Source organism: Adiantum capillus-veneris, chromosome 4 (genome assembly GCF_014529385.1).
Source record: "Adiantum capillus-veneris isolate H3 chromosome 4, ASM1452938v2, whole genome shotgun sequence".
NCBI lineage: Eukaryota > Viridiplantae > Streptophyta > Polypodiopsida > Polypodiales > Pteridaceae > Adiantum > Adiantum capillus-veneris.
In genome coordinates this window covers 107,201,668-107,273,756 of record NC_140934.1, presented here as the reverse complement: position 1 = coordinate 107,273,756, position 72,089 = coordinate 107,201,668, and the positions used below count along the sequence as shown (strand labels likewise).

The 72,089-nt window shown below is 44.1% G+C and overlaps 2 protein-coding genes across 6 annotated transcripts; one reads left to right on the top strand and one right to left on the bottom strand.

The window, feature by feature from the left end:
• Positions 1 to 19,903: 19,903 nt before the first annotated feature.
• On the top strand, positions 19,904 to 59,329 carry LOC147459757 (uncharacterized). Of its 5 annotated transcripts, none has more exons than XR_015187912.1 (3): positions 19,904 to 21,837; positions 21,927 to 21,996; positions 58,834 to 59,329. XR_015187912.1 is itself a non-coding variant. In XM_086510969.1 (3 exons), exons 1-3 carry the CDS (start codon positions 47,423 to 47,425, stop codon positions 57,679 to 57,681), a joined length of 255 nt encoding a protein of 84 aa, XP_086367095.1. In that variant the 5' UTR covers positions 46,088 to 47,422; the 3' UTR covers positions 57,682 to 57,794. The 5 variants fall into 5 exon arrangements, 2 of the variants coding, with proteins under 2 accessions (XP_086367095.1, XP_086367094.1); XR_015187911.1 differs by having other exon boundaries at positions 19,904 to 21,833; positions 58,834 to 58,851; XR_015187910.1 differs by lacking the exon at positions 58,834 to 59,329 and adding an exon at positions 57,658 to 57,724 and having other exon boundaries at positions 19,904 to 21,833.
• Positions 49,412 to 49,951, bottom strand: LOC147459758 (uncharacterized). Its single transcript, XM_086510970.1, has one exon. It carries the CDS (start codon positions 49,949 to 49,951, stop codon positions 49,412 to 49,414), a length of 540 nt encoding a protein of 179 aa, XP_086367096.1.
• Positions 59,330 to 72,089: the final 12,760 nt, after the last annotated feature.

The window sequence follows — 72,089 nt, the reverse complement described above, 5'->3', positions numbered from 1 at the left end:
GGAGATCGACGTAGACTCCATACCATTCGCCAAACTAAATGCTGCGGAGCTTGTGTGCATGTTTGAGAAACATTTTCCTACTACAATACTAACCATTCAGGTGCATCTTCTTGTTCACATAGTTGATGAGGTGGAAATAGCTGGCACAGTTCATTCCAGATGGATGTTCTTCTTAGAGCGTTTCATGAAAACGCTTAAGGGATATGTGCGTCAAAAGGCACGTCCGGAGGGTAGCATGGCAGAAGGTTGGTTGGTATCAGAGTCCCTAGTGTACATTGGAGAGTGGCTAGACGGATTTGATAAATCCCGGGACACGCTATGGCGAACCATAGATGATGAGCGCATATCTGGGATTGTCATGTGCAATCTCGGTGTTGAGAAGAAGATGACAGAAGATCTAGAGGCTAAAATCAACCGATTTTGCATGCTTCACAATCCAGTGATGCAAAAGTGGATTTCACAATATGAGGATGCAAAGCAAGAGCGACAAAGGGCACGAATCGAGTGGAGACGGGGAAGACGACCACCGATGCACTATCCAGCGGTTCTGGAGAGCCTACCAACCTTCATGAGCTTAAGATGGTTGCACAACCAATTGAAAAGCACACAACAATGCGGTGACGAAGTGACTGAAGAAGAGTGGGAGTACTCTCGGGGTTGCGCGACCAAGGTAAGTTTGCAATGTACGACTAGCAAGTGACTTTATTTATAAACGTTTGAACGGCCACTCATAATCTTTGTTCGTTGTAGTATAAGTCATACACAGCAGCATGGTGTAAAGGTCGACATTTTAGGGTGGAACGAATCGACAAAAAGCGTTTTACTCAAGATTGTGGAATCATGGCAAAATTTGAACAGTCTAGTCGACGACGTTCCTCTAATGCAGATCCCGTGGCGGCGGAACTGACTTACTTCGGCACGCTGCAAGAGATTTTGAGGATCGATTACAGAGGATTTTTTGTCGACTTGTTCGACGTGCAATGGTTCAAGATAATCATGGAGGGTCGAAACGCTACTGTGCGTAGAGGAGAGTCTGGTTTTCTTGAGGTGGATTCTACTAAGAAATGGACTGACCTAAGAGACACTTTCGTACTACCCGAGCATTGTGAACAAGTAAGTATATAAATAGTTGACATCCCCCTTTTACAAGTTATGTGCTTGAAAGCTCTCATGTAAGTTATGTGGCTCTGGCAGGTAGTATTTCATCCTACAAAGTCTACATCAAACTGGTGGTACGTCATAGAGGTAGCCCCTCGTAGTGCAAGGACGTATGAAGGCTACCATGTACCAATCACAACGACATCAATGGAGGAGATCAGAGAAGATGCTCAATCAGAAGCCGCTGCGGTGGTGCCAGACGAGCATCAAGATGCTACTACTCTATATGGGGTGCATGCAGAGGAGCTACAAAATGAAACAGAGGATATGTGTTTAAACGGAGAGCTCTATATAGATATAGGAAGTTATGCTGAGTTATGCGAGGATGAGAGAGAGATCTCTTAAAGCCACAAATATTGTATTTGAACAATTTTGCTCCGTGCTGTAAAAGCTCTGGCTCTCTAAGTAGCTTCCATGGTGTATAACGCTCTATTCTACTCGCGCTCACATCTTTTGATTGAAAATTCTGAGTTTTCGACTTGCCTCTTCTATCACTCGATTCATTGCATCATTGTATTTATATGCGTCATTACGTCATTGTATTTAATGGTCTTTGCGTCATTGTCTACTCTATTCATTCAATATTAAGTTTAAATATTCGTGTGTTTAATGTAGGTATGGATGATGAGGAGTTTCTTTCTTCTTTGTCACCGCAGCAGAGACAGTGGTACGTGGAGCGTCATCGCTCTGGCGCATCATCGCGCGTTCCTACACCATCCGCATCTCCCTCTCTTTCGGAGCATTCGGCGCGCTCTGAAGCTTCGGCGTCGACGAGACGAGCGTCACACTCGTCTAGACACCGGCGCTCTAGTGGTGGCGGTGGCGGTTGTTGTGGGGATTCCGCCACCGATGCCTCCACACCGCCTCGTGTTCGACGAGGCTCTTTACCCTCCCCTTCTTTGCCCGCCCCCACACCAGCCACAGCATCGCCATCTACGCCAGGTTTTGCACGGCTGACTGTTCCTAGAAGCTACACACCTCTACCTACTCCGTCGGGAGCCACCCCACTCGACACTCCTCGCTTCAGCGCCCAGACGCCGGTGGAGACACCTGACGTCCGTACCCCCATCGACACGCCGCTAGAGACCCCTGCCGGGACACCCAGGTTCACGCGTCACCGGCCAGAGGGCTTGCCTTACTCCGTCGACATCAGCGGCGGCATCATCATGGATGATGACGGCAAGAAGGTGATCTCGCGCATGCGTGGTCTTTGCTCTCAGCTGTTTAGACACTATATACTAAACAAATGGAGTGAAGTACCAAGTGATTTAAAAAACAGAGTCATCAGCATACTTCATGATGAGTTTCCCGTTCCAACACGGGATCAGCGCTTCAATGAAGACCTGATGAAGATTCGAATGCGCGAATACCACAAACACAAGCGTTCCGAAGTGCAAAAAGCAATCAAGAATGGGTGGAATAGGCCAGATTGGCTGGCCAAAGAAGATTGGAAGAATGCGAAGAAAGCAGCGCGCGAGAATCCCGACAAGTGGAAGCAACAAAAGGATGCAGCCAGAGCGCGAGTAGAGGCAGGGAGCTCGCACCACTTGGGGAGCGGTGGATGGGCATCATTTGAGGCCGATTTTGTAAGTCTTTTCACATTGCTCTTTATGCATGTTCGATAGTTTAGGGTTTATGAGTTTTTTAGTTCTAACATAATGAAATCTTTGTATGTTTTGACAGTGGTCGATGACAGGACGTGATCCCACACCGTACGAGCGCGAGTACGCAGGCAGGAAGGGCTTAAACGCCCTGATGGACATTCTCAGTTCTCGCGGCGGCATGGTTAGTATTATGGTTTACTCTTTTTTATTTTTTGTATTGTTTTATAAATGTCGTTATATGTTTATATTTACTGAAAACTGTCTTATTGTCTTTTTTTGCAGAATCCGACAGATACGCCGCTTGGACGCGATGAGACGTCTGATTAGACGATGTCAGTTTAGCCGTAGCTAGATAGCATTAGTTTAGGGTTTCTCGTAGCTTATGTATCATGAGACGGATTTTATACGTCTTTTTGAACCATGTATATTATTACATTTGTCACCGCAATTCCTTTTGCCAATCAATTCTTTATGCCTATGATGTTGTACAATTGTCATTATTACATTTGCCAATCAATTCAGTTTGCCTATGATGTGTACAATTGTCAATTTTGCAAACAATGCGTTTTGTGGGTGACTATTTTGGGTCTATTATCTACTTTTGCACTTTTTTTAAAAACTGAATCAAGTACAATAAGGTTGATGGGTGGCAGGGCATTCAATGCCCTGCCACCAAAAAAATATTCTCTCAGGCGTCTCTATAAGCGTCGCTATTTATGGCTCTGTAGCGTCGCTATTTATGGCTTTGTAGCGTCGCTATATGCGTCGCTATACTCTTCTGTGAGAGCGTCGCTATAGGCGTCGCTATATAGCGACGCATATAGCGACGCCTATAGCGACGCTCTCGTAGCGACGCTGTTAGCGACGGTTTTAGCGACGCCGGGGGTTATAAAAACCCAGTGTATTTCCGTCGCTAACAGCGTCACAAGAGCACACAACCTCTTGTAGTGAGGGTCTTATGTCCTTGTAATCAATGCAAGCATGCTGTGCGATGGACAAGACGTGTTTCTTTGCAGCACGTTCGCGAATTTGGCGAGTTCGATCCATCTATTATAGATCGAGTTGTTGCCAATTATAACTCGTCGGACTCTGACGCTGGCCAACAAGCAGCAATCTTGCAACCCAATAGACGTGTTCGCAGGCGCTTTGGTCAAGCAGCATATGTGAGGCCACAAGATGTAGCCTCTGACAGCTCGGGGGATGATCATGCAGAGCACATTCCCAACGAGGCAATGTTTGAGCCCGAGATTGATGAAATGATCGAGACGATCATGGATTCAGAAAGGCTTATCTATGATGATATGAAAAGTGAAGCCGGTACGCCATTGTATAATGGAGCACGTATGTCTAGATTGAAAGCACTCCTGGTTCTTCTCAACATGCAGGCAAAGTTTGGATGGAGTGACACTAGCGTCACAGCGCTTTTCAAGTGATCTATTACAATTAGTTTACTTTAATAAAACTCTAAATGTATAATGATCTGATAGATTTTTACACGACTGTATCGTATTTTTATGTTGTGTAGATTGCTGAAAGAGCACATACTACCAGCTGACAATGTGATGCCAGTTTCCCGAGATGAAGTAAGAAAGATTTTGCAAAACTTGGGGATGGATTACCATTCTATCCACGCTTGTCCCAATGACTGCATTCTTTTCAGAGGGGAATACATAGACATGGAGAAGTGTCCGAAATGTGATTCCGAAAGATATCGAGTAGATCTCCACGGGAAAAAAATTCCACAAAAGGTTTTGCGACATTTTCCTCTGCTTCCTCGCATCAAGCATTTCTTCGAAGTCACACGATTGGCATAAAATGTGTCAAGTACGTTCATAGTGGACTTTAATATCATTGCATAAAATATGGACTTTAATATCATTGTTGCACATACTTTACAGTTTATTTTACCGGTTGCCATTGAGGGATGTTTGTCTCTCGACATCCGTAACACAATCTACAAACTTGCAAAGCTGGTGCAATGGATCTCACAAAAGGAGATCAACGTAGACTCCATACCATTCGCCAAACTAAATGCTGCGGAGCTTGTGTGCATGTTTGAGAAACATTTTCCTACTACCATGCTAACCATTCAGGTGCATCTTCTTGTTCACATAGTTGATGAGGTGGAAATAGCTGGCACAGTTCATTCCAGATGGATGTTCTTCTTAGAACGTTTCATGAAAACGCTTAAGGGATATGTGCGTCAAAAGGCACGTCCGGAGGGTAGCATGGCAGAAGGTTGGTTGGTATCAGAGTCCCTAGTGTACATTGGAGAGTGGCTAGACGGATTTGATAAAGCCCGGGACACACTATGGCGAACCATAGATGATGAGCGCATATCTGGGATTGTCATGTGCAATCTCAGTGTTGAGAAGAAGATGACGGAAGATCTAGAGGCTAAAATCAACCGATTTTGCATGCTTCACAATCCAGTGATGCAAAAGTGGATTTCACAATATGAGGATGCAAAGCAAGAGCGACAAAGGGCACGAATCGAGTGGAGACGGGGAAGACGACCACCCATGCACTATCCAGCGGTTCCGGAGAGCCTACCAACCTTCATGAGCTTAAGATGGTTGCACAACCAATTGAAAAGCGCACAACAATGCGGTGACGAAGTGACTGAGGAAGAGTGGGAGTACTCTCGGGGTTGCGCGACCAAGGTAAGTTTGCAATGTACGACTAGCAAGTGACTTTATTTATAAACGTTTGAACGGCCACTCATAATCTTTGTTCGTTGTAGTATAAGTCATACACAGCAGCATGGTGTAAAGGTCGACATTTTAGGGTGGAACGAATCGACAAAAAGCGTTTTACTCAAGATTGTGGAATCATGGCAAAATTTGAACAGTCTAGTCGACGACGTTCCTCTGGTGCAAATCCTGTGGTGGCGGAACTCACTTACTTCGGCACGCTGCAAGAGATTTTGAGGATCGATTACAGAGGATTTTTTGTCGACTTGTTCGACGTGCAATGGTTCAAGATAATCATGGAGGGTCGCAACGCTACTGTGCGTAGAGGAGAGTCTGGTTTTCTTGAGGTGGATTCTACTAAGAAATGGACTGACCTAAGAGACACTTTCGTACTACCCGAGCATTGTGAACAAGTAAGTATGTAAATAGTTAACATCCCCCTTTTACAAGTTATGTGCTTGAAAGATCTCATGTAAGTTATGTGGCTCTGGCAGGTAATATTTCATCCTACAAAGTCTACATCAAACTGGTGGTACGTCATAGAGGTAGCCCCTCGTAGTGCAAGGACGTATGAAGGCTACCATGTGCCAATCACAACGGCATCAATGGAGGAGATCAGAGAAGATGCTCAATCAGAAGCCACTGCGGTGGTGCCAGACGAGCATCAAGATGCTACTACTCTATATGGGGTGCATGCAGAGGAGCTACAAAATGAAACAAAGGATATGTGTTTAAACGGAGAGCTCTATATAGATATAGGAAGTTATGCTGAGTTATGCGAGGATGAGAGAGAGATCTCTTAAAGCCACAAATATTGTATTTGAACAATTTTGCTCCGTGTTGTAAAAGCTTTGGCTCTTTAAGTACCTTCCATGGTGTATAACGCTCTTTTCTACTCGCGCTCACATCTTTTGATTGAAAATTTTGAGTTTTCGACTTGCCTCTTCTATCACTCAATTGATTGCGTCATTGTATTTATATGCGTCATTACATCATTGTATTTAATGGTCTTTGCGTCATTTTCTACTCTATTCATTCAATATTAAGTTTAAATATTCGTGTGTTTAATGCAGGTATGGATGATGAGGAGTTTCTTTCTTCTTTGTCACTGCAGCAGAGACAGTGGTACGTGGAGCATCATCGCTCTGGCGCATCATCACGCGTTCCTACTCCATCCGCATCTCCCTCTCTTTCGGAGCATTCGGCGCGCTCCGAAGCTTCGGCGTCGACGAGAGGAGCTTCACACTCGTCTAGACACCGGCGCTCTAGTGGTGGCGGTGGCGGTTGTTGTGGGGATTCCGCCACCGATGCCTCCACACCGCCTCGTGTTTGACGAGGCTCTTTACCCTCCCCTTCTTTGCCCGCCCCCACACCAGCCACAGCATCGCCATCTACGCCAGGTTTTGCACGGCTGACTGTTCCTAGAAGCTACACACCTCTACCTACTCTGCCAGGAGCCACCCCACTCGACACTCCTTGCTTCGGGGCCCAGACGCCGGTGGAGACACTTGACGTCCGTACCCCCATCGACACGCCGCTAGAGACCCCTGCCGGGACACCCAGGTTCACGCGTCACCGGCCAGAGGGCTTGTCTTACTCCGTCGACTTCAACGGCGGCATCATCATGGATGATGACGGCAAGATGGTGATCTCGCACATGCGTGGTCTTTGCTCTCAGCTGTTTAGACACTACATACTAAACAAATAGAGTGAAGTACCAAGTGATTTAAAAAACAGAGTCATCAGCATACTTCATGATGAGTTTCCCGTTCCAACACGGGATCAGCGCTTCAATGAAGACCTGATGAAGATTCAAATGCGCGAATACTGCAAACACAAGCGTTCCGAAGTGCAAAAAGCAATCAAGAATAGGTGGAACAGGCCAGATTGGCTGGCCAAAGAAGATTGGAAGAATGCGAAGAAAGCAGCGCGCGAGAATCCCGACGAAGCAACAAAAGGATGCAGCCAGAGCGCGAGTAGAGGCAGGGTGTTCGCACCACTTGGGGAGCGGTGGATGGGCATCATTTGAGGCCGATTTTGTAAGTGTTTTTGCATTGCTCTTTATGTTCGATAGTTTAGGGTTTATGAGTTTTTTAATTCTAACATAATGAAATCTTTGTATGTTTTGACAGTGGTCGATGACAGGACGTGATCCCACACCGTACGAGCACGAGTACGCAGGTAGGAAGGGCTTAAACGCCCTGATGGACATTCTCAGTTCTCGCAGCGGCATGGTTAGTATTATGGTTTACTCTTTTCTATTTTTTGTATTGTTTTATAAATGTCGTTATATGTTTATACTTACTGAAAGCTGTTTTATTGTCTTTTTTTGCAGAATCCGACAGATACGCCGCTTGGACGCGATGAGACGTCTGACTAGACGACGTCAGTTTAGCCGTAGCTAGATAGTATTAGTTTAGGGTTTCTCATAGCTTATGTATCATGAGACGGATTTTATATGTCTTTTTGAACCATGTATATTATTACATTTGTCACCGCAGTTCCTTTTGCCAATCAATTCTTTATGCTTATGATGTTGTACAATTGTCATTATTACATTTGCCAATCAATTCATTTTGCCTATGATGTGTACAATTGTCAATTTTGCAAACAATGCGTCTTGTGGGTGACTATTTTGGGTCTATTATCTACCCTTGCACTTTTTTTAAAAAGTGAATCAAGTACAATATGGTTGATGGGTGGCAGGGCATTCAATGCCCTGCCACCAAAAAAAAATTCTCTCGGGCGTCGCTATTTATGGCTATGTAGCATCGCTATGAGCGTCGCTATAGTCTTCTATGTAAACGTCGCTATAACCATCGCTATGAGCGTCTCTATATAGCGACGCTCGTAGCGACGCCGGGGGTTATAAAAACCCAGTGTATTTCCATCGCTAACAGCGTCACAAGAGCACACAACCTCTTGTAGTGACACTCGATATGGTCCCTTACCAGCGCATTTCAATTTCTTCTTTTCATTACGTACCCCGTACATAAGAACTTTATCACCAACCTTGATGTCTTTATCCTTTAAATGGCTATCAAACCACTTCTTTCTCCTATCCTTCTCCACTAGAGCATTTCGCACAGCTAATTGCCTCTCTTCATCTAGCCTTTCCAGGATATATAATCGCTCAACTAAGGGGTTACCATCCCAACCTTCTTGAGAAGCTACTTGAATACTAGGAATGACAAACTCCCATGGCATAACTACTTCTTGGCCATACACCATCTTAAACGGTGTGCAATTAATAGCAACTTTATACGCAGTACGATAAGCCCATAAAGCTGATGTAAGCTTTAGGTCCCAATCAGTGCGATGAGCCTCAAATGTCTTTATCAAAATGGAGATGAGAGTTTTGTTGGTACTCTCAGCTTGGCCATTTGCTTGGGGATAATAGGGTGTAGACTTGTGGTGAGATATCATGAAGTTTGATGTGAGTTCTTTTATTACTTCATTTATAAAATGAGTTCCATTGTCACTTACAAGTTCAAAGGGGCATCCAAAACGTGTGATAATGTTCTCAAAGAGGAACTTAGCTGTTGTTTTTTCATCCGCCTTTTGTGTTGCTTTTGCTTCAGCCCATTTGGTTACATAGTCGGTAGCCACAATGATATATCGTGATTGCGTGTTACGTGCAGCCGGACTAATCGGTCCTACAAAGTCTAAGCCCCACTTTTCAAATGGTTGGGTTACCTTGATGGGATGTAGAGGCATCCTATCCCTTCTTTGTGGCTTCTTGAAGCGTTGGCATTCATCACATCCCTTTGCAAAAAGTGATGCATCCTTAAACAGAGTGGGCCACGAATAGCCTGACTGTAAGATCTTTTGGGCAGTCAACTTTCCTGAAAAGTGACCACCAGCTACGCCCATGTGTGTCTCTTTTAGAATATATAAGTACTCACCCTCGCGGGCACAGCGTCTAAGAACATCATCTTTTCCTCTCTTATAGAGAGTTCCAGCCAGTAAGCAATAGGGTTCGCATTACTTGATTAATTTTCGAGCTATATCTTTTCGCAGCTCTTTGGGTGGAAAACCATTAACTAAGAAGTTAACAATCTTTTCACTCCATTCAGGCATTGTCTCAACAATGAACAAAGGAGTATCAAGCAATTCATCATCAACCCCCGTAGGAGCTTCGCCATTAGGGATACGAGATAAATGATCCGCCATGACATGTTTTCTCCCAGGCCTCACAACAACGGTGAAGTCAAACTCAAGAAGAATTAACAACCATCGTGTAATTCGACCTGTGGAACACGGCTTGTTTACCAAATATAGCAATGCTTGATGATCAACATAAAACACAAACTTGGTAGCAAGAAGGTAATAGCGAAATTTCTTTACTGCGTAAATCATAGCTAGACCTTCGCGCTCTGTAGTAGTGTAGTTCATCTCGGCATCATTTAATTGGCGACTTGCAAAGCTAATAGGGTAGTCCAATTTATGTTCTCCTGGTTGAGTTAGAACACACCCAATAGCAAAATTTGATGCATCAATATGCACATGAAATGGTACATTCCAATCAGGTGTTCGTAGGACTGGAGCACTTGTTAGGGCCTTCTTTAATAACTCATAAGATTGATGACATTCTTCCGTCCAGTGAAACTCGATAAGAAGCTTGTACAATGGACGCGCTATCTTGGCAAAGTTTAAAATAAACCTTCGATAATAACCAACATGGCCCATAAATCTTTGAACTCCTTTATAGTTAGTAGGTGGTGGCAAATCGGCAATGGCTTTAATCTTACTCTCATCTGTGGATATCCCGTTCTTGGACACTATATGCCCTAGAATGACTCCATGCTTAACCCAAAATTGGCATTTGAAAGGGTTCAATGAGATGCGATAAAATCTGCACCTTTCAAATATTTTTCATAGATATAACAAATGCTTCTCCCAAGAAGAATAAACACAAAGGTTGTCTAGGAAAGCTTCACAAAACTCTCTTAGAAATTCTTTAAACGCAGTGTTTATTAATCGTTGGAATGTAGCAGGGGCATTTGTTAAGCCAAAAGCCATAACACAAAATGCAAACACTCCAAACTCTGTGATAAAAGCAGTTTTAGCTTGGTCCTCTAATGCAATTGTGATTTGATTGTAACCAGAGTACCCATCTAAAAAGCTATAAGCTTCCTTGCCCGCAACTCTTTCAAGCACATGTTCTGAATATGGCAAGGGATAATGATCTCTCCTAGTAGCTGCATTAACTTTCTTGAGGTCCACACACACTCTTAGTTTCCCATTCTTTTTTGGCACAATGACTATTGGAGAAACCCATTCTGAGTGCTCAATAGGGTATATGAATCCACATTGGATAAGTTTTTCAATCTCCTCTTGTACAATTTTGGCGTACTTAGGATTCATTGGATAGGGTCGTTGTTGGACGGGTTTAGCAATGTTGATCATGGGAATTGTATGTTGCACCACAGAAGGTGGAACGCCCTTCATGTCATGATATGTCCAAGCAAAGATATCCTTGTATTCCTTGAGGAGCTCCTTAAGTACAGCCTCTTCAGTTTCGGTAAGGTCTTGAGCAATAAAGACTGGTTTAGACTCCTCACCTGGTTCTGCTAATTCTATCTCTTTAACTACTGCTGGACCATCATAGACTCCACTACTTCCATTGGTGGGTATTCGTTGGGCTTTGGCATACACAACCTTTCGCTCCCCCGTGGTATAAGATTTAAAATGTTCAGGAGTTGTATGTCAGTCAGCAGGCTCTTGTCCTGACAGAGACCTTTCTTTTAGTTCTGCCTCCTTTTGTTGTTGAGCTAACTCTCGGTTTTGACATCTTCTTATAGTTCGACTCAATTTCAGCTCTGTAACCTCCAATTGAGCGAGGTCAATGGGTCGCGGGCTGCACCACATGACACTCTGGAGATGCTCACCCCAATTGTCTACTAGCTTTCGATGAGCATCACATGCCCCTAGATAGCTAAGACATTCTGCAGTAGATCTTTCCTTGTTTATCCTAGCTCTCACATTTGCTCGATATCGTCGTCTCTTATATGACCTTTGTTTCTTGTTAAGGTTTTGATTTTGATAAATTTTTGAACTCGACTTGCCTGATAGGTCTTTGCTTGTATCTTCTTCACTCTCATATAAATTACCCTAGATGGTCGTACTAGGCCTTGAGTGTTCAGTTTCTATACTTGGTTCACTCGATGTTTCCTCAGGTTCTGAATCCATTTCTCCTTGAGATTCCGTTTCTGATGTGTATTGGCCTGAAGCCTTTGAGGAATCACTCTCAGGTAGGTGTGCCTCTTTCTTATCATCGGATGTTACATGCGCTACACCTAACAAGTGTAACAAGTTCCACGTCTACTTACTGGTAGGTGTGACTCTTTCTTATCATCGGATGTTACATGCGCTACACCATTTTTGCTTCCCTCATGAATGGACGTCCTAAGATCATCTCAAATGACATAGGATGCTTGGAAAAATCCATAACAATGAAATTCTGTCTTACCTTGTGTCCCAAGACCTTGATCCTGAGATCCTTTAGCATTCCAATAGGCGTAACAATAGATCCATTAGCCATTTTTACCACTATGCTTGTGGCTTCAAGGTGAGGTCTCCCCATAGACTCCCAACAACTCTTTGTCACCATGCTGACTCCCACACCACCATCAAGGACCCCCTTTACAGTTAATCCTTTAGTAGTGATTGGTAGAGTAGCATTAGATTCATCACCTTCAAAGTATTGCCCCAACTTGTTAACGGGTATTTCAATTACAGATTCATGTCCCGCTAGGTCAGATGGTGGTGCTAAATGTTCCTCATCATTCATTACCGAGTCAGGTTTGTTCATATGTGCAAACTGTGGTAATCCGGCCTGTAATTCTCCATTGAGGAAGGCTCGAAGAGCTACCACTTCCTTAAGGGGGTCGGGCATTCCCTCACCAAACATTCTCTCTAGTAGGAAAGGTGTGTGTCCACTTTCAGATGTCCTACCCTCACTCTCTTCCCGAATGATACTGGGTATAGCTAACGGCCTGTAGTTCTTGTGAGGTTGAACTTGTGTGGGAAACATTGTGTCCGACATCTGGATATGTTTGGGTTCAGGTTCTAATGTTCGTTGAGTTTCTTCCACCAAACCCCTCAGTTGTTGGACTCGTTCAATTTCCACTGTTGGGTTTGGATAGGTTCCAATCTTTCTCTTGCAATCCTCATTTTTTGTCTCTCGTGGCTTATCTTGGGGGTTCGCAACTGGGTGGTTTAACTTTGAATACTCTTTTGGTGTTTGTCATAATTCCCTCTCGTGATCTTCCTCACTGGCTTTTTCCTTTGTAGTAATAGTTTTGGTCTCCGTGGTCTCTATCGAATCTGAGTCATCCTCAGGGTCATTCATATACACGGGATCCTCTCCTGTCCCTATGTTAGTCTTTGAAGTAGGTTTTGAGCTAGAAGCATTAAGGGATTTCTTTCTTCGTGTTTTCTTCTTTCTCGCTCGGCCAATGGATGCAGCATCTCTCTCTTCGAGGATGTAATTTTGCTTTTGGAGCATCGACTGTGTGAGTGCATTCACTGCTGCTATGTTTATAGTTGGTGGTGTCCCATCAAAAATCTCTATTAAGTTCAATGGTGTGATTTTCGGTGCGTTTGGATTGTTAGGACACTGTGCGATCAAATGATCTATGCCACAACGATTACAAGTGAGTATTGGCATTGCCAATGCACTCCCTTGACTTGTTTGCATTAGTGCAGCATTCTTTTGCATTCTAATGGGGCACTCAGCTACTCGATGTGGTCCACCACATTCGTAGCGCTGAAGAGGTGGTCTCCTGGTAAAACTATTAATGTTTTGGCCTCTTTCTGCTAGCGTAGTAGCTTGATATACCGGTTTGATTTGTCCCCAATGGTCTTCCATATAGTACATGGGACACTCCTCAAGCATGTCGACTCCATAGGTGATACTAGAGTCTATGTCCTCTTTGCAATCTACATAAGTACTAGATGACTCGCAACCTATTTGGTTCATAGGTGTAACTCTTGGATGAGGGGGTTGCGGTCCTAGCACTGGAGGTGGCAACGGTGTGGTTTGGACCACATTTTGGATTCTAGGGACCATGTGTTGTAATGGAAACTGTTGCTCCATGGATGGGGTAGGCATCAATGCAGGAACTCGAGGTGAGTCTGCCCAATCTATATGCGGTCTATTTTCCATGATGCATTTAAGCATTAGGCAATCCTTCGCTTGATGCCCATACCTACCACACGCGTTACAAGTCCCGTTAAACTTTACTCTGAAAGTAGGGCATTCACTCGTAGTATGTGGGCCCAAGCAAATTGAGCACCATTGTTGCTCCCTTCTTGGATACATATGAGTGTTTTGTGGAGCACGATTACCCCTAAGGCTTTCTTGGATGGCCTTGGTGAGATCTGCCAAAGTCATCTCATATATCGTTTGCTCTTTCACGATTGGCTTTATCTTCATTGGCTCATGCCCTAACGCTTGCGAGCTACTAGACTTCGGCTCGGCGGACACTCTTTCTCCTGCAATCATTAAATTATCCTCCAATTGGATTGCATTCATGGTGACTACTTCCCAAGTAGTGGTACCTCTAATGACTAGGCCATTATAGATACTTTCATGTCGTAGTCCCCTAATGAATCTATCGAGCAATTGGTTGTTGTTGAATCGCTCGTTTGGATTGCATCAAGAATTCAAATTCTTTAGGCGACTAATGAAGTCTCTCACGGATTCGCCTTCTTCTCGTTGGGCTTTCTGGAGCTGAGAGGCTACACCCCAAAGTACTCCCTCTCGTATGTATTCCTTTAGGAACAGTCTCCTAAGAGTAGAGTAGATCGTTTTCTCTTCTACTCTTAAGGTTCTATACCAATCTCCAGCCTTTCCGCTTAGGGTCAAACTCAAAGCCTTACACTTATGTAGCTCATTGTGCTCTTCCAAGGAATCGCACACATGTTCAAAGACTTCCATATGCTTTCTAGCATCTCCGTCTCCACTGAATTTCTGTGTGAGCTTAGCTACTTGAACTGCCTTGCTCCTAGGCTCTCTATCAGGTGCACTACGCATGTTTTTTGCAATAGAGCGATCGATAGTTTGAGCAAATGCTTCCAAATCTCCTATTTGAGCAGGTATAATGGGTGTATGTGCTCCTGGAACCACATGTGAGATGGGAGTTGGCCTTGGCCTTGGCATACGCGCGGCTCTTGGGTCCCATATTTCGTATGGTGGTGTACCAGACGGTGGTCCAAAGTTTACAGGCGTGGCCCTAGGAATAGGGGGTGCCTGATATGGCATGTTATTATTAAATGGCATGGCTCCACTTGTATAAGAGCTTGGATAATGCCATTGTGGAATAATCGGAGGTGTAGGAGCTACATGAGGCTGAGGTACGACAGGTGCACACGATTGATACATACATGTAGGTATAGTTGGGGGCACTGTGCTACTAGGCATCGACGTAGTGTTAACAAATGAACTCCATGGTGTACTTCTTGTCATGCTCACCACTGGGATATTCATGGTAGCCGTAGTGTCATTAAGAGAAAGATGAGCTAGATCTGGGAAGGTAAAGCTGCCACTTGTGGGCTCAGATTGTACTGAGGCTCCTGGCGAAACAACATATGGAGGATCAATGGGGCTCACTGAGGGAGTCTCCATTTGTGATGGGGTTGGTTGGTTGGCCTTTCCCGTATCCAAGAATCTCATTAGGCCTGTTGAAGGCATGTTGATCCCTGTATTCTGTCTTTCTAACTCGACAATCCTATGGAGGACATCACAGACTTTCTGTTGTTGCTCATCTATGCTAGTAGCACCCGATGTGGATTGTAGAACATCTAACCAACCCACGTGATAGGTGTGTCCTGTGTACCGATTAGTTAAAGCTTCCGCTTGTAGGTCATACTCCCAATTTTCGTTTAGGAATATCCCATCTAGGCCTGGCGTGCTGGAGGTTTCCCTCGAAGTGGAAGCATTATTGCTCCCCATCGCTTGCCCCTCCGTGACTGCTACCTTGGGAGCACTCGGTTGCTCGGCTGGCATGATTGTTGTCATAGGAGCCTTTGCTTTCAGGGCTCGACTTTGTTCTAGCCTTCGTAGGTTCTCAAATTCCCTCTCCCTTGTTGCTTGCATATAGCGTTCGATCTCTTGTACTTCGGCAAGACTCCTACCATCGGGTAGTAAAACCTCAGAGGGAGATAGTCCTAAAGGATCAGGAGGTGCAGTGGATGGAACATTCACATGCACACTCTCAAGAAGCATAGGGTCTATTTTAGGCATGAATGACGAATTTACTTCCCCACTCCCTTCATTTATTTCATTAATCACATGTTCGGAGCGAGTAGCTCTACTAAGGGTCTCTTTTAAGTGGCTAAACACGCTGGACCCGGGCCGTGGGCCCATGGCATGCATGTCTTGACTTGAACTATCAGGGTTTGGTGTAGGATATCCCTCCATGACTTCGTAGTCAGAGGAAGAATCACTAGACGCGATATGAGGATCTTGGGTCGCGCTACCTTGAGTCCCGGCCGAAGGTCCAGAACCTAGGGTGTAGGAATAATGGGTGCTCGCGTAAATGGAGACACTACCAATATGCTCGTGCTCTAACACTCGTCCAGACCGTAGGTTCATATGACTAGGATCCCCTAGAAGTGTCAGTGAGTGCCCGTGAAGGCTACTCACCTAATAATTTTGGGTGTTTTGCAACCCAAGTCTTTTCTTATTTATTTATTTTTTGATTTTTTGGTCCTTTTTTTCTGACCCAGCTATATAATAGAACGTATGATAGCTCAAAACGAGCGTTTCGGTCAGAGGGACGTGCCGTGCTTTACAATAGACACATTTTGAGAAAGCCAAGCACAATGTAACCCCTGCCTAATTGTAAGCTGGTCATGGATTTGTTTCCCCTTGTTAGATGGTCCGATCGTTGCACATGCTTTCAAGATGCATAAATAGGTCAAAGGATGCCCTCATGCTGAATCTCTTGAAATAAGTCTACTGTTGGTGTACAATCAATACAATCCAAAAGACAACATTCTAAAAGGCACTCCTTGAAGCACCTTTGAGACAATACCACACTTGGCACACAGTCCCACTAGAGCACTGTCCAACAAAATGTAACCATTGACTTGCAATCTCGTCATGAATTTGTTTACCCTTGTCACCTAGTCCCATCACGGCACATGCTTTCAAGATGCATGCATAAGTCACTGCATCTAGAAGGATGCCTTCACGATCAAGTACTTGTTGGGCGTAATGGCCTTGTGTATATGTCGCAATTAGGGCATTTGAAGTGACAACATTCTGTGAAGTCATCCCATAGAACAATTGAGACATCATTGCACTTGGCATATGTGTCCATTAGAGCATTGTCCATCAAAATGTCATTTTGCAACGACTCGTGCCTTGCAATCTCATCATGGATTTGAAAAGCTGTGTATATTTTCACACGCGACAACACATTTAATTTTTTGCCATGTATATTTTATGAAAAACCGTCGTAAAAAAAGTGAGAAGCATTGGACATATATTTGATGAAAGGAAGGGGCCAATGGGCTTGTAGCTTGTAATATTAAGGGGAATGTGCCTAGGTCAAGGGAAAGTAGTATATATGCCGAAAAGGCTTTTGTAAAAAGACCTCAAAGAGAATAGAGTGAATGGTGTTTTGCATAACTATGTAGTGAGTTTTCTCTCGCTATTTCCTTGTCTTTTTCTTTGAGTATGTGAATGATTATATGTACACTTGTTGTCTAAGTTATCCTCTACTACTTGATGTGATTATTGCATGCTTTAGTTGTGATTAGCGTGTGATTAGTACTTGATTAGCATGCGGCCGTAGATTGCCTATATCTTGAGCCAGAGTCATCCATTTTATGTATGGGATATTGCATTAGGATCCCCTTTTGATGCACTACATAGCCATACCAATACACGATCAAATCTGTAACCTGCAAGACCCAATATGTCCTTTGGACAAGTGGCCATACCGTATTGGTTAGAGACCTAATTTTAGATCAGAGCACATATTTCTGATCCTTATGCATAGGGAATCATGCTGCTCATGTGCTAAGATGTGCAAGTTGTTGACCTGACCCAAACCAAGTGGCGCAAGGAGATTCTCAATTTAGCCGTGTAAATAATAGCAAGAACATTTTTGGCCTGCCCAAAGGGCTAAGGTCATAGTGATGTGTTCCCTTTTTGTTAGCGAAAAAGAGAAGATTTTTTAATAAAAATGTTTAATTTTATGATTGGTTGTTTAGGGTTGGAAAAATTGTGATTGGCTTCTAGAGTTAGTGGGCGATCATTGCATGGATTGAGCTGTAAATGGAATGATTGTCGGAGGTTTTTTCTAACATGCCTTTTTTTGGGATTGGCAAGTAAGCTCGAGGATCGAGAGACATGGCGAATCGACGATTCGGCACATATCAATATAGACTCTCTTAGCACGAGCACAACCAGAGCAGCCGGCCAGCCAAAGAGAATCTTGCAAGGGCGAGTGCATACGTATCGAGTGCTCTTTTTGGCCGGCAAGTGGCTGGCTGGCCGCTGTAGCCCACGCCTCACCTCCCCCGGCAATGTGTTCAGCCTCCTGCCATCCAATCAAAAGTATGCAACCATCTTCCACTCGCTGGCCGGAGAGGTTGTGCTCAATATCGCCAGCCAGCAAGGGAAGATTCCCCAGCATCAACTGTTGGCTGCCGAGTTGCCGTCCGGCTCGTTGTGCTAGAGCTATCTCTCTCTCTCTCTCTCTCTCTCTCTCTCTCCGTGCAATGGGCCAATGACATGATGCAACCTCAAGACAATTGCTTTGTGCCTCCATCGTGAGGCTCGCACTCATAGCTTAACCTCATAGCAGCAGCAACAGTAGAAGCAGAAGAAGGAAACTATGCCTCCACCACGAGGCTCGCACTCATAGCAGCAGCAACAGTAGAAGCAGAAGAAGGAAACGATGCCTCCACCACGAGGCTCGCAGCCATAGCTTACCCTCACAGCAGCAGCAACAGTAGAAGGAGAAGAAGGAAACGAGGAGATGGCAGAGAATAAGAGTTACAAACCATGCTTACCGGTAGGAGCAACTGGAGACGTGCTACGTACTACAGGGGCAGTGTGTGTCAAAGGGCTTTGGATTTCTCCATCAGCAACAACCTCTGAGTTGCCATTGCTTCTTCACTCAACTCCTGTAACCTTGTCCAAAACCTCAACTTGGGTAGCAACAAGCTCTCCGGGAGTTGCATGGCATCATAGTACTCGAAGTCAACACATCGATTGATCTTACTTGTAGTTCACCACCAATCCTTTAGTCATACTAATCACAGATAGAGTAAGAGCGTTATGGGGTCATTGTATATGTTCAGGGATTTTTTCACCTCAGTTTCTCCTGTTTGGATATGGCCTATGGCTTGTAATGACAGCTTTCAGCTGATACATTTTAAATTAATGGGAACGAGCCAAACACTTTCTTGCACGCGCGCGCGCGAGAGAGAGAGAGAGAGAGAGAGACAGAGAGTTGTGGATTTCTATTAGATTCCCATTTTTCAAACCGAGCTCCTGTTTAATTTGCAGGGAATCATCCACACATCAATCGATGTGTTGTGGTCTCTACTCCATTTGATCTTGCCCTTCCACTTAACCAATGCATTACAAAATGCCCTCCTCGACTCAACCGAGACAACCATTGCACAGGCCTCAGTGCCCCTTGCATGTTATGACTCCACAAACCACACAGCAGAGAGAGATTGTGGCCAAAGTTGTATAGCAAGTTCTCTTACTCTATTGTGTGTGTGTGTGTGAGAGAGAGAGAGAGAGAGAGAGAGAGAATGATTCTTTCCCTCTCGTGCTGTCTGCGGACTCTGGTCCCACCTCTTTGACTCAGCCATCGTACCTGCCTCGCACGACTCCACAAACCATACACTAGATAGAGACATGGCATAGTCATATCGTAGTGCCTCCACGCGGCTGGCTGAGAGAGAGAGAGAGAGAGAGAGAGAGAGAGAGAGAGAGAGATCAGCAGCAGCTATGCTCAGACGCTCTGTCAAAGCTAATTCATAGGTCGTTGTTGGGGCTCTCATGTAAGCAGGCGCGTGCTCTCTCCACACCAAGCCTTGAGGAGATAATTTTGTCAAAAGGGCAGATTCAATGTTCATACTTGCACATGTATTCAAGGGATATGGATGACGTGGCTCCAGATTCTGCATTAGCTTGCCATGAGGTGGTTTTATGACAGTTCAATATGCCATTGCAGCCTAGTACAAATTGTGCCGGCACCTCTATCTTGTGGATTCTTAACTCATAACCACACACGGTCAACTGGAAGCCTTTTTCTACGGATGGGGCCTATGAGCTCTATTGATTCTTTAAAGCTATCAAACAGCTATGTCTCAAGCAGCAGGCTTGGGGATAAAGTAAAGGTTCAAGCTCTAATGGAAGCTAGGGGCTTGAAAAAGAGCCCAGATTGAGTCGAATTGAGATTCAAGGTCAGCTGAACACTTCTCTTATACATCCAAGGAATAAATAGATTGATGAAGGATGTAGTTTATGTGGTAGATTTGTGTTGTAAAGGAACATTTTCTTTAGTAGCAAAATATTTTGCCTATATCTATACGCACGAGAATATCTCTCTCTCTCTCTCTCTTTGCCTTGAAGGCTTGACAAGTTAAAAGTCGTAGACTACCGATTCCCAAATCTCAAGGATTGGAAAGAGCATCGTCTCTCTCTCTCTCTCTCTCTCTCTCTCTCCCCCCCCCCCTTTCTATCACCCAATTGTGGTAGATCGGTTATGCCATTTCCCTCTTGAATAGCAGGTCTTGAGTTCAACTCTCCTCGTCGGATAGATCTTTAAGGTCTCTTGGGATAGTTTCCTACGACGTTAAAAATTCTCTTCTTCTTCTTCCTCTCTCTCTCTCTCTCTCTCTCTATATATATATATATATATATATATATATATAATATATATATATATATCTCGGAATGCTTATGGGTAGGCCTTGTTTTCTTCTTCTTGTTTACACACTTCGCTGTCTCCCTCATGGCAGTAGCAAAAATTTCTGCACGAGAGCTTGCAAGTTCTCCTTTCCCCGAATTACCAGCTCGTAAACTCAGGCCGTCTCACCCCGAACGGTGTCTTCGTTCGAGCGATTGCCTGGATTTTGGGAGGGCATTGGCGGCTTCCTTGGATGTAAACAGCTATCATATTTGCCTCCTATGGAGCGCTTTGGACCGCTTTGGCCTGCATCCGACGGGACAGACATCCTCCATGCATTGGAGGATTTATTTATCACTGTAGATTCATTGGCTGGTCTTTTGAACATCCTCCAAGTTTATGAGTGCAGGAAGCGGAAGAAATTACAGTTGCACAGACATTGTGCTTTTAGATACCTCTGCTGCACAGGAGGTATGTGATAGACCAGCATTGACTGTGCGTGTGTTTGGGAACGGTGAAGGAAAGGGCAACTGGCAGTTTCACATGGAGGACAATGAAGAGCTTGAGAATGCCCTCAATAATCCCAAGAAGGTCAAAAAGGTCTTAGACACTATTCAGCAGATGTTCGGTGATATGGTTTTAGATGAGAGCAAGTATGGCTTCGTGAGCAATTACAATCAAACCATTCTTTTTAGGAGAGCTGCAATTGTTGCTATGAAGACCTTGGAATATTCTCCCGTGGTTAAAATTGGATCCACTCCTCTTGTTGCATTCTTGTATGTCTTGGTAGAAGCCTACAATCATCAAGGTGATAAAAACCGTCTTGGGAGGTCAAAGGTGTCTACTACGCCTTCAAAAGGATATGTTCTTACATTTCCTGTGGTTATTGAAGTGACTTCGATAGGAAGGAGGACAAGCCGTGTAAATAGTATGACTGTCTGTGCAAAAAGAGCCCAAGAACATCTGGGGCTGCTGGTTCTTCAAGAAAAGAGGAGGCAGTGTGCACAGATGGAAAACATGTCTTCTACCATCTTGATGTATCGAATTTCTACACGGATGTCTTTACATCTGAGAGTTTTCACAAGCTGCCTACTTACAACATGAAAGATATTGATCTTACAAGTCGTGTCACTTGCTATCAAAACGTTCAACTTGTATCACGATGGTGCAGCGGAGGCCTTTGTGAAAGAGCAGATGGCATACCATGCTCTAAAGGAATTGCAAGGAGACTGTGTCCCGTTTCTCGCATACTTGGTCTTGTCAGATTGTGGCACATGTTATCTTGCGTTGGTGAAGTTGATAAATGGATGTAGAAAGAGTATCGCATAAAATCTGAGAAAAATTCATGATTGTGGTATTCTCCATAATAACCTACGACTTTTCAACATTTTTATATGTGATTAAATGTCAATATTCAATGACTTTGAGCAGAGTGACATTTTCGTCAACATGGAAGCTTTTCAAAACGAAGTTCAAGAAATGGAGGACATGTTAGTATGTACTTTATCTATGTGAATCCTTTTCTTGATCGGCAAGTGAGAAGCTTGTGCATGCTACTTACTAATTATTAACATGCTTTGCAGGCATCTCTTGTAGCTGAGATAGCGGTGGAATAACATGATTACTCTTGGATCACTTGTTTCTTTTACTCAGGTATGTATTCTCTCTTCCTTCCATGATGTATGTGACTATGAAGAATGTACGGAGTTGCACACTTTTGCTTTATAAATTCACCACATAAGTTATGCATGTGGTAGATATACTTTATGTAAGTGGATTCGTCTTCTCTTTAAGGATGTCATTGTATCTCATGTGTGACTCTTTTAAAGAATTGGTCAACTCTTTAGGAGGGTATATAAAGTCCCTTGCACAGCATTGTAAATTACTCTTTATAGCTAATGATCTAGCTATTCGTCTCTCTCTCTCTCTCTCTCTCTCTCTCTCTCTCTCTCTCTCTCTCTCTGTGCAAAAATTGCAGATAATGTACGCCATGTATGCTTAATGTGGGAGAACATGTATGCATAATGTGGAAGCACTTGTGCGTGTAGTGTGGTCTCCTTCCGTCGCAAAATTCCTCTCGTTTTTAGCAGCGACCAAATATGAGGAAGTAGAATGATAAACGCGATCCCTTAAAAGATGCAGTCAAAAGTGCAAAGAAAAAATGATCGAAACCATTAACAAAATCAATCACAAGCTATTAGGGACAATAAAAATGCTCGAAGATCACGTTTTGGCTTAAGAAAGCAAGATCATTACAATGGGAGATCGTAGGACGGTCCAAGACGAAGAGATTGCGTCACTCAAGAAGAAGCTCGTTGAGACACGATCACGAAACACGCTTGAAGAGGGAGAATTACAACCCTCCGTAATAGAAGAACTCAACACAATCAAAGAGCAAGTGCGAGTTATCAAAGAGAGGGAAGAGCAGCATAAAGAAATGATGACTTCTTGGGTGTACGTTATTACAGAGATTCGACAGAAAGCAGATGAAGCTGAGAAACGGATTGAGATTGCCAAGAAAAGAAAAAGCAAGGAAACAACGTTCACACCCACCATTATTAACCTGACACTAGAAGAGAAGCAAAGAAGACATATACGCTCTCTACATGTGAGAATTTGCGACCTTAAAGACAGATAATGTAGACGAAGAGGTAAAAGAACTCATTGCTTTGATAGGGGTTTATGAGACGATACAGTCAAGAGCTTGGAGAGTGGGGCCTGGGCAACAAGAAAAATGGGAGGAACCTCGAAAAAAAGGGCACTGATCCTTCGTTTTCCCTCCATGGAAGCGAAGAAAGGCTTTTTGAAGAAGAGACCAATTCTTAAAAAGACGGGTATCTTTTTCGGGAATGACCTTATCCTCTCACAAGTCGCCTATATGTAGGAGGTAATGCCAAAGATTAGAGTGGCAAGGAAAAAAGGTAAGATTGCTTTTCACTGAGAGGGAAGAGTGGTGATATTGGGGCGAGGCTCCATATGACAGTCTGAGGCCTATGGGACTGCACTCAAAGTTGCTACCTAGAATTGTAATGAATCTATGCGCCTTGATGTGTGTGCTTTTGAGGAGAGTTTTACTTGGAGAGACATCATCTTCTACTCTGAGACATATCAGGTCCCTGGGCAATCTATGTCTCACATTAGTGAATATAGATGGGAGACAACTTGTAGATAGGAGACGATCAGAGCACAGAGGACAGGGCTCAAGAGGAGTGGTAGTGTTATTCAAGGAGGAGTTGCAGCCATTGATACATATAGCCCGCAGGGATGAGCAAGCTAGGTACATGTGGGTGAGATGAGTCTTACAAGATGGTGAGCGAGTTTTTCGGAGCGAGGGAAAAAACGAGCAAGTCCTTCAAGACTGTTTGGAGGGTGGATAAGGGAAAAGATTTACATGTTCTTTAGAAAAAGTGAGAGGATCTCGCATGCTTAAATGTGCCCAACAACGTACCTCTAGTCTTTAGCTAAATGGCATAGTGTCACCGTAGACATCTATTGTCTTCCACCCTCTCATTTGATATCCCTTTCCTCATCAACCTAAGCTTGGTTTCTCTTGAAATTCTTGCCTTGCATTGAATGGTCAAAAGACATTCATATCAACCAGCGAAAAGTATTGCATGTTAGAACATTTTAGAAGTGCAAAGGCTGTAGGGGTTGAAACATGAAATGATGAACCTTTTTTTGAGGCTAATGGACAGTTTTTATTTTTTGAGACGTGGGCCAAGTGTTTTTTCTTGCGGGTTGTGAACAACAGTCGACATCGAGGGAGCTTGGATGAGCAGCCATCTTTCTTTAACTCTTTCTAGGCTTGGAAATTTCAACTTTAATGTACTTGTCGTACATGTAGACACACACACACAGAGTGCTCAGTGTTTGTGTTTTTGTCTTCTTGAATGAGTGTGGCCCGTACAAGCTCTCTTAGGTTCCTATTGGATTTTTCTACGGATGGCGTAGATAAGCCATCCCAAGAGTCATGTTACCTTTCTTCTTACAAGGTACATGGCTATGGTGTATCTACATTGTCATGCAATGTAAGGTGCAGCGGAATGAATGTTGTTCTTTCTCAAGATGAGTGATCCATATTTGCTCAAGGTTCCTTTTAGTTCTTATGGAAGGGAGAGCCTTCCGTTCTTAATGGAGAGTGCTATGATCACGAACAAAGTGAGTGGACACTGTGCGTGCAAGTGTATGAGACTGACAGATAGAGAGAAGAGAGATACGACACCAGAGATGTCGTAAAACCCTCCTCCGAAGGCCCCACTCTCGTCGGCGAGAGTGGTCTACGATTGATTGCACAAACGGATACAATGATGATGCAGATCTAGGCTATGTCGGCGACGACAACCGGGATGGCGATGACGACAATAGAGCTGAAAACTGAGCGATGCTAACTGCTGTCCAAAAACGCTAATAGCTGAATTTCTGCTGCGGGTGATTTGCTGATTTTTCGGGGCTGTTTTGGGCTGCTGAAAAATGCTGCAGTAGCCTGATAAAAACGTTGATGACTGCTGTGATCTACGGCTGAAAACGCTGCTGTAATGCTGCGATTTGATGCTGAAAACGCTAGGGATAAAGTGGGTGATCAGGGCTCTGTAACGCTAGATGCAAGAGTGCAAAGCGATGGGTGTCTGTTGAAAAACGCCAAGGATAAAGTGGATTGCTGGCGATGATGTAAACGCTAGGTCTTGGGTGAGAAAAACCGCCAAGAGGTTCCCGGGGAGTCTTGCTGAGAGAGGGGGAACCTGTCGCCAATGGCCTGCTGTTCTCCTTGCTCTTCTGTCATTTAGTGCTAACTTTGGTTTGGTTATATATTTTCTTACCCAAATTGCCCTACCTACTTTTGTTGGAAAATCACTTAAATTAATAAGTGAAAAATGTCAAAAATAGGTAAAATAGGCTAAATGCATTGGAAAAATCCCCTAACTGATTCTAATGGATTCTGATGGGAATACTGATGATCATGCTATGTGCAACCAGAGATATGCATCTATACTAAGTGACTGGGTATGCACGGTCTACGAATAGACTCACAAAAAGTGCCATATCACTTCTAATCTAGACTAACTAGATTGACGGAAACCCTGTTATGGTGTAGCTTGTCCACGGACACATAGGGTTGGATGTGTCACGTGACATCCCCTCCTTTTCAAAGTGAGGTACTGGTATCGAACTGTATGGCGTCGAGGGACTCTTCGCTGATCCACTATGATGTGTGCTTCTTTGGGCCGCGCCGAAAGCGACGCAAAATCTTTTGTGGCTCCTTCGATGCTTCAACTTCGTCTAGAGTCGTGCTTCTTCCTTTTTCAAGAATCTCCATGGCTGAAAATTCTTGAAAACATTTCCAACACAAAACCATGAATATACCCATTCCATGTAAAGTGAGTGGAAAACATCTTGTTTTCTCTAAGGACTGTGCATGCAATGTAAATGAACCAGTAGACGGAATTCCAAACCGTTCACCACATACACGCAAACAATGAGATCGAATCTCTCTCTTATGATCTAGAGCAATCAAATGTGGCAATTCACAACCGAAAAGCCCATGCTTGGTGCTTATACTTTTATATGCTCGTTCTACGAATGTGTTATGCCAAGGAAGAGACATGGAATGTGACTTTCTTACATACATACTTTTCAGCTTTTCATGAGAATTCCGCACACATTCGTGCTCATTCATGAGTGAAACGTGCTCAACGTACAATATTTCCTGCTTAGGAAAAGGGATCACATAAAGTCGCTGACTAAAATACAGGAAACGATCACGAATGAAATACTCGAACAATGCGTGCGTACTAATCATGCGAACACATAATACTTCTTGTAAGGGTTCTTTAGACCTAGGCTCGAGAGCCAAGATCGATCCTTCGTGATTGATCGAATCTGCAACGAGGTTAGCTTCGCTAGAAAAAGCATCAACGAACACATCATCCTTGTGAACAATCACATCTTCTTCATGCAACTCATCATGCTTGTGAGAAATCTCATCTTGATCATGCAAATCATCATGCTTGTCAGAAATCACATCTTGATCATGCAAATCATCATGCTTGTCTTTATCATCCAAATCATCATGCTGATCATTGTCAATCAAATCATCATGCTGCTCACAATCATACAAATCCTGTGTGTCATGCTTTGGAGAAAAAGAGACTGAGAGAGTCTCCTTCGCATGAATTCGTTCAATCTTGTCCTGCATATTAGCAATGAGAGATGGAGAATGAACAATGTCCTCTCCATGAATGACAATGGGAGAATCACTTTTGGCATTGAGAGTGAAAGTGTTAGCCTCCCAATCAATGAGAGGGTTAGCATCACGAAACCATCGAATGCCCAAAATCATATCACATCTTGAGAGAGGAGAGACAACAAATCTTCTAGTGAAGGCAGCTTTTTGAATTGCAAACAACACATCAAGGCACTCCTCCGTGATGAGAACGTGCATATCGGGAACAAAGCCAAAGACCTCGATAGGAGATCTTTGACTAACTTCTAGGCGGGCTCTCTCAACAAGAGAGGGACTGATCACATCATGCATACTACCTGGGTCGAACATTATGACAAAACGCTGCCCCGTCATATGACCATAACATTTAATGAGAGAATCATCAATGGGAGGGTCATGAGAAACTTGGGGCACACTCGTGTTATCATTAATTGCATGGACAGGAAATGGATTATGTGGATTCTTTAGATTCATTCGATTCAAGCTTAGAACATGTTCTTTTTATGTGACCCTTAATCTGACAATGAAAACAACGACCTTCCTTAGAATAAGTGCTTTGCTATTCCGACGTGATGTATCCTCCTACAATCCCTTGTGCTACCTTTTCATCTGGAGTAAGCTTAGGTTTAGCAATTGTGTTAGCATTACCCTTAGATTCATTGGCAGAATTCTTTTCTGAGAGACCGTTGGAAGATTGGTGAGAAGAGTTACCATTCTTACCATTCTTACCGTTCTTACCGTAATGAGGGTTCTGAGAAATCTGCGAGGTACTTGTGGACGTCTTGTTCTCCTTAGGCTTTCCCTTGTTGTGCTTCATCTCGTGTGCTAGAGCAATCGCTACCGCCTTGTTGAGATCGATTGGGTCCAAGACTTCTACATCAAACTTGATATAGTCGTCTAACCCAAAAAAGAATGCCTCTTTGCGTTCATCATTCGACTTGCGTAATTGGGTACCTAGCTGTAAAACACGATTAGAAAAAGACATAACCGGCATACCATTTTGCTTGAGAGCGCGCCAATCGTCCTTCAATCGTGCGAGGTATTGAGGTGGTATAAACCGCGCCTTGAGCTTGTCTTGGAAATCAACCCAATTGAAAGAAAGGGGCGTGAATTCGTCGGCTTCCTCTAGGTGCGTCGCTAACTGTGCCTCTTGCCATGCGTGGTACCAATTGATGGCATCACCGGCAAGGTACATAGTTGCTGTCAAAACTTTGCTATTTCCTGTCTTCTTAGTTGTTGCAAAATAAGCATTAAATTGATGCAACCAAGAATGAATAACCGCAGCATCCATCTTACCATCGTACCTACTGAAAGTCAACTTCTCCGTGATTGGATGGTTGGAATCCGCATCGTGGCTTGTGCCACTTGAGGAACTTCCACGATCTTTGGCTGGTTCGAATTTCGAGGCAAGTACTTGTCGAATCAACTCTTGAGTGTATAGCCTCTCGCTCGATCTCCAAGGCCACTCTTTGAGCGGCACGCTCGGCCTCCAAGGCTGCGCTTCGTGTTGCCGCTTCCTCCTTTCTTTGTTCTTTTCTTTCTTTTCGTGCGTCGCGTTCGCGTTCTAAAGCAATGCGATTTGCTTCTTGTTGTGCGGCAATTATTTCGTTTCTTTCGTCGCGCTCGCGGTCCTTAGCTTCCTGTTGTTTTTCTTTGCTTGCTAGTTGTGCCAACGCAACTCGATTCGTTTCTTGTTGTTGTGCCATCATGTCCAACATCGACTTGACCATCGTTTCCATAGAAGTTGGTACAACTCGTGGCGTAGATGGCGAAGGGGGAGGGTCGGAAAAATCTCTTGGTGGGGAGAACTCTTTGTCGCCTCTCTCATGCTCATCACCTGTATGCGAAGTATCCATTCCGCTTCAGGTGACGACCATGCACTATGATATTTGGTTCTTAAGTTCACGAGGAACTTGGGTTCTTGAGGGTCTTGGGTTCTTGGGTTCTTGGGTTCTTGAGGGTCTTGAGGTTTTCTTTCGCTTGCAAACCGTGTTTGAGAAGGATCTTCTCTTCACCCGAGTTCTACTCCTTGGTGGCCTTGCGCTCACACCAAGGTTGCCTTTTCCCACCTCACGTCGATTGGCCGGCCTCTAAGTGTACGGTCCGCTCTCAATGAGTAAAAAGAGACACAAGGGGAGGCTGGATAAGCCCTTCTTTCTTGGGATTCTTGTCACTCTTCAAAAAACACGATTAGGAATCGACACGCCCAAGCGAACTTGGGTTCGTGCGACCGCAACAAGCAAAAAAAATTCTTGTGATTCTTGTGGTTCTTTCCTTGAGTGATACAGAACACTACCAAAGCTCTGATACCAATGTAAGGTGCAGCGGAATGAATGTTGTTCTTTCTCAAGATGAGCGATCCATATTTGCTAAAGGTTCCTTTTAGTTCTTATGGAAGGGAGAGCCTTCCGTTCTTAATGGAGAGTGCTATGATCACAAACAAAGTGAGTAGACACTGTTCGTTAAAGTGTATGAGACTAAGAGATAGAGAGAAGAGAGATATGACACCAGAGACGTAAAACCCTCCTCCGAAGGCCCCACTCTCGTTGGCGAGAGTGGTCTACGATTGATTGCACAAACGGGTACAATGATGATGTATAAAACTGATGCAGATCTAGGCTATGTTGGCGACGACAACCGGGATGGCGATGACGACAATAGGGCTGAAAACTGACTGATGCTAACTGCTGTCCAAAAACGCTAACTGCAAAATTTCTGCTGCGGGTGATTTGCTTATTTTTCGGGGCTGTTTTGGGCTGCTGAAAAACGCTGCAGTAGCCTGATAAAAACGCTGATGACTGCTGTGATCTATGGCTGAAAACGCTACTGTAATGCTACGATCTGATGCTGAAAACGCCAGGGATAACGTGGGTGATCAGGGCTCTGTAAAACGCTAGATGCAAGAGTGCAAAGCGATGGGTGTCTGTTGAAAAACGCCAAGGATAAAGTGGGCTGCTGGCGATGATGCAAACGCTAGGTCTTGGGTGAGGAAAACCGCCAAGAGGTTCCTGGGGAGTCTTGCTGAGAGAAGGGGGAACCTGTCGCCAATGGCTTGCTGTTCTCCTTGCTCATCTGCCATTTAGTGCTAACTTTGGTTTGCTGATATATTTTCTTACCCAAATTGCCCTACCTACTTTTGTTGGAAAGTCACTTAAATTAATACGTGAAAAATGTCAAAAATAGGTAAAATAGGCTAAATGCAGTGGAAAAATCCCCTAACTGATTCTAATGGATTCTGATGGGAATACTGATGATCATGCTGTGTGCAACCAGAGGATATGCATCTATACTATGTGACTGGGCATGCACAGTATACGAATAGACTCACAAAAAGTGCCATATCACTTCTAATCTAGACTGATTGGACTGACGGAAACCCTGTTATGGTGTAGCTTGTCCACGGACACATAGGGTTGGATGTGTCACGTGACATGCAAGTTTTATTCGCCTATAACGAAGGAAGGAGACTCTGAAGCCCAGCTTGTATGGTTTACTATGGTATCCCCTTTTTAATATTTTGACTAGCACACCTCTGCTTTCTCTTAGTCAAGTGGTCAGTTTGAATCCGTGCACTATCAAAGAGATGGATGAGGCTGCTTTGAGGAGGGTTGAGATTCCTCACATGATCTGCATTGATCTCGTTGGACACCATGGGGATGAGCACAATGAAAACTGCGACGCCTAGCGTATGCCAATCACTACCCAAAGATTGAGCCCCAGAATTCTAACAGCAGCATGTCTAGGAAGCCGTTGCCCATGCTTTACATTGGGTGTAGAAGAGAATGCTAGTATGTGATGAGGTTGTAGAAGAGAATGCTAGTGATTGCAAGGGTGGAAGAAGAATGCATTGGGCAACTGGAGATGGTGACAAGTAGCTCATGCTTGAGCATAGTAGGAATGCTAGTGCATTATGGAAGATAGCTTCCGTCATTATCAAGCCAATCTCCAACAAAGGAGTTGGGACACAAAAGGAGCAATATATCAGGGTCAAAGAGAGGGAGCTAGATGAAACCCCGGTGGAAGGTGATTAGATCTATCTTCTACCACAGGTTCTGTGTGTGTAAGCAACAGTAGCTATGCAACCGCCTGCTCCTCAAGACCTTGGCGCCACAATTCCTATATGACGTACTCAGCCAATGAGGCCATCTCCCGTGACAGATTCATCGCAACTTGAAAAAGTCTAGGTCAGGGCCAACGAAAATAAAAGGCACGTAGAAAAACTGTGTATGTGTAGGTGGTTGGCTAGTATGGACTCAGGAATGAAGTCGCCATGGAAACAGCAAGGAGGTGCATGCAGGAATCAAGGGGATGGGGGCCAATGCCTCTCTCTCTCTCTCTCTCTCTCTCTCTCTCTCTCTCTCTCTCTCTCTCTCTCTCTCTCTACGATACAGCTCGCACGAACGCACTGTTTGTCTTTTTGAAACCTGTCGAAACCAGTCCATGCCGGTGCGAACTGGTTTGAGTAGGTTCCTATACATATAACAATGAAGGATTTTGCTTTTTTAATAAAATGGGCTCCAGAAAATTGTTTCATTATTGGGTGTCAAAAACAGAGGACATTCAGAAGGTCAGCACCCGCATTCACATACGGCCAGGAGACAGTGGAGTACATAGATGCTTACACTTACCTTGGAGTGGTTTATAGTGGACCAACATTTTCATTGAGGAGAGCAGCAGAGACTAGATTGACCAAAGCCTGGTGGACCTTGGCAAAAGCCGTGTCCAAGTTATGCGTGTACTCATCGGCTTCAAAAATCTTATCTTTCGTGCTTAGGAAGGGTGGAACCTTCGTAGCACCTTCAATAATCTCAAATGGCGCCTTCCCCGTCGCAGAGTGTATCGTGTTATTGTAGGCAAATTCCACCAAAGGTAAATACTTTTTCCATTGAGTCTTTTGATCCGAGATGTAAGACTTCAATAAATCTAGTACCACTGAATTGGCAATCTCAGATTGCCCATCGGTCTGCGGATGGAAAGATGACGAGAACTGCAACCGCGTGCCAATGTTCTTGTCACGTGACACATCCAACCCTATGTGTCCGTGGACAAGCTACACTGTCACAAAGTGATGACGTGGCGGACAACAGAAACCCTAATTTTCGGAAATCGCGGAGGCTTAATTTTTTTCTTTTTTGGAAAATGATGAGCGACGCGAATTTTGCTTTTTTTTTAATGTAAAAAAAAAGAGAAAAGACTCTCTAAAAGAGAGAGAGAACTAATGCTTTTTATTTTAAAAGCTTTTGGGGCTCTGCTTTTGGGCATCCCTTGTAACCTTTAAATTAGTGGTGAGGGCCTTACTTCTTAGAGCATCTGGACACAGAGTCTGAGAGTGAAACCCTAACCACTCTCTTGTACTTTGATGATTGATTAATACAAAAAGAAATACCGAAAGGGGCGCCAGTCTTTGGGGCCAATATCTCTAGGCACGGAACTCCGCCGGGCCAGTGCAAATCTATTGTGATCTGTGAATTGTTTTGAAGTGGTTATTTGGTGCTGTCGCGATTGATTTTTGACTTGGAGTGTCCAAGTCTGTTACAGTGGTATCAGAGCACGGCCAATTTCTCTTCTACGGGAAAACCGATCCCCGATTTTTTTTTCCGCGGCACCTATGGCTTCAGGCAATGATCAGTCGACTCCCTTTGCATCTGGAGATGCGGGCTGGGATCACAACGAAGATTCAGACAGAGTATGGCCCGCCTCGGCCTACTCAGGCGGAGCAAAGAGAGATGGAGCGTCGTCAATTGATTGGCGATGCAACAAAGATGATGCTCAATTTTGCCAAGGACCCGAAGATGGCAAAATATATGAACCAGACCTCTTTGGAAGAGGTACAAATGGAGTGGCAGAGAACCACAACACCGCTCACGAAACCCGCTCTCAAGAAACCTTCTGCCTCCAAGAAAATATACGGAGAAGGAACTGGAGAACGTGGTTGATGCACGAATTGCTCAGCTTTTTGACGCGCAAAAGAAAGCCAAAAAGCACGGCAAAAAGCAGAAGAAAGGCACTGACTTCCCGGGATATTTGGGTCGTCGGTCGACATTTGACAAGGCAAAGAAATTGAAGAAGCGCGTCAAGTTTGGAGACCTACCTAGTTCTTCTTCTTCTTCTTCTGACAGTTCTTCTAGCTCCTCGGATTCGAGCGAAGAAGACAGAAAAAGCAAAAAGCGAAGCAAGAAACAAAGCTTCGGAAAGGGCAAGAAAAAGGCAAAGAAGGCTACATCTCGCCCAGAGACTGACAATTCTACTGAGGACTCGTCTACAGACAGCTCAGATTCCGATGACAGAAAGTTTTATGCGAACAAGAAGAATTTTTACAAAGCCAACCGGTATGACTTTCTCAAAGATAAAAGCAAGAAAGTCCGAGAGTTTAAGGAAGGTGGCCACTCGATCAAGTTTGATACTTTTTAGGATACTCAGATGCTTCGAAGGCTTTGTCTTTTATACAGCAGTTTGACATCGCTTTCGCGGGAGGACGCTATTCAGAGCACTCCAAGATTCGGAGAGCTGCCTCTTACTTTAAGGGGAATGCTCATACTTGGTGGTCCACGCTTCTATTAAGCAAGACTGTGCCAGTTACATAGCTGAAATTCAAGAGGCTTTTTATTTCTTCTTGGTTGACTCAAGAGTTTGAGGGAGATATACGAGCTGCTTGGAACCATCTCCGGATGACCAAGAGCGATACAGTGAATTCTTATTGTGAAAGATTCTGGAGCTCTTTTCTACCCGCCTCTTCATTCAAGAAGATCTCGTTCAGAGAACAGATTGAGCGGTTTACCTTGGGTCTACCTACAGAGATCCGAGATCACTCCTTGGAACAGAAGTCAGCTTCTATTCAGGAGTTGATGAGTCATGCGAAGCGGGGCTTTGCCATTCACTCTGGCAGTCTGACCTACCCCACAGATGAGGCCATGACACAACGAGCCGAACAGACTTTTGGGAATGAAAGTAGAAAGAAAAAGAGCAACCCAGAGAAAAAGGATGCACGACCCAAGCTTACTCCTGAGGAGAGAGCTCGCTTCATCAGAGAGGGGAAGTGCTTTGGATGCGGGGAACATGGACAAATCTCCGTAAAGTGTCCTAAAAAGGCACAGAAAGAACAGAATGATAAAGGCGACGACAGGCCTGAGAGTTCGAGAGCAGCTGAGGAATGTGGCAGAAAAGGCAGACAGAAAAGCAGAACTGGTACCACATGGCGTGGGACTTGCACCGAATCAAATGAATGAAAGTACAAACTTTGCCGCTTTTTGGGGCAAAGTGAAGGATCAGGAAGCTCTTTTGAAGGAGCCAAGGCCAACTTCTTTTCACTTGGAATTGGCGGCTCGATTTGGAATTACGCCCGACAGACTGACACCACAGGCAGAGGTAGTTTGATTGGCACCCGGATGGGATGTTGCCATTACACCGAGCATTGGCAAACTTTGTTTGCAATGACAGGGGTGTTTAGGGCACGCGAGTGACGTTCTACTCGGGATTCCTTGGTACCACAAGAACTACGCTGTGGTTGACTACCGGGCCGAGAAAGCGACTTTGATAAATGAAGGGCTTAGAGATTGTACTTGATGAACTTCAGTTTCTTACTCGGTTCTTTTGGGAGAGAACTGAACGCTGGATAGAGGTTGAATATGTTTTGATCTGATCAAAAGAACGCCAAGATTTTTCTCCACACTCATGCCGATTGCTTTTCAGAGGGCCTGAAGATCAAACCATTGATCTGATACCTGGAAGCACGCCACCGAATCGGCCACCTTATCGTGTGAGCCGAGTACAGAATGAAAAGATTATGAACCCAGTGAAAGACCTCTTGGAAAAGGGTCTTGTCCAGCCTAGTGCTTCACCGTATTGCTCTCCAGTGTTGTTGGTTTTGAAGAAAGACAGATCTTGGAGAATGTGCATCGATTATAGAGCTCTCAACAAATCACCATCAAGAACAGATTTCCGATTCCTAGGATCGATGATATACTCGACAGGTTACAGGGATCCTCGTGCTTTAGCAGGATTGACCTGAAGAGTGGATATCATCAGATCAGGATAGCGCCAGGAGATGTCTACAAGACAGCTTTTTGGACGACTTTTGGGTTATTTGAGTTTTTGGTGATGCCTTTTGGCTTAACCAATGCTCCTGCGACATTTAACAGGATGATGGACAGGATTTTTCGAGAGTACAGGCTATTTTTTGGCACTTTCTTTGACGACATCATTGTTTTTTCCAAGAATGAGACAAAACACATAGATCAGCTGCTTCAAGTCTTTCAAGCATTACAATATCACACGTTAGTGATTAATGCAAAGAAAAGTGAATTTTTCCTACCAGAGATACACTTTTTGGGACACATTGTGTGAGCGCAGCAGGAGTGCAAATGGACCCGGCCAAGATAGAGACTATCCGTGATTGGCCCGATTTGAGGAATGTCCATGAAGTTAGAAGCTTCTTGAGACTGTGTTCGTAGTACAGGCGGTTCATACGAAAGTTTGCAGAGGTTGTTTCCCCTTTGCATACCTTGACACAGAAAGGAGTACCTTTTTCGTGGGGACCCACAGAGGTGACTGCCTTTGGGACATTGAAAGAGAAATTGACTACGGGACCTATTTTGACTTTGCCGGACTTGCAGAAGTCATTTGAAGTATATTGTGATGCTTGTGGTCGCAGTCTGGGTGCGGTCTTGATGCAAGAAGGCCATGTCATAGCTTACGAGAGCCGTTTGTTCTCTAGGCCGGAGATGACAGCACAGATCTATGAGAAAGAGCTTTTGGCGGTTATCCATGCTCTTACTCAGTGGCGGCATTATCTACTCGGAGCGGATTTTACTGTCTTTATAGACCATCAGAGTTTGCGCTACTTCTTGTCACAGAAGCAACTTTCGGAAAAGCAGATGCGGTGGGCGAACATCTTGTCATAGTTCCACTTCCAGATTGTCCATGTGCAGGGACAGAAGAATGTGGTGGCAGATGCTTTGTCTCGGAAACTGTTGGTTCTGGCTATTTCCGCGATACATCATAGGAGCTTCGAGGATATGGTTGATGAGTATGCCACAGATACAGATTTTGCAGATATTTTCACACGGATACGGGATGGGGATATAGTAGCGGGATACTCCCTTTGGGAAGGCTACTTGATGAAAAAGACTATGTTGTGCGTTACACAGCCGTTGAGGGAAAAGGTTATGACTGAATGCCACTGTCCACCTTTTACGGGTCACCGCGGCATTGCTACCACCATGAAAGGGGTAGAGAGATATTTCTTTTGGCCGAGACTCAAGAAAGATGTGGAAGAGTTTGTGCGCAGTTGCTTGGTATGCCAGAAGGTCAAGTTTGACAGGCATAAGGCACAGGGATTGTTACAGCCTTTACCCATACCCACCCGCCCCTGGGAAAGTATAGCGATGGATTTCATTTTTGATCTCCCGAGAACACAAAATCATCACGATGATTTTCCGATTACATGGCACGTTTGAGACGATTGTCTCCGACAGAGACCCCAGATTTATGAGTTTGTTTTGGAAGGCAATTTGGGAGAACATTGGCACGCAGTTGCAGTTCTCGTCATCGTTCCACTTGCAGACTGACGGGCAATTTGAGATTGCCAATTCCGTGATTTTAGATTTATTAAAGTCTTGTATCTCGGATCAGAAGACTCAATGGGAAAAGAACTTACCTTTGGTGGAATTTGCCTACAATAACGCGATACACTCTTCGACGGGGAAGATGCCATGTGAGATTATTGAAAGTGCTGCGAAGGTTCCATCCTTCCTGAGCACGAAAGATTAGACATTTGAAGCGGATGAATATTCGCGAGATTTGGATACGGATTTTGCCGAGGTTCGCGAGCGGCGAGACTTTGCAGGAGTCTCAAGAACGATAGAAAAAGGCAGTGGATCGCCATCGTCACGACTTGAAACTGAAGGAGGATGATTGGGTGCTCTTACTTTTGAGAAGGCACGCCTACGAAAGAAAAAGGGAAAGGAGAGGCTTTTTCCAAAGCTTAGTATGCGATACTACGGACCTTTCCAGATCGCTGACAAGATAAGTGATGTCTCCTTCCGATTGAAACTGCCAAATACTTGGAGGATTCACAATGCATTGCATGTGAGTCTCTTGAAACCTGTTAAGGGTGATGTGCATGATGATGGGGAGCCTGATGAGCAACCCGAAGTGAAAGAAAACGAGGAGATCCTTGTTCCTGAACAGATTTTGGCACATAATGATACGAAGAAAGGTAAAGTCCGAAGGCGGTTCTTGGTTTAGTTCAAGAACTTTCCTGCATTTGATGCGAAGTGGATGGAGGAGGAGAACCTAGCAGATACTCCTCGGATTGTGAAACTTTACCTCGATGTTTTGGTTTAGCATAGTCTACTCCAAACGGAACCCAGAATTCAGCTTGGCCGAAGATCTGGTGCAGTGGGATGCACAAGAGGGGAGTCACTCCACTCCTTTGTCAACAGATGCCTTGATTTTGATACTAAACTCACAGATGTCTCTTTGAGCTTCAGGGATACTGAGAGCTGATAGTATTCTGCTGGATGACTTTATGAAATGGAATTCCTGATAATGATACTGATTTGTTCTTGACTTCTTGTGAGTGCAAGAACTGATAGCCGAAATGACTGCAGCATTTTGGTCTGATTGATCTCGAATAGACATGGTTGCAATAGGGGTTAGTCAATCGGACATCGATAAGGTCCCGATTGGACCTAGATGTGATTGCTAGCTACATTGCCAATAAATCACGGTCTAAGATCCGAATGAATGTTGAATGTCATGTGATGTCCTGTGATGTCTGGTGATGTCCTGTGATGTCGTGTGATGTGACTGTCGATTTTGTACATGTACTAGATGTGTGTTCCTAGTACGTAGGTACTAACAGTCAATGTCTACTAAGATGGTTTATGGCTTTTGTTGGTTTTGCAGGCGTAATCGCGGTCGATTACAATGCTTTCAAGAGGAGGGTATGTCACAAAGTGATGACGTGGTGGACAGCAGAAACCCTAATTTTTGCCAGAAACCCTAATTTCCGGAAATCGCGGAGGCTTTATTTTTTTAATTTTTATTTTTAATTTTTTAATTTTTTGGAAAATAATGAGCGACGCGAATTTTGCTTTTAAAAAAAAGAAAAAAAAGAGAAATTAAAGACTCTAAGAGAGAGAGAGAGAACTAATGCTTTTTATTTTAAAAGCTTTTGGGGCTCTGCTTTTGGGCATCCCTTGTAACCTTTAAATTAGTGGTGAGGGCCTCACTTCTCAGAGCATCTAGACGCAGAGTCTGAGAGTGAAACCCTAACCACTCTCTTGTACTTTGATGATTGATTAATACAAAAAGAAATACCGAAAGGGGCGCCAGTCTTTGGGGCCAATATCTCTAGGCACGGAACTCCGCCGGGCCAGTGCAAATCTATTGTGATCTGTGAATTGTTTTGAAGTGGTTATTTGGTGCTGTCGCGATTGATTTTTGACTTGGAGTGTCCAAGTCTGTTATATACACCATAGCAGGGTTCCCGTTAGTCCAATCGGTCTAGATTAGAAGTGATCTGGCACTTTTGTGAGTCTCTTCGTAGACCGTGCATGCCCAGTCACTTAGTGTAGATGCATATCCTCTGGTTGCACACGGCATAAGCATAAGCATTTCCATCAGATTCCATCAGAGTCAGTTTGGGGATTTTTCCAGTGACTTTATCCTATTTTCCCTATTTTTGATATTTTTCACTTATTAATTTAAGTGACTTCCCAACAAAAGTAGGTAGGGCAAATTGGGTAAGTTAATATATAAGCAAACCCAAGTTAGCACTCTTGGGCAGATGAGCAAGGAGCACAACAGGCCCCTAAGCAACAGGTACTCCCCCCCTCTCTCAACAAGATCCTCTCCGAGCCTTCCTTGGTGAGTCCACCCCCATCAGCCCCTAGCGTTTTGCTATCGCTACCATTTCCTGCAGATGGCGTTTTGCACAGCATCTTCTCGCCCTCAGCCCCACAAGCCTAGCGTTTTGGGATCGCCATCAACCTCAGCCTCAAGTCTAGTGTTTTTGGGATCGCCCTCAAGAACCTGCAGCAAGCTTATGCTTGCAGCCATAGAAGGCCACAAGGACAGCGTTTTCAGCCCCTTTGTCGCAGCAGATACCAGCGTTTTCAGCCTTCAAGTTCAGCCATAAAAACGCAGCCTTCATCTGCTATTCTTCAGCGTTTTTATCAGCCATAAGCCTTGCGACAAACCAGGGATTTTCGGCCACAAAAACTGCAGTAAAACAGTCATTTTCAGCACCCCAAAGTGGTCCCAGATTTTCAGCCAAAGACTCCTTGTGGACAACAGATAGAAGAGCATCGATTTCAGCCATAAAGTCATCTTTATCGTCACCGACATAGTCACGAATTACATCAGTCCATGCATCATCATTGTACACCTTTGTGCAATCAAAAGTAGACCACTCTCGCCGACGAGAGTGGGGCTTTCGGAGGAGGGTTTTACAACGTCTCTGGTGTCGTATCTCTCTTCTCTCTTTCTCTCAATCTCATACACTTGCACGCACAATATCCACTCACATTGTTCGTGATCATAGCACTCTCCATAAGGAACGGAAGGCTCTATCTTCCCTAAGAACTAAAAGGAACCTTGAGCAAATACGAATCACTAATCTTGAGAAAGAACAACATTCATTCCGCTGCACTTTACAGTTCTCCCAAATAGGCTTCCAAAAAAAACTCGTAAATCTGGGGTCCCTGTTTGAGACAATCGTCTCAGGCATGCCATGTAATCTGAAGATCTGGGCCACAAACAGTCTCGCTAAGTGATCCGGCTTGACTGTTTTCTTCACTGGAATGAAATGAGCTTGCTTGCTAAACCTGTCAATAACAGTCCAGATACCATCGTGACCACTCTGTGTTCTCGGGAGATCAAAAACGAAATCCATTGCAATACTTTCCTAGGGGCGGGTGGGTATGGGTAAAGGCTGTAACAATCCTTGTGCTTTATGCCTGTCAAACTTGACCTTCTGGCATACCAAGCAACTGTGCACAAACTCGTCTATATCCTTCTTGAGTCTCGGCCAAAAGTTGTGCTTTATGCCTGTCAAACTTGACCTTCTGGCATATCAAGCAACTGCGCACAAACTCGTCCATATCCTTCTTGAGTCTCGGCCAAAAGAAGTATCTCTCTACCCCTTTCAAGGTGGTAGCAATGCCGCAGTGACCCGTAAAAGGTGGACAGTGGCATTCGGTCATAACCTTTTCTCTCAACAGCCGTGTAACACACAACATGGTTTTCCTCATCAAGTAGCCATCCCGAATGGAATATCCCGCTACTATCTTTCCATTCCGTATCTGAGTGAAAATATCTGCAAAATCTGTATCCGTGGCATACTGATCGACCATATCCTCGAAGCTTCTATAATATATCGCGGAAATAGCCAGAACCAACGGCTTTGGAGATAAAGCATCTGCCACCAAATTCTTCTGTCCCTGCACATGGACAATCTGGAAGTGAAACTGTGACAAGATATTCGCCTACCGCATCTGCTTTTCCGATAGCTGCTTTTGTGACAAGAAGTAGCGTAAACTCTGATGGTCTGTGAAGACAAAAAAATCTGCTCCGAGTAGGTAATGCCGCCAAAAGCTCTTTCTCATAAATCTGTAATTTCAATTCCGGCCTTAAGAACAATCGGCTCTCGTAAGCAATGACATGACCTTTTTGCATTAAGACCGCATCCAGACTACGACCACAAGCATCACAATATACTTCAAATGACTTCTGCAAGTCCGGCAAAGTCAAAACTGGTCCTGTAGTCAATTTCTCTTTTAGTGTTTGAAAGGCAGTCACCTCTGTGGGTCCCCACGAGAAAGGGACTCCTCTCTGTGTCAAGATATGCAAAGGGGAAGCAACCTCTGCAAACTTTCTAATGAACCGTCTGCAGTACGAACACAATCCTAAGAAGCTTCTAACTTCATGGACATTCTTCAAATCGGGCCAATCATGGATAGTCTCTATCTTGGCCAGGTCTATCTGCACTTCTGTTACAGACACAATGTGTCCTAAAAAGGACGATAGCTGGCTGCTGCTGTTCCCCCCTCGCTGCGCCATTGCATCCCCCCCCAGCGCTGCCCGCCAGCCCTCGCTATCCCCCCCCGCTGCCCTGTCTGCCCTTCCCCTCCCCTGCTCTTCCGCGCGCTACCCCCCCTGCTGTAGCCGTTCGCGCCACCATCCCCTCCCCCCCTTCGCCCCCCGCCCGCTGCTGCCAGCGCTTCTGCTGTTGCCGCCCCCACCCACTGCTGCCAGCGCTCCCGCCATTGCCGCCCCCGCCCGCTGCCGCCAGTGCTCTTGTCATTGCCGCCCCCGCACCACCTCCCCCCCCCCCCCCCCCCCCCCCCGCCTGCTTTCTTTCTTCCCGCCGGTAGCTTCCTGCAATTCGGCTCCTACAGCACTGAGTTTTTTGGGGCAGTGCTCGACGCGCCCAGTTGCAGAATCCTCCCGCCGCCCTTTTATTACGCCACAGCAATAGACACAGATGGAGGCTTCAGCTTCGCCACAAAGGGACTCGCCCGAAGCCCCCTTGCCCGACCCCGCTGAGCCCACCATTCGACTTGCTCTTTCGCCGACATAGCAAGCGAGCCTAGCCGCAGAGGTAGAGCGATTGCAAGCGACTTCGGTCATCTGCAAGATTCTTGGCACCCGACCTAGTAGAGGAGAGCTGCGTGACCTTCTCCAGACCCGCCTTTTCGCAGAGGTGGGCAAGATCTTGGACGTACAGATTCTCGGACGGGGTTACTATCAGATTGAGTTTGAGACCTCCGAGATGGCGTCCAAGGTTATCGTCATGAGTCCACTAACCATCCGAGCAGCACGTGCCCACTTTCGACAGTGGAGACATGGTTTTGACCCCGCTTCGGATGTTCTAGTAGAGGAGGCAGACATCCCCTTCTCGGTCTGCTTTCCGGGTTTGCGGAGGGAGTACTTACCACTTCTATCCAGGATCGGCTCAGCCATTGAGACTGTCCTGGAGACACCTTGTACGGTAGCATTAGTAGCTACCAAGGTGGCTGGCATTCCCTCAGTTCGAGTTTTGGTCAAAGACTCTCACACGCTCCCGAAGGTTATTCTTTTGCCTCGGGTGAGTGGGGGTTGGTTTAGACAGAGTGGAGTATTCGGGCCTCCCGAACCAGTGCTTCATTTGTCGACAGATGGGTCATCTAGCGAAGGCCTGTCCACGGAGGAGGCCTCGACCTACACCACAGCCTCAGCCCCAGCCTGCCAGGGCTGGCCCGCAGTCACAGTGTCACAAACGGGAGCGCATAACAATATAAAATATACTCGGATAAATAGAATTTATCGCTTAATACTGAAGCCAAAGGATATAGAGAGAAATAGATAGTGTGAGAGAGAGAGTGAGAAGATCGACACAGTACTGGGACCAGAAGATGGGCTGGTCCCCCCCCTTAAAGAGAATTCTTTATTAGGGAGAATCTTTTTACAAGCACAAGAATCGGAGAAAACCCCTCCGTTCTAAATCTCTGACTCGATGGTCGTTCCTTCCCGTAAGGGAAATCCGAGAGACAAGCTCTCAATCCTTTTTCCGTATGTACTCGGAGTTGAGACTCCGCAGACAATTTCCGAATTCCGTTTCCAGAATTCCCAAGCGTAGGCCGAAGCCTTCTCGCTTCTCCTTCGCAATGAAGTACCTGCAAACACACATGCAAACACGCGACAACAATTCATATGGCGAATCCACAATAGATACCTGTCGCTCTTGCGCGAGAAAAGCGACTTCCGTGCTTCGTAGTCTCGCACGATCTCTCGCTTCTTCTGGCGGCAGAGTCTTCTCTTGCTGGCGTTGGTAACCTCCTTCAGTGAGGGCATGTGGTGCTTTTATAGCTTCTTCACCACAGCACGAATAGCTACTCGCGGAGAGATCGCGGCCGTTTTTTTTATTATTTTTTTCCAAAAAAAAAATTTCGTTTTTTTTTTTTTCCTGTTCGACCCGAAATAGGGAGAGAGAATTCGTTGGTTTGTTGCTTTATTTTCTAAGTGGCTGCCCACTTATTAAGTGGACGGCCGGCATATTTTTAAAATTTGTCTGAACCTGCCCAAAAACTCAATAAAACCTTATAAGTTAAAAACAATGCTTTCACAGCACTTCCCAGGCGTCCTTGGATGCAACCACATGTCGAATGCAATGCAAACATAGATTCCTCGCGGGAAAGCGTCTGCTCTTCTCGAAAAACTCTTTAAAATATTCCGCTTTTAAAGAAAAGCTTCTCAGAACCCATCTTTATTCTTGTACTTGCGTCTTTACGCGTATTCCTCTTTTCCAGTTCGGATTTCCTCTCGACTATGGATATCCCCTTTTCGATGCACCCGTCACCCACCTTGTGACGCATCAGGAATACCCATCACCTAGTTCTTTCCTACCGAACTTACGGTACAATCTCCTTCACGATGCTCTATGTCACCCATCCTATGACGCATCAGAGATGTCCGTTCTCGGATGGTCGGATACTTCTTCCCGATGCTCCCTGTCACCCATCCGATGTGACGCATTAGAAGTACCCGTTCTTGGTGGCCTTACAGATATTCCCGTTCACAGTGCTCCCGTTATTACTTTGAATGACGCACTAGGAATACTCTGTACTCGGATGTCTCCAGTGAGAAAAACCCTCTCACTTAAAATTCCAATAATTCATTTAGAATTATTTTTCTGTCAGATAAAGCCAATTTAGCAACACACAGACATAGACAGCGCACACATGCAGAGCCACCCTCTGAGCCTGGGGCTCCAGCGGAGGAGGGATGACAGCAGGCCCGTGGTAGACGACGACAGGGGCCACAACGTCAGCCTGGCACTCAGAGTGGCCCTCAGGCGCCTACTCAGCAGTAGTGGGTTCCCACAGGGAAGCGCTTTGGTCCTCTTGAGCAGGAGGAGGTCCCTGCTCCAGCCCCCACCCTAGCTTCACCCTCGACAGCCTCTCCCCCCCCCAGAGTTTCCCTCCTCTTCCTCATCCTCCTCCCCGCCTTATGCCCCCGCCGCTTCTTCACCTCGCCCCTCTACCTCTATCGCCCCCTCCCGCCCCTCTTCTCCACCGCTTTCCCCAGCTCCTTCCCCTCCCCCTCCTACTCCAGTTCCACAGTCGACCTAGGGGACAGGGCCTTCTCCGGCGGCTAGGAGATCTCTTGGCAGCGCTTTTGCCATGAGTCGCCTAGTGAGAGAGGGTCAGCCTTTCTTACGGCCCCCTTTGCAGGTACAGACATCTTCCCTTGCAGTTATCCCTCGTGGTCTGACGAGCATTGACATCCGGCGCCGTGGGACTTCTTCGACTACGGCTGCACTCGTTTTCTCGGCAACCCCTCAACAGACCATGAGGCAACCTGCTTCAGGGTCCATGCTCTGTTCCTTGCCGCTAGGGGGACAGAGGCCTTGGACTTAGCAGTTGGTTTCTCCTTCCCCCTTTGCGGCAGGGCCCAGACAGAGTGGACTCTCGACTCAGTGTTGGGATGGTTGCACACACAGGTCCAAGAGTTCTCTCACCACATGGGAGAACTAGGAGTTACAGACATGCTACAGACTTAGTGGCCATTGGCCAAGTTTGTGTGACACCCCCAGACTCAGCAGGATGTAGACACATTGTGGTTTACTTCTTTGCTGATACACAATGTTTACCATGCTATGTATACATTCATGAGGACTATTGGATAGAGGAGGTTGCTTTACGCACGGCTCGCTCTGCTTGGGCTTGGGCTAGGCACTCATTGCAGTCACGTCTATCTAGAGGATGCTCGGATGCGGATTACTCCCCATCCAAGCCAGCCTCGAAGATAGCGCGTCTAGCTGCTGCGGCAGCATCTGTTCTCTCGCTCCCCATGAGGATCGTCTCATGGAACGTGCAGGGACTAGGTGGGCCTCAGTTTCAACGTTAGCGGGGCCGATTGCGTCAGGAGCTTCAGCGTTGCCTTGTGGGAGGAGAGATGGATCTCCTTATGCTTCAGGAGCACCATCTGTGTGAGAGCCGCATTTGGCGATGTGGTCAGCTTTTCCGTGGACGATATGATACTTATTGGTCAGCTGCTTTTGGACCTGGAGGCATCCAGGGGGTATGTATGACTATTGCGGACTCTTTGCAGCAGGCCATTGTGGGCAGAGGGATTATTGTGCCAAGCAGGGCTCAGTGGATTACTATGCAGGTTCAGGGTGGCCTAGTGGGTTTCCTGAACATCTATGCGCCCAATGTGGCGAGTGCTCATGCAGAGTTTTGGTCACAGATTGTTGAGTCTCTGCCACAAGCAGATCATTGGTGCATAGGAGGGGACTTCAACATGTTAAAGGACCCTTCTGACAGGATTGGTGGCAGCCATGCTACTGTCCATGGAGTCAAGTTGGCAGCTTGGGAGAGGTTTTGTATGACTCTGAGGGTCTCGGATACATGGCAACACTGTGGTTTTGTGAGGCCCCCAGACAGTCTTGCCTTCTCTCGATCGGACAACAGAGTGGGAGGAGTGAATCTATCGCGGATAGATCGCTTCTACACTGGTGACCACTTCAGTGACTTGGGAGGGTCAATGGGCATCGTGGCAGGGATCTCCTTCTCGGACTATGCACCAGTGATCCTCACAGTGGCAGACAGGCAGAGGAGTGGGAACACGATGCTTCGCATCCCAGAGAGGGTCTTGTTGGACTCAGCACTCAGAGAGAGGGTAGAGGCTCTTTGGACAGAGGGCATGGACAGGCGACTGAAAAGGATTCAAATCGACTGTCCACCTTCTTTAAATTGTTTGACCTTCTTGCTTTTATCTTCCGGGAAGTCATATTGGTTGGCTTTTTAAAAAAAAAATGTTTCTTCTTTATATAAAACATGTGATCGTCAGAGTCCGAAGTATCTGAGGATGAGTCCTCGGTAGAGCTGTCAGAAACTGGTGGAAATCTAGGCTTCTTTGCCTTTTTCTTGCCCTTTCCGAAGCTTTGCTTTGTGCTTCGCTTGTCCATGTCTTTCTGCGAGTACAGGTTCTGCTTTTTTGCACTCGTTTGTCTTTTTGGCTTTACTCCCTTCTTGAGAGTAAAAGCAATGGTCACACGCCATCTCGAGTAAATCGTATCAATCAAGTAATTCTTCAAGTGTATTACCAATCTCGGGTTCCTGGAGTACTTAATCAATCTGTTCACACATATGTCAATCTGCAGTTGACGTTTGTACTCCTTTTCTGACAAACTTGTCCAAATTTTTTTTTGCCCAAATCTTCATTCTTTTCTTCAGTTCCTGCGCCGGATCTTCAACTTTTCTTTGCCTTCCCACTGAGAGACATCATCTCTGTCAGATTCTTCACCAGAACCCATGTGTAATCTGGGATTTTTTTAATGGCTTTATGTCCTGTAAGACAAAGCGATGAAGACGGGAGTGCGCCCGATGGGCGATGTGTAAAGGGTGGGAGTCACTAATAAGTCCGGGATCGGGCCGCGAAGATTCTTTCCCAAAAGCGGTGTGCGCTGTAAAAAGGATCGGATCCTCCATAGAAGAATCTTCCTTTGCTATGATACCATTGTAACAGACTTGGACACTCCAAGTCGAGAATCTATCGTGACACCACAAGAATTCACTTCAAAACAGTTCACGGTTTACAATTGATTCGACACTGGCTCGGTGGAGTTCAATGCCTAGAGATGTTGGCCCCAAAGACTGGCGCCCCTTTCGGTATTTTTTTTTGTATTAATTTGTTGCACAAAGTACACTGAGTGGTTGGGACTCACTCTCAGACTCTGCGTCCAGATGCTCTGAGAAGTGAGGGACAAACTTCACTTATAAAGTGTTACAAGGGATGCCAAAAGCAGAGCCCCAAAATCTGTGAATAAAAAGCCTTGTAAAAATAAAGCATCCAGGCTCTCTCTCTCTCTCTCTCTCTCTCTCTCTCTCTCTCTCTCACGTAAATCAAAGCAAGAAATTGTGTAGCCAAAAACAACCCAAAAGCTGCCGTCTGTACGTGCTGCCACGTGGCTGTCTGTCCGCTTTTCTCGCCGCAAAACACGCCGCAGATTCCGGAGGTCCGTACAACAGTGCCACGTCAGCATACAGTCTGCATTTCCGGGGGTGCATTGCCAAGGGAGAGTATGTGTGTGTACTGGGCAGCCACGTCACCAGTTTGTGACACTCTCTCTCTCTCGTGTGTCTGCAACGTGCGTGTGTTGCTTCGGTTGCATCCCTTCTTGGCATGGTATCAAAGGATTATGCTCTTGATTCTTTAAGCACGCAAGGAGTAGGAGAAGTAGGAGAAGGAAGGAGAGAGAGCATAATTTGCATGTTGTAGAGCGAGCAACAGTTCGGTGCGGCATTGGTTAGATATCGCGGGATATGTGGCACTTGCGCCAATCCGGTAACCGGTGTGCACCAATGTTTAAACAAAAGCTCAAACATTGGTGTGCACCACTGTGAACCATGAGTTGCACGTCCCCGGACTTGAACCCATGCGGCCGCGTGATGATGCACGTCTTACCACTTGCGTGCGCATGTGCTGGTGATCAATGGGTGTGAACATCGGTTCTTATTATGGTTGAAACACTGGGGAGCAAATAAAATCCACGTCATCGATTGCGACTGGCGTGACCGGACGACATGCCCGTCAAAAGATACGTGGCACCCCGATATCTATTATAAGCCGTCCAATGCAACGTCACAAGCTTGTGTGTGTGTTTCTTGCAGGCACCGAAGATCAACGACAATAGTGCAAAGGTGTTGGCAGCTAGCTTGGGCAAGAGCGCAACCTGATCATAGCAAAGAAGCAGCGTTTTCAACAGCGCACTCTAGGCAACTGTGCTGGAGGTGGACCACAAAGCAAGGGTTGGAGGGCTGGTAGAGAAACTTGTGTTTCCAGCAGTACAACAGAGTGCAGGTGATAGCTATGCTTGCTACTGCAGAGGTGGCTGACTTGTGTAGGCCGGCAAGAATGGTGATAGGCGCGCAGCTACTTTGTTTTTCTTGTTTTGTAAAGGTCAAAGCTTTGGATTTATTTTAAAGGTTCTCTGGTTGTTGTTCCCACCTAGGCCACGCTCACCCATAGCCTCGTATTGGTCAAAGCATATCAAGCGCGGAAGGCAGGCAATTCTGTTGGTTTATTGATGCACCTAGTTCCCATGCTTATTGGCTCTCCAGTTTGGCAAGAGTCGACCTTGACGAGTGGATCTTTATGGAGCGTTCACATGTTGAGCATCGGCAAAATCTTGGCGGTTGTTTCCCAGCTCCAACTGCGATGAACTCTGCATGCATGAACAAAGTCTTCAATTTAAATTTAGATATGAAGGGACAAGATTGTCCATACTCGTGGCTAGGTGGACACTATGATGTTGGTCATTTGGTTCCGAGATCTTGATCCGAGGATCATTATCCTCATAACTCATGCAGTTTCTAGTTTACTGAGGACTTTCTACATGACATTCACTTGGTCGACACCAAGGATGTGGATGACTTCTGTGACAAGCAATGACACTCTTTATCTCCTTCGGGCTATTGAAGCAAAGGTGATTGGGAGGTGTTGGCTTCAACGTAACCAAGGGTATACTCCCCTCACATGCTTCAGCCAGAGAGAGGTTGCATTTGCTCGTGCGCGCACTGCTGTTTTTTATGTTTGGGCTTGCACGTGCGCACGTATGGGTGGGTGTGTGTTCTTGCATGCTTGTTTGCATGCGTTTTGACTGTTTTCTGGGGTTTGCTCTATGTGAGTTGCGGGAAGATTAGGGTTTCATGTGTTTGTGCTGTGTTTTTTTGTTTTCTGCTTGGTTTGCCCGGTGGTTGTGGGCTTTTTCCGGGAGGGTGGGGCTGAAGTGGCTGGAGGGTGTGTGTGGGTATGTTGTGTTCCTCCTCCTCTTCTTTAGTTCTCATTGAAGGTGGGAGAGATGGCTCTCTCTATTGGGTTTCTGCAGTGGTTCTTGAAGATTTTGTTCCTCATCTCCCTGCATATTTGGGTGCATATGATGGTTGTTTTTGCAAGTTGTCTCCTGTTCCTCTGTTGGTGGCCGCTACACTTGTCCTCCGGGTTGTTGCTTTTGCAACCTGTACTTGCTCCTCTAGTTGGTCTTCTTCTTGCGCTTATGGTGTGTCTTTGCGCCTGCTTCTTCATCAAAGTGTTATTCCGATTGTGGTGTAGCCCCAAACAGTTGGCCGTGGGAAGAATTTAAAGTGCTCCATTGCGACATCGCTAGGTACCCTTGCAGGAATGGTGCTCAACAGATTTGTGCCGCCTGTAGTAGCAGCTTCTCACATAGGGTCCTCTGGGGCTTTGGTCGTCACTTTGCAATTATTCAGAGTTTTGATGGGGTGGGGCACTTTTCCGCTCCTACTGGGCTTGCAGTCGTGCATATCAAAGGCCTGTAGAAGTTCCTGGACATACCGTCTCTGAAAGATGAATATTCCCTCTCATCCTGCCAAATCTCCAATCCAAGGAAAAAATGCAACAGCCCCATGTCTCTCATCTCAAACTCCCGCTTCAAAGCTGATTTTACCTTCCGGATATGCTCCGATTTATCACCTGTGATGATGAGGTCATCCATATAAAGAATATTGACCGTTGAAAGGCCATTTTCTCGATGAATGTACAAATTCGAGTCTGTAGCCTGTATGCCTGAAGAATGCATGAATCTTCTCATTCCAAGGTCTGGGAGCCTACTTTAGCCCGTACAAGGCTTTCTTCAACCTGTACACCATCCGTTGGACCGCCGTTGAACCTCACCAACATCTGTAGGCTCCCGGTCGTGGATAGCAGGAGTCATCAAGCCATACTTCACATGAAGAACCTCTCCAACATGACCCTGCCCTCGAATCTAATGAGATCGCCGCGGGCCCTCTGTACCCTCCCACTCTGGAGGAATGTCCTCAATGTCCGAGTCATGCACTGTCAACGAGCCCAAATAGGAGGCAGTCGGTAGGACGACTCCTCCACATCCTCCGGAATCCACACATGATCCTCGGAAAACTCCACGAGAAGGCCAAGCTTACAAAGCTCCTTCATCGAAAGCAGGTGATAACCAAGATCTGGAACATACAACACTCTGAAGGAAAACATATCTCCCTTGCCGCTCGGAATAATGTCCAAGTCGCCAATCCCCTGAATAGGAACAAATGTCTTATCCTCAATGAACACCTTCCCTTTCTTAGGCTGAAGATGTTTAAGATCTCGCAGTGGTGTCATGTGCTTTGAAGCACCATTGTCCACAATCCACTCCCAAGCCGAAGATGAAGTAAGGAGAGTCTCCTCATCGGAATCATCACTCTCCAGAAGGTCTATGTGCACACAAGCTCCTAGTCGAGCCACCGTTGCAGTCTCCTTCGTGTCCTTGGCATCTGGACTTCTTTGGGCAATTGCGACGGATGTGGCCTTCGTCGCCACAGTCAAAGCAAGTAACCTCCTCCTTTGAAGCCTCTGGCTTCGCATCATCCTTGGACTGTTGTTTCTTGCCCTTGGTTTACTGCTATTTCTTTTGTTTCTGGTTCTTTGAACCCTAGCCAGTCAAGCCGACTGCTGCGCCCCCTCTGTTTCTAGAGTTGTTCTTGAACCGATCCTCCTGATCCAACACCATGGGAACTAGCTCTTTCCACGTCAAATCAGTCATCCGTCCCGTAGTAATCAAAGAAGAATAGAAATTACTATACGTGTCGGGTAGATGAGACAACAAAGTGATCGCCATGTCTTCGGATGAGATGACCTTGCCTGCCGCCTGCACATCCTGCTGCATCCCTTGGAGCTTGTTGATGTGATCCTGCATGGAGGCTGACTTGGCATGATTGAGCGTCCTAATCTGGACCTCAATCGCCACCCTCTTCATGGGGGTCATCCGATTGTATAGCGAACCAAGACGTAGCCATATCGCACGGGCTCCCGTCATCGTTTTAATGTGCTCAATCACGGATGGTGAATAGTTAAGGAATATGAATGACCGTATCATTCAGCCGATCCCACTGGGTTGCTTCCTTCGACGTCGCAGACTGTGTGAGAGAGGAAGATGACGATGACGATCCCTCTTCACTCTTCACCACTGGCCGGGGGGGGATCTTGAGACACCATCTCTAAATGATCATGCGTCTCCTACACTGACTCCATCAGCACCTTTTTCCGACTCTCCGGAAATTGAGGAAGAAGCGGAATCTTCCTCTTCATCCACTCTTGCATAAAATCTTCATCATCATTGTCGATGGGGGACTTCCCCTCACGAGACGTCACAATGTCTTTGGAAGCCCTACCAATGAAGCACGAACGAACTTCTCCTCTCGTGGTCCAAAACACAAATGCTTTGACCACTTTCACATGACAAAAACGTTGCTCAGCCTGTTTCGAACGCTGAAAACGCTGCTGAACACTCTGATTTGCGTGCTGAAACCGCTCCCGATAAAGCGCTCCTCCTCCAACACAAAAACGCAGATGCTTTTCTTTGCGTTTGGTGCTGAAAACGCTGCTGTTTTCCCTCCTGCAGGCTGCTGAAAACGCTGTGGTTTTCCCCTCTGCTACTGCTAAAAAACGCAGATGCTTTCCTCACACTCTAAATGCTCAAAACGCTGCTGTTTTGCTGCACTTGAGGCCCTGAAAAGGTGCTGATTTTCCAGACCTTGCTGGAAAAATCACAAATGTTTCCTCCTGTAGATGCAAAAATGCTGATGTTTGGTCGCCCCTCTTGCTGAAAAACGCTACTGTTTTCATGTTGAACAGCCTTGCAAAAAACGCAGCTCAGCTTGCAGCCCACTTTTGCTGCACTTTTTGGCACCAACTTAGCACATAAAATGTAAGGTGCAGCGGAATGAATGTTGTATTTTTTCAAGATTATTGATCTTTATTTGCTCAAGGTTCCTTTTAGTTCTTAGGGAAGGGGAGAGCCTTCCGTCTTTATGGAGAGTGCTATGACCACGAACAAAGTGAGTGGATACTGTGCGTGCACGTGAATGAGACTAAGAGAAGGAGAGAAAAGAGATACGACACCCGAGAGGTTGTAAAACCCTCCTCCGAAGGCCCCACTCTCGTCGGCGAGAATGGTCTAACTTTGATTGCACAAAGGTGTACAATGATGATGCATGGACTGATGCAAACGAGGACTATGTCGATGACGACGATGATGACTTTAGGGCTGAATTCGGTTCTCTTCTATGTGCTGTCCACAAGGGGAAAATGCTGAGGATCTGGGTGATCTTGGGGGTGCTTCATATGGCTGAAAATCCCTGGTTTTGGCAAGGGGATTAGGGCTGATAGAAAACGCTGATCAAGCAATGCTTTGGCTGCGTTTTTCCTGTTGCTATCGTAGGTTGAAAACGCTGATGAATTTGCAGGCAAAGCTGCGTTTTGTTGGGCTGATTACCTGCCGTAAAAACGCTGTCAAGGGCTGCGTTTTCCAATGCTCAATATCTGATGTAAAACGCTGAATTGGGCAGGGGTTTGGCGATCCAAAAACGCCACTGGATGGGCTGCCTGCAGGGGGGACAAACGCCAATGATGGGAGCTTGATGGCGATGGCTGAAGCTTGGGAAACGCCAAGGGAGACATAGGCTTGATGGCGATCCGAGAAAACGCTGATGGGTTGAAGGGAGGTGGCCTCACGAAGATGGCTTGGGGAGGGTCTTGCTGAGAGAGGGAGGGAACACCTGTTGCTTGGAAGCCTGTTGTGCTCCTTACTCATCTGCCCTATTGTGCTAACTTGGGTTTGCTTATATATTAACTTACCCAATTTGCCCTACCGAGTTCCCAACAAAAGTCACTTAATAAATAAGGAAAAAATGTTAAAAATAGGATAAAGTCACTTGAAAAATTCCCCAAGTGACTCTGATGGAATTTGATGGAAATGCTTATGCTTATGTAGTGTGCGACCAGAGGATATGCATCTACACTGAGTGACTGGGCATGCACGGTCTACGAATAGACTCACAAAAGTGCCAGATCTCTTCTAATCCAAACCGACTGGACTTGACGGAAACCCTGTTATGGTGTAGCTTGTCCACGGACACATGGGGTTGGATGTGTCACGTGACATCCGTTCCTTTTTAAAGTGACATACTGATACCGAACTGTATGGCGTCGAGGGAGATCGCCAACAGCATTCGGAATCCTGGAAGGGACTCTTCGCCGACCCACTTTGATGTGTGGGTCGCGCGGTACTTGAACTTCATAAAGGTCTGCAACGCTTGCTTCTTTGGGCCGCGCCGAAAGCGACACAAAGTCTTTTGTAGCTCCTTCGATGCTTCAACTTTGTCTAGAGTCCTGCTTCTGCCGTCTTCAAGAATCTCAATGGCTGAAAATTCCTGAAACCATCTCCAACACAAAACCATGAACATACCCATTCCATGTAAAGTGAAGGAAAAAAATCTTGTCTTTTCTAAAGACTGTGTATGCAATATAGATGAACAAAGAGACGGAGTGACAACCCGTTCATCAAACACATGCGAACAATGAGATCGAATTTTTTTTGTTTGATCGAAATCAATCAACTGTGGCAAATCACAATGGAAATGCGCATGCTGGGTGCTCATACTTTCATGTGCTCTTTTGGAAACTGTGTCATGCCAAGGAAGAGACATGGAATGTGACTTCCTGACATACAAACTTTTCAGCTTTTCATGAACAATCCGCATACATTCGTGCTCATTCATGAGAGAAACGTGCTCAACATACAATATGTCATGCCTAGGAAAAGGGATCACATAACGATGTTGACTAAAATACAGGAAACGATCACGAATGAAACATTCGAACAATGTGTGCGTATCAATCATGCGAACACATAATACTTCCTGTGAGGGTTCTTTGGACCTAGGCTCGAGAGCCAATATCGATCCTTCGTGATTGATCGAATCTGCAACGAGGTTAGCGTCGCTAGAAAAAGCATTCACTAATACCTCATCCTTGTGAACAATCACATCATCTTCATGTAACTCATCATGCTTGTCATTGTCATTCAAATCATCATGCTTCTCATAATCATGCAAGTTCTGGGTGTGATGCTGTGGAGAAAAAGAGACTGAGAGAGTCTCCTTATCTCGAATCCTTTCAATCTTGTCCTGCATATTAGTAATGAGAGATGGAGAATGAGCAATATCCTCTCCATTAATGACAGTAGGAGAATCACTTTTGGCATTGAGAGTTAAAGTGTTAGCCTCAAAATCAATGAGAGCGTTAGTCTCACTAAACCATCGAATGCCCAAAATCATATCACATCCTGAGAGAGGAGAAACAACAAATCTTCTAGTGAAGGCAGTCTGCTGAATTGTAAACAACACATCAAGGCACTCCTCCGTGATTAGAGCGTCCATACCGAGACGAAAGCCAGAGACCTCGATAGGAGATCTCGGACTAACTTCGAGGCGGGCTCTCTCAACAAGAGAGGAACTGATCACATCACGCATACTACTTGGATCAAACAATATGATAAAACGCTGCCCCTTTACATGACCATAACACTTCATGAGAGATTCATCAATGTGTGTGTCAGAGGCATGAGAAGATGCAGGTTGTGTTGTGACAGTGCTTGTGGTAGCTGTGGGTGCCTTTAGTTCTTTAGGTGGGACTGTCTTAGGACAGGCCTTCTTAATGTGACCCTTGACGTGACATTGAAAACATCTACCTTCTTTAGCATAAATCACTTGTTCTTCAGCCGTGATGTATTCTCCTACAATTCCTTGTGCTACCTTTTCATATGGAGTAAGCTTAGGTTTAGCAATTGTGTTAGTCTTACCCTTAGATTCATTGGAAGAATTCTTTGATGAGAGACTGTTGGAAGATTGGTCAGAAGAGTTATCATTCTTACCATTCTTACCGTTCTTACCGTTCTGAGGGTTCTGAGTAGTCTGTGAGGTACTTGTGGAAGTCTTGTTCTCCTTAGGCTTTCCCTTGTTGTGCTTCATCTCCTGTGCGAGAGCAATTTCTACCGCCTTGTTGAGATCGATTGGATCGAGTACCTCGACATCGTACTTGATATACTCGTCCAATCCAAAGAGAAAAGCCTCTTTGCGCTCATTATCCGATTTTCGTAATTGAGTGCCTAGCTGCAAAACACGATTAGAAAAAGACATGACTGGCATACCATTTCGCTTCAGAGAGCGCCAATGGTCTTTCAATCGTGCGAGGTACTGAGGTGGTATAAACTGCGCCTTGAGCTTGTCTTGGAAATCAGCCCAATCGAAGGAAAGGGGGCGTGAATCCGTCTGCTGCCTCTAGGTACGCGGCTAGCTGTGCCTCTTGCCATGCGTGGTACCAATTGATGGCATCACCGGCAAGGTACATAGCTGCCGTCAAAACTTTGCTATTTCCTGTCTTCTTAGTTGTTGCAAAATAAGGGTTAAATTGATGCAACCAAGAATGAATAACCGTAGCATCTATCTTACCGTCATACTTATTGAAAGTCAACTTCTCTGTGATTGGATGGTTGGAATCCGTTTCGTGGCTTGCGTCACTTGATGAACTCCCACGATCTTTGGGTGGTTCGGTCTTCGAGGCTAGCACTTGGGAAATAAATTCTTGAGTGCGTAGCTCCCTTTGAGCTTCAGCTCGGCCTCTCTTTCTGCTTTCCGTTCATTTCGTTCATCGCGCTCACGTTCGAAAGCAAGGCAATCGGCTTCTTGTTGTGCCAACGTAACTCGATTCGCTTCTAAAGTAAGGCGAATTGCTTCTTGTTGCTGTTGTGCGTTTCTTTCATTTCGTTCCATCGTAATGCGAGTCGTTTCTTGTTGTGCCAGCATCATGTCCATCATTAACTTGACCATTATCTCCATAGGAGTTAGAACAACTCGTGGTGTGGATCGCTAAGGGGGAGGGTTGGAAAAATCTCCTGGTGGGGAGAATCCTTCGTCGCCTCTCCCATGCTCATTACCTGTATGTGAAGTATCCATTCTGCTTCGGGTGACGACCATGCACTAGGATCTTTGGTTCTTAAGACACGAGGAACTTGGGTTCTTGAGGGTCTTGGTTCTTGGGTTCTTGGGTTCTTGAGGATCTTGAGGTGTTTTTTCGCTTGCAAATCGCGTTGGAGAAGGATCTTCACCCCTTGGCAGCCTTGCGCTCACACCAAGGTTGCTTTTTCCCACCTGACATCGATTGGCCGGCCGCTTAGTGCACGGTCCGCTCTCAATGAGTGAAAAGAGACACAAGGGGAGGCTGGACAAGCCCTTCTTTCTTGGGATTCCTGTCACTCTTCAACAAAACACGATTAGGAATCGACATGCCCAAGCGAACTTGGGTTTGTGCGACCGCAACAAGCAAAAAAAAATTCTTGTGGTTCTTTCCTTGAGTAATGCAGAACACTTCCAAAGCTCTAATACCAATGTAAGGTGCAGCGGAATAAATGTTGTATTTTCTCAAGATTAGTGATCTTTATTTGCTCAAGGTTCCTTTTAGTTCTTAGGGAAGGGGAGAGCCTTCCGTTTTTATGGAGAGTGCTATGACCACGAACAAAGTGAGTGGATACTGTGCGTGCACGTGAATGAGACTAAGAGAAGGAGAGAAAAGAGATACGACACCCGAGAGGTTGTAAAACCCTCCTCCGAAGGCCCCACTCTCGTCGGCGAGAGTGGTCGAACTTTGATTGCACAAAGGTGTACAATGATGATGCATGGACTGATGCAAACGAGGACTATGTCGATGACGACGATGATGACTTTAGGTCTGAATTCGGTTCTCTTCTATCTGCTGTCCACAAGGGGAAAATGCTGAGGATCTGGGTGATCTTGGGGGTGCTTCATATGGCTGAAAATCCCTGGTTTTGGAAAGTGGATTAGGGCTGATAGAAAACGCTGATCAAGCAATGCTTTGGCTGCGTTTTTCCTGTTGCTATCGTAGGTTGAAAACGCTGATGAATTTGCAGGCAAAGCTGCGTTTTGTTGGGCTGATTACCTGCTGTAAAAACGCTGTCAAGGGCTGCGTTTTTCAATGCTCAATATCTGATGTAAAACGCTGAATTGGGCAGGGGGTTGGCGATCCAAAACATTGATGAGGCTATTGAAGAGGTTGGGCCAGAACATGTGGTGCAAGTGGTGACAGATAATGCGAGCGAGTGCAAGCTCATGGGAGAGATGGTGGAAGCGAAATATCCACACATATTGTGGACTCCATGTACAACACACTCGATTGATCTTATGATGGAGGACATAAGACATCTTTCATGGGTAGCTAATGTGATTGATAAAGCATTGCAGCTTATCAACTTTGTCACACGTAAGTCCTTTGCTCTTGGCTTATTCACTCATCATTGCAAATGGGTGCTCAAGAAGCCAGCCAAGACACGATTTTGCTACATGTTTATTGTCTTATGACTGTGAGTATCTTGACTCTTGACTCATTTAAAGTTGATTTATGAGTCTTGAATGTATGCATGAGACCTATGGTTGTGAAATTTTCAGCCTAGTCAAATGCAAGGATGGTCTTCGACACATGGTGGCTGATCAGGAGTGGCTTGATTGGTCGGAGTCAACCTCACCTGCTGTAGTGAATGCTCAAGACGAAATCTACAACAACACTTTTTGGGCTGATGTAGATGTCATCTAGGTTGCGCTTTTCCCCATTGTCTCAGTGTTGCGCTTGTGTGACAGTGAGGGGTCTACCATGGGACTACTTTATGAGTTCATGGAGACTTAAGCGTGCTATACACAACTGCAGAGTACTTAGTCCTGAGAGGTACCATCTCGATTCTCGAGACTCAAACCTTTCATGTTTATCATGTATGTAACTTGTACGTTGAATGTTCTTATGTGTTACAACTTACCATGTCATTCAGACGGCCTATTAATTGTGTAGAGCATATTCTCCACCCTTTGTGGAGAAATGATTCACATAGGACCGATAGGAGGAGGACCTCTTGGAGTACAGAGGTAACAGGGGTGGGTTCTCACGACCAATTGCAAAGGAGCGTGAGAATAAAGCCATCCCAGTATCTTGGTGGGAAAAGTTTGGAGGTTTTAATCCTACCCTCCAGGCTTTGGCTTTGCGAGTCCTCTCACAAGAGGTAAGCTCCTCTGGCGCAGAGAGATTATGGAGTATCATGGGCGACATACACACAAAGGATCACAATAAGTAAAGTTATAGCATATCACTTACAGGTAACATGATACATCTTATGCTGTCGATGGTTAATCTTAAAACTTGTTACTTAACAAATATCTTTTGGTAACTTGTAGGCTCAATACTCTGCAGCTAGATAAGTTGGCTTATGTCAATGCCAACCTTCGAGGCTTGGAGAAGGTTGGAGGATTAAACAGTGGAGGTACAGTGAGCTCGACAATAAAACAGGTCGACCATAAAAAAGTCGTAGCGGAGGTTGCGGACATCTCGAAGCTTCAGCCATGCACTACAGAGGATGATGTTTATGACTTCATTTGAGAGTACATGATGCGCTTCACTCGACAGACTTGCTCTACTATACAACGTTGTCTTGGAGAGGCATCAGATTCGGGTGTTGCTGTTTGTGTTGCAGCTAGCTACTCATGGATGTCACGGTTCATGCAACCGCTTTACTCGGAGGGTTGTGGAGCCTTTACACTTACTCCAGAGTGTGAGAGTGATTCAGAGGATTCTCATTCTGACTCTTGATCCTTATGAGACTCTAGAGTTTGGATCATGGATGATCATTGATGGAATCTATGGCATCGATCACATATTTATTTAGTATCATGTTTTGTTTTGGATTTTGAGATGTATCATGATTCATGTACTATTTTGTTTTGATGACTCACCATGAGTCTTGACTCTCGATTATTTCTGAATCTACATCATATTGTTTACAGCTATGGTTTAGTGTTCACTACAATCTATTGCTATTTGTTAGTTGTAACTTGTTCGTATTGAAATTTGAATGTTTTGAAATAGCTAGAAGCTTGTCAAAGACTCAAATGGTGCTTGAAGCTTGTTTCTTATGTTGTGAAATCTGATTCATTGTGATACTAATCATTTTGCATGATTGTATCCTATTATCCCTTAGTTGTTTAATGTCTTAGTTCTTTCAGTGTCCTCTCCTTAGTGACTTTGTTTGCTTGTTGGCTTGTTTGTTTGTTTTTTTCTTTTTGGGTTTGATGTCCTTTCAAATGCTTGCTATTAAACTCTAAATTTTCTGTTCTTATGACGGTATATATATCATTTCTGCGATCTCTTCATGGTCTTCAGCAGGGTGGGTTGCCTCTAGAGCTTGCTGAAATGTCGATTTTAGGGTTTGTTGTGAGGCATCTTGAAACACCTTTTTGGGATCTCCTTGTTTGATTCACATGTGGGAGGTTGAGTGTCTTGGGCTGAAAATTGAGAGAGAGACCCTAGGGCTTGATGCAATGCAAGAATCAGCAGTAAAGTGGCCTCTTGTGCAGTAGATGCGAAGGTTCTGATGATGGCTGAAGATGCAAAGGTTCTGGCCTGTTTTCTGGAGACCATGTTTGAAAGTGCTTCTTCATCAAGTCTTTCTAATGCGGCCACTCAAAGTCTGCTTCTTGAGAATTGCTTGAAAATACCACATATGGAAGGATTAGTAGACCAAGGAGCATCCATAGGCTATGGTGCTCAAACCAAGTAAGGTTGTGCACAGAGGGTTCCATGAGTCCTTGAATAGGTGAATAGGTGAATTCCTTGAAAAAAGGACAAGGCCAAGGGGGGGTCTCTGGAGGTCTGTACGTTGTGCCACGTCCCATCGAAAAACAAATAACTGCAGAGTGACGACCAAAGCCATATAATCGGTCACCTAGTAGAGTGCCTAGATTGACATGGTAGTTCTCTTGTTGATTTGGTATGGTGGTCATCATCATTTTATTGGACCTCAATAATGGAAAGAGGTTTACTTCATCATGTAAAGTCCAAGGACTCTAAAGTTGACTGAAATGGAAATCATCTTGGATGTATTAACGATTCTTGTTCACATAATACAATATAATTGATCCATGGAAAACTACCCCATCATAGCAAGAATGAACCAATGAAAATTCAAAGTCTCTTAAGGAGACTTCTAAAGATTCCAATTACCTCATCCTTGTTAAAGCTCAAGAATTGCTTTGTCTCTTTTCAAGTTGTTTGTTTGTAAGTTAGTATCCAAATTCTTGATATTGCTTTATCTCTTTCTAGTTCATACCATTTCATGTGATTTTAGTCTTTAACATTAGTTGTTCATTTGCAAGATAGATAAAGGTAATTTCAGGTTATGCATTGAGTAGGAAGGCTAGCTAAAATGCACATAATTAGCAAGCATTGTACATTCAGGCATCTAAATAGTTTTAAGCTTCTCAACTAGGAAGGCTTGTTAATCTATCTCTCACAGGATACCTAAGTTTTATGCTTAGGGTATCACTAGTAAGGACTTTGAGCACTTGCCTACCAAGGTTTCAACACTTACAGGGGTTGTTACATGGGAAATAGCTCCTTGGAGTATGTTAGTGATAGTTGACAAGAGCGAAGCGGGGGAAAAACTGTTAAAGTCGACACTCACCGGGACTCAAATTCTATTAATAGTTTTGACTTGTGACCTTAACAAAAGGGTTCCACATGGCTCTAACCACCCCATGCAACTTAGGATAGCTCTATGTCATCAACCATCAATAACAAGAAATTCTCGATGGTTGGCCATTTTGGGTCAATTTTTTTCTTTCAGATCCAGGTTTGGACAGGTGAAGCACATGCTTTGGGCTACAAACACAACAAATATGGTGTTAGTTTGAACTGTCGACGGTTGCTATACACAAGAAGTTTTGGACAGATTCTCACAATAATTCTCACATTGTGACTTACCTCAACATCATGAGCTTCGGCGAGGGAGGCACCGCATACCTAGCTAGGCCCAATCAAAATTTCACACCAGATAGAGCCAAGCATATCCTAGGCACACAACCAACATCGACATGCACCGTTCCTTTGCGCTATGTACCAAGAGGAAGATAACATGTCTCAAGAGTTAGTGCTAACTTGCTCTTATTATGGAGAAGATAACCCTTCAAATAAACTATCTCTCAATCCAATGGGGGAATATGCCGCCAACTACGGGAATGAGGGGTTAATTTTTGCTCACATGGTCACCATGAATGCACAAACGCTCATGCTCTTGACCAATGGAGGCTATAGGCAACAGGGAGGACATGGCCAACAAAGAGCAATTTCAGGTTCAAACCCATCCACTTTGGCTTGTTTTGAGAGGGTTGGATCACTGGGTTAGAGATTATCTAGGGAGAAGGGAGGGAACTTAAGTCCAAGGGGAATAAGTTGGCCTAGAGTGCCCATATACTATGAAAGTTGTGGCATTGAGCATTTGTTTAGGTATTTCCCTAACAAACCAGCTGACTCTGCAACAACATCTGTGCTATGTTAGGATTCATTGATGTTGTACTCTCTCATTAACAGATTCCGAAGTGGAGTTGAAGTGGTACCTTTAAATATAGTTACCAAAGCACAAATGAGAAGAGATCATGAGGAGAAAAAGAATAAAGGGACGAGTGGGAAAGAAGTCCAAAATAAGATAACACGAACCAAAAACGATGACACAAAAAGATTGCAAAAAATGTAAAAGATACTATCAGTTTGGAAACATATTTAAAAGAAAACTCTGAAAAAGGAATACGCCTCCGAAACTACAAGAATACCCTAATCCTATACAAGAGAAGTGGACCTTGTTAAGAATAACATGAGGACATGTGACATACAAAATGAGATGGAGGGCCTCCCACCTTACCATTATGGAGGTGTTATGTTTAGAAAACCTACCTTAGAGACCATTCTTGAAGTGCAAGAAGAATTGGATTTTGGCCCCCCATCAACACACACACCAACAAGGAACGAAACTAAGATATCCAAACCTTAGGATAGGATGCAGGTGAAGAATTACGGCAGGAAGTAAGGGAGTAAAAGAATCTTGGGAAGACGTGGAGAAAAACACTTGTCAGATACAATTCCTACTCTACCTAACAATGTTGAGGAGACTCCACATGAGACCTATGAGAGATTGAGCTTAGGCAAACATGAAGAGGCCATTTTCTTGACCACTTTACCATCGTATGTGGGTGATTCCAAAGTCAACTTTGAAAATCCTACTGGATCAAGCCAAAAGCTCTAGAGAGACCTATAAGGAAGGGGGTTTGGACATCCTTTCCACCCAGTGGCAACCACCTTGTCACCATTGAGAGATCTTTTGAAACTCTGACCTAAGTTATGGGAGAAAATTCACAAGGCTTTCCAACCCTCTGAGTTTTCAGTCAAAGAAACTGTTAGCGGCTCTCCGCAAACGAATGACTGTAGCACAACTTGCACTAACACACAAATGTCAATATGTATGGGAGAGACCCTATTAGTGCATGGAGGCAAACATAATACTTATCAAGCACTATGAAGTCTATGTAAAATGTGTATGACTAACTAACACACTCACTTTAAGTGGAACAAGCTCTGAAACACATTCATAGCAATACTTGCATACGAACATACACACAGATTTTGACATAGCAAACAATATCCAATTGACACGAGACTTCACGAGCTTACTCACACAACACTAGGGAATACAACCATGTGACCAAAACCATCATTTGACATAGTAAAACATTTCAAATTTTTGCCCGCCAAGGTGACAAAAGTTATTGTGTGAGTTGCAAACACGCTAGATGTGTGTGGAGATACTTGTTTTCTATGTTTGTATATGCAAATAAATAACTAATTAAGCCATTAAATGCACAATTGATCTTACAAACTACAAGCCAAAGAGTGCATAAATCACATCAAATTGACCATTAATTTGTAGAGAACCACAAGGGGAACACTTACATTCAATCAATGGAGTAAGGCCTTATGCTCCATCAGCTTCACAATGCACTTCATGGAAGAGAAAAGAGCAGTCACATAGAACATTGAGTTATCTTCACTTAATAATCTCGATCTTACAAAAATAAGGCTTATGCTTATAAAACTAGCCTTGAGAAGATTGTGGGTTCAAAACTTATACAAATAATTGGAAGCCTACGATCCCATTCTCCTCAGAGATGGACCCATTTATTGAGTTACAACAAGCAGGTAAGCCTTTTAGCTTTAAAAAGTTAACCATGTAGCTTCCTTTGGGTTACACAAAATCCTGCTTTTACAATGTAGTTCCCGTTGTCCACAACCACTTTCTCTACTTTCTTCCATTTTATTGCTTTGTAGCTTCATCTCATTCCCATATCATTCCAGTCTAGGCTCATTCCTTCTTGAATACTCTATATCTTGTTGGAATTAGGGTTGCAGAGAAACACACACAGCTTGGAGAAGACAAAGGAAGCTCAAGGCACACAATAGGGAGTGTGTTTCTTAGTATGCAATGGAAAGATAGATAACCTTAGAGTGATGGGCGTATATACAATGCTCGGGGGAAAAAACCTCCTAAAGAGGGAAAAAATGCCCCGGCGGTCCTAGTGTGTTCACACACATCAGTACCACATGTATATGGTAACAAATCCCCCCTGGAGTGATGCGGTGAACGAGAGCTGGCACGTGAGTAAAGGGAAGTGCCATGCCCTGAGAACATGATCAGTCCACAAAGGGGAGTAAGCCCAAAGCTTTGAGGAAACCTTCAAGCTTCTCACGAGACAATGCCTTTGTGAAAAGATCTGCAAGGTTGTCATGTGTTGGCACATAAGCCAAGCTATTGGGTTCCTCGCAACTGCCAATGCGCTCTGACTGTCAGTGTAGATAGTGTTGGCAGTATCCTGTCCAACACCCAAATCAGCCATAAGGCGTCTAAGCCATACTCACTCAACCGTAGCTGTGAAGACTGCCGTGTACTCAGCCTCACAACTCGAAGTGGCCATAGTAGGTTGCTTCTTGCTCAACCATGATATACATGAATTGCCAAGCATGAAACAAAAACCACTTGTGGACACTCGCGTGTCAAAACAACCAGCCCAATTTGAGTCCAAAAACATGTAAGTCTGGCGGCAATGATCCCCCCTTGGGATAAAACAAGCCAAGATGTAGAGTGACACTAAGGTAGTGGAAAATCCTCTTGACAGCCTACCAATGCTTAGACCTTGGGTTATACATATGTGAGGTCCCTGCCTCTTTTTGAGAAGAGCGGAGTACCTTTGATAGGTCTCCAATCCTGAAAAAGAAAAACCAACGGACATTGCCTTAGCTACAACGTAGCCACGGGCATGAACCGTTAGTGAAGGATTGGTCCTATCTCGCTATGGCGGAGCGTGACCACCATAACCCTATCTAAAAACTATCTATAATCAATTATACCTAAACGAATAAATCTTAGAGTGACCAACCTGTGCGCTTTTTTCCCCATGTTTCAGAAGCACAGCCGCCAAGGTTTGTCTCTTTTAAGATTTATGACTTAAAGGAAAACAATTCCTAGCGTTGGAAAGTTACCCGACTCATCGGGTCCATCCGTCCATACAATGATACCGTCAGGGTATCCTTCTCCCGCTTTCCACACCACACTCACCCTTCTATTGTTATCTAATTACTACCACACTGTTTAAACATACATGTTCCTTTACTTTATTTATGATACTGGTTCGTTAAAACAGCCCTTTAAACAGTATTACAAACAATAGTCAAACAAGAAGTCGTCCAATTTTAAACCAACAACCCTTGGATTAGGTTCACTCAAGAATCTCTACTGGCGCTATTATGTCCGATCGGTATATACATTATTTATAAAAACCCTTGTCCTCATGAGCGTCCCATACCGCTCGACAAGTACTCGTTGTGCTAATCTGGACGTACTCCCGCCACAGCAACAACGGTGCCAATGTCGTCGTCATCCTCACGCCACGGCAAAACAAAACTGCAGTATCCAGCTGGGCTAATCTGGGTGTACTCCCACCATAGCATCAGCGGTGCCATCCTGGGCGTTAATTCACGCCTCGATAACTGCCACATAATACTAGCGCTAATAAGTAGAGAGATTTGAGAGAAACCATACCGAAGGTTTTGGACAACATTCTTTCCTATAGCAACCAGTTTAACCAGACAATCTTTCCTACTTGTCAAACATATGACGAGTGTCTTGGGGTTAAGCCCCGTGGTTTCGGTCCGTGTTTTCTTTTCATAAGGTAAATAATATATTCCTATGGTCTCGCATATGCAATGATGCATAACTTGAAACTGCAATACTAACCTGTACCATAGCTCCGATTGGTACGATTGGTGGAGACATAGCATGTTCCGCAGGGGTTCCACCGTTACTTGTACCAGCTTCATGATCATTAGCGCCTTGGGTTCGAGCACGCTTTGGAGCCATTTTTTTGTACTACACTTATGTTATGCACTTAGAACTTTAAATTGGTCAATTTCCCTAGTAATCTCTTGTTTCCAAAGAGAGTCAGTAATTTGAACCCTCGCCAACTCGGATTCACACTTATTGTTGTTGATCTACATCTAATTTCTATACATCAAATATTTGCTAATCGTATTTAATCAAAAATTAAGTGTGTAAACTATGAGTGAAAGTTTAGGAATGCATTACTTTTATGCTTCACATTTCCAATCCAAAATTCTAACTTCAATTTCTATACTTCAACTAAATCAATTTTTAGTATTATTCAAAATTCTACTTGATCTAATTAACAATAAAATTGCTGAATGAGAATTTCATCATGTATAATAAGTAGTATGATGAGTTCTCTTATGTATTAACTTTCAATTAACTATGCATAAGTTAATAGTGAAGATGTACTAACTAGAGAGAGTAGGAATACTTAGAGAGATTAGAGTAAGAGAAAACATATACACACATCTTTTCTAAAGTTAATTGAATCTTACTAATCCATTAGAAGATTAGAGTAAAAGAGAACACACATACATCCTTTTCTAAGAGAAAACATACACACACGTCTTTTCTAAAGTTAATTGAATCTTACTAATCCATTAGAAAATTAAAGTAAAAGAGAAGACACACACATCCTTTTCTAAGAGAAAACATACACACACATCTTTTCTAAAGTTAATTGAATCTTACTAATCCATTAGAAAGATTAGAGTAAAAGAGAACACACACACATCCTTTTCTAAAGCTAATTGAATCTCACCAATCTATTAAAGAGATTAGAGTAAGAGATAGCACACATACACACATATCCTTCTTAAAACTAATTGAATCTTACTAATCTAGTAGAGAGATTAGAGTAAGAGATAAACACACACACACATAGCTAATTGATCTTACTAATCTATTAGGGAGATTAGAGTAAGAGATAGCACACACACACATGCTAATTGATTCTTACTAATCTATTAGAGAGATTAGAGTAAGAGATAGCACACACACACACATAGCTAATTGAATCTTACTAATCTAGTAGAGAGATTAGAGTAAGAGATAGCACACATACATCATTCCTAAAGTTAATTGAATGCTTGATTAATACGCACCTTATTAGTTCACTAGAGTTTTTGCTCTCTTAGTGGTTTGTGGACGCCTTCTCTTTAAGAGAAGTGGCAGCACTTCGTGAGCACTATAGAGGCAATCTCTATGTCTAAAGTGTGAGCATGGATGCTCTATTTATAGCAGAAAAGAAAATGTCCAACTTGTTTTCTCCCAAAAAAAAAAAAAATCTTTTAAAAAAAATAATATATACATATTTTAAAAAATAATATATATATTTTTAAAAAAAATTAATTATTTTTTTTCCCGCAAAAAATCATACCCGCGTTTTTGGTACCCTTGTGGTACCCATCAGCTTGACCACTTTGTCATTATCATCAAAAGATAAGGCCACACAGGCCCCCCTTATTAAGATTAGTCAAGACTAGCCTCTCCTTTTCATGTGACAGTGTGTTCCACTTTGTCTCCTCCTATGTGAGTTTAGGTGAGTCCATGTGCCTTCATTTGTCATCCCTGTGTATTCTTTTGTTTTTATAATTATTTTATTTATTTTCTTAATGATAATTTACTTTACATTTTTAAGTTAAACTTTACAGTCTTATATTAACTTTACAGCAGTAAAAGAACATTCTACAATCAGTCAATAAATCTTGCAATAAGTTAGTTAGTGATTCATATAGCTAAACATGTCAGAATTTTGTAGCGCAATTTTTAAATTCTAGGATTTCTCAACCTACGATTCATAATTTGAACTCGAATATCTTAAATAATGAGTGATGGTTAAAAAAAATGCAAGTGCGTAATAGAACTTGTGTGAAATTTGAAAGTAGAGACCTTACAATCTCCCCAACTTAGAATTTGAGATGCCCTCATCTCAAGAACAGTGAAGGGTAATCCTTAAGAAGGGATGTCTCATCTTCCCAAGTAGCATCTTCTATAGAGAAATCCTTCCATAAGATAAAATGTTCTTTGATGGATCTATTCCTAAGCTTTCTCTCCCGAGTTTCTAGGATAGTATCAGCTTGGAGTTGTAGAACATCTTGAGCAGGTAAAATGATTTGCTCATCATTAAGGACATGGTCAGGGTTATATACATAAGGTTTTAACAGACTTACATGAAATACATCATGCACTTTGAGATGAGAAGGGAGTTTTAGTCTATAAGCTTGATCACTTACAACCTTGATTATTTCGTAAGGTTCACAATATCGGTAGCTAAGCTTCTTATACCTTACGAGAGACAGATTGCTCTTTTTGGGCTTTACTCGTAAGAAAACTTTTGTCACCTTCTTTGAAAATCCGATCAGATCTTTTTAAGTCGGCATACTTCTTTTGTCGATCTTGAGCCGCTTGAATATCCCTTCGAATAGCTTTGGTTTGAGCTTCCATTTCTTCAAGCATTTTCTTTGAGACTTCTACCGTTATAGTGGGGTCAGAAAACTTAAGAGGTGATAAAAATTCTTGACCATAAAGAGCATTAAAAGGTGTCATTCCAATACTTCTATGAGTAGAGGAATTGTATGCATACTCTACCAAGGATAGGTATTGAATCCACTTGCGAGGTTCTCTATTGCAGTAGGCTCTGAGGATGTCTTCAATTACTTGATTAACTCTTTCAGTTTGGCCATCAGTTTGAGGATGATAAGCACTACTAAAACATAACTGGGCTCCAATAGCTTGAAACAATGATACCCAAAACTTTGAAGTAAACTTGGAATCACGATCGCTGACAATCCTCTTGGGTAAACCATGAATTATGAAAACCTCCTTCACAAACAGATGAGCAATATCTGAAGCTGTAAAGGTTGTCTTGAGTGGGATTAATTGACTGGGATTAAGTGAGCCACTTTAGTAAGCAAATCGACTATGACCATGATTGAATCATAGCCAGCTTGAACAGAAGAAAACCCGGTGATAAAGTCCATGCTGATACATTCCCATTTCATTTGGGGAATATCTAAAGGATGTAATTTACCTGGCATCTTTAGTCTTTATGCCTTAATCCTTTGACAAGACAAATACTGCTTGACATAGCGAAGGACATCACCCTTCATACCTTGCCAATAGTAGCTTCTGCGAATTGCATTGATGGTTTTGGCATAACCTGGATGTCCTGAAGTTGGGCCATCATGTGCTTCATATAGGATAGCATTCCTTAGGGTAGAATCCTTAGGTATGCATAGTCGATTCCTATAGTAAATTTTCCCATCTTCTAAGGAGTAATGTAGAGGTTTAGGCTGATTTGATGATACCCTCTCTTCACGTAGGATACTAGCAAGCATCTGGTAATCTGCATCTCTGACGGCAGCATCTGTGACCTTGTCTAGAATAGGCTTGTTAGCCATGGAAATTGCCCCCAGAAAAGCTTTACGGCTTAGGGCATTTGCCACAACATTATCCTTACCTGGTCTAAATTTAATATCAAAATCATATTCGTGCATGAGCTCTATCCATCTCCTCTGTCTCATGTTAAGGTTAGGTTGGGTAAAAATCCACTTAAGGCTCTTGTGATCTGTTACCAACTGGAATTTGCTTCCCAATAGATAATGTCTCCATAGCTTGAGAGAGTGAATAACTGCTAGCAATTCTAAATCATGTGTAGCATAATTCACTTCATGAATCCTAAGCTTCCGAGAAGTATAAGCTACAGGCCTTCCTTCTTGAGTAAGGACTCCTCCTAATGCAAGGTTACTAGCATCTGTAATCACCTCGAATTCTTGGGTGAAATCTGGATGTTTTAAGATAGGTTCTGAAGCAAGATACTCCTTAAGATGTTTGAAGCAAGATTCATGTTTTTCTTCCCAAAGTATCGTAGCCCCTTTCTTTAGCAAGTCGGTTAGTGGTGCATCTTTAAGAGCATAGTCCTTTACAAAGATCATGTACCACCCTGTGATACCTAATAACCCTCTGACTTCGGTTTGTGAAGTGGGTTGAGGCCATTCCACAATATCTTTGACTTTGTCAGGGTCAACAGAGACTCCTTCAGGTGAAATGATAAACCCTAAGTAACAGACCTTAGGGGTAAAGAAGGTACATTTGCTTTTCTTTGCATACAGCTTATTTTGGCGTAAAAGCTCTAACACTTTTCTAACATGTCCTTCATGCTCTTCCTCTGATTTGGAATAAATTAAGATATTGGCAAAGAATACTAGGACAAAATCGTACAAGAATTCCCTAAAGATATCATGCATCAGACGATTGAAAGTTGCAGGAGCATTCGTAAGTCCGAAAGCCATCACTGTAAATTCGTAATGACCATAACGAGTATTGAAAGCTGTTTTGGAGATATCAGCCTCTTGGATTCGAATTTGATGATAGCTAGATCGAAGATCGATCTTTGTGAATATTTTGGCTCCATGTAATCTGTCCAGCATCTCATCAATACGAGGAATTGGATATTTATTCTTGATGGTAACCTGATTTAAACCCCTATAATCGATGCAAAGTCGAAGAGAGCCATCCTTTTTCTTTTGGAAGAGAACAGGTGTACCCCATGGAGATCTACTAGGTCGGATAAACCCTTGCTCAATCAACTGCTTGAGCTACTCCTTGAGTTCTATAGCCTCTGGAAGTGACATCTTGTACGGCACTCTTGAGACTGGTTCACTACCTTGAATAATTTTTATTTCATGGTCTACCTCCCTAGGTGGTGGTAGTTCAGAAAGTTCAGTGGGTAAAACATCCAAAAATTCTTCTAGCCACATTGGTTCAGGGTTGGAAGAAGATTTCTACTTTGTTTAGCTTGACTATAAAAATTTGTTGACCCTTGCGTAGCCCTTTCAAAAGACGATTAGCTTTGACCAAGTAAGCTTTTGGTCGTCCATTCTGGCCTTGAATAGTGACTTCTTGACCTTGGTTGTCCACAAAAGTAACACTTCCTTGGGCACAATGGATATTGGCATTATGACTGGCTAACGAATCCATTCCAAGAATTCCATCATAGATTCCTATGGGTAAGGTTCGAAAAGTAGCAGAAGTAGAGTATTCTCCCAACTTGAAATCTATTTTTCCCACGGTGTACTGAGATAACACCTTCTTTCCATTGTCTAATTCAACTCTCATCTTTCTTGTAGGGTGTTGATTAAGTCCTAACCTCCTTAAACATTTAGGTGACAAGAAAGAATGAGTACTACCACAATCAATAAGAAGCTCAAATTTTTCACCTTGGTGATTTGCAGGTGTTTGAATAACAGCATATTGTTGTCTTGCTCTTGGGTTATCAATTGCAGCATGTAGAGTTGCTCTTTCCTCTTGTTCTTCTCCCAATGTTGGTTCTCCTATGATAGCATTGACTCTGGCAGCCATTCCGCGCCCTCGACCTCGTTCTCCATTTCTTCCTCCACGATTTATTATTTGGCCTCGTCCTCTAGCTCCATTAGGTGTATTTGTTGCGGAGACTCGCCTAGGACATACATTCCTGAAATGTCCTAGCTCGTTGCATTCATAGCATCTAAGATCTGAATTTTGAGCTCCATTTGCTGAAGCTGCAACTATTGGATGAGTTTGGTGAATTGGGTGAACTTGCCTTTGGTTCCACATCATAGGCCGTCCTCTCCTTCCAGCATTCCTTGTATTTCCATTTCGTACCCCTTAAGAGTTTGACATCTCTTTAGCTAAGGGTTTAGCTCTTAAAAGAGCATCTTGCAAATTTACAGGCCTCATGGCTTCTAGACGTGTATTTAAAGGAGCATTTAGCCCTTGGCAGAAACGGGCTACTTGTTGATCTGCGGTCATTGGCGGAGCATAGCGCCTAAGAGTTACAAATTTGGAGTAGTATTCTTCCACTGTAAGATGAAACTGATGTAAGTTAAAGAATTCATTCATCTTAAGGGATTCATGTGCAGGTGGAAGATAAATTCCTTTGACAGCATACTTAATATCTTCCCAAGTTTGAGTGTTTTGAGCTACTTGATTATCTTTGCAGTGTTGTTTCCACCAAAGCTTGGCATCCCCCGTGAGACGAAACATAGCCAACATTGCTTGGTTATCGGAAGTAGTACCAGCAAAATAATCCTCCATCTCTTCAAGCCACACTTCTGCATCGCGCTCAACTAGGGCTCTTCCCCTTTGAAAGAGGGAAGTTTAGCTTGCTTGAGAAGTAGCTTTTTCTCTTGAAGAGATGTGTACACCGCACTCTGTGCAATATAGATTAAGTGAAACTTTATTGGATATTATAACTTTAATCCACTTTAAGGCAAGACTTGATCAGTCAATAATACAAACAAAAGATAATATTAATCCAAACTTTATTTATATACACATTATTTGCTACCAAGGTTGGTAGTCTTTAGTTACAAGGATTGTAATGTCTCTATATTTTGAGTTTAGTGACTACAAAATGATAGGCTAAAGATTCAAAATAATAAGTTTCTTTTGACCCTTGAAAGCTACGAGATACACATATGGGTCGAATCCTACCACCATGGATAACTTTTGTAACTTGGTTATAGACCCATTGAGTCTGAGATATCTTTTCTCCTCCCAAGGTAATGGTAGCATCCGGATTCTTAGTACCAATGAAAAGATAAACTTCGATGACTTTTAATTCCTCTGCCCATCGAAGTTTCTTGAGATTGGTATCCATGCACCATATCTTGTCAGCATCGATGGTATAGATTCCTCCAGATAGACTCCAGTTGATGCCCCATCCTTTATGCACCCTTGGAATAGGTGGTGCAAATACCCTATCCAAAATCATCATCACTCTTTTTCGAAACTGATAATTTGGTGATTGGAATGCATTTTCAAACATGATGGTGAACACCTGGAATTTCTGGTAGGCTGAATGAACATTTTCCTGTACCAGGAAAGTTTAGTCTTCAATACCATATAAAAACTCAAAACAATTTTTCTAAGTTCTTCTATTATTTCAACCATTCTCATCCTTCAATATCCAAACATCAATCTAAAAATCTCCCCAAGCTTTAACCTAGGCTCTGATACCAGTGTGAGGTCCCTGCCCCTTTTTGAGAAGAGCGGAGTACCTTTGATAGGTCTCTAATCCAGAAAAAGAAAAACCAACGGACATTGCCTTAGCTACAACGTAGCAACGGGCATAAACCGTTAGTGAAGGATTGGTCCTATCTCACTATGGCGGAGCGTGACAACCATAACCCTATCTAAAAACTATCTATAATCAATTATACCTAAATGTATAAATCTTAGAGTGACCAATCTGTGTGTTTTTTTCCCTATGTTTCAGAAGAACAGCCGCCAAGGTTTGTCTCTTTTAAGATTTATGACTTAAAAGAAAACAATTCCTAGCGTTGGAAAGTTACCCGACTCATC

Excerpts from the sequence above, each read along its gene's own strand:
- LOC147459758 (XM_086510970.1), bottom strand. The coding sequence starts at position 49,951 with ATGATGCGAAGCCAGAGGCTTCAAAGGAGGAGGTTACTTGCTTTGACT.
- LOC147459757 (XM_086510968.1), top strand. The coding sequence starts at position 47,859 with ATGATGTTGGTCATTTGGTTCCGAGATCTTGATCCGAGGATCATTATC. Across the intron at positions 48,074-57,657 it reads TGGCTTCAACGTAACCAAGG|GCTCAATACTCTGCAGCTAG; the intron begins GTATACTCCCCT and ends GGTAACTTGTAG.